The sequence below is a fragment of the Eubalaena glacialis genome, unplaced genomic scaffold, assembly GCF_028564815.1.
Source record: "Eubalaena glacialis isolate mEubGla1 unplaced genomic scaffold, mEubGla1.1.hap2.+ XY scaffold_56, whole genome shotgun sequence".
In the NCBI taxonomy this organism is placed as follows: domain Eukaryota; kingdom Metazoa; phylum Chordata; class Mammalia; order Artiodactyla; family Balaenidae; genus Eubalaena; species Eubalaena glacialis.
The window spans coordinates 333,172-405,260 of record NW_026871455.1 but is presented as its reverse complement, the minus strand read 5'-3'; the positions used below and the strand labels follow the sequence as shown (position 1 = coordinate 405,260).

The window sequence follows — 72,089 nt, the reverse complement described above, 5'->3', positions numbered from 1 at the left end:
GTAACCTAGGGAATATATAACAGAACACTTTAACCACCCCTGTAGATAACGCCTCCGACTATGGGTCACTATAGTAACAGGGAGGTTTAAGTTGTTTTCCAGGAACTTCGAGTCGGTTCTTGTTCAGTTCAATCCAAATTTGACTGGTTGGGACCCACCACCCCTAAAACTGGGTCTGCCCAGGGGTCTGATGACGGACCATTTGATGTCAGAGGGCCTAAACCTCCAATCTCAGAAAATGCTGAGTGCCTCCATTTATGAACATGCATCTCATAGAATCCTGTGATCCAGATACACCTGGGAAGAACACTGGTGACCTCACCTTTCCCCCACCGCCAATCACCTTTCCTCAGGCCTAAGGCCGCCCTGTTTCTTTATCCTGTAAATATCCTGAGGCCCTCACCCTCGGGGAGGTGGATATGAGATTTGTTCTCCTATCTCCTCACTTGACTGCTTCATGAATAAACCCTTCTCTGCGGCAAACTTGGCGTCTCAGTGTTTGGCTTGCTGTGCATTAGGCAAGTGAACCTGGTTCGGCAACAATATCTGTTTTGAAATTTCAGATTTACTGAGGTAGAATTGACATAAAATTGTAAGATATTCAAACTGTACTTCATGTTGATCTAAAATATGTATAAATGTGAAAAGATGCCCCCCGCCTAGTGAATTAACACATCCGTCTCCTCACATATTTATCTTTGTGTGTGTGTCAGAGAACATTTAGGTTTCACCCTCTTAACAAATTTCAGTTACAAAAACAGCGTTATCAACTATAGTCACTGTGGTTTACATTAGATCCTCAGACCTTATCCATCTTATATTTGAATGCTTGTTCTCTTTTGCTAACCCCTCCCCCTTTACCCCAACTTGGAAACCACCATTCCTTTCTCTATTTCTATGAGTTTGGCTTCTCATGGCTGTAATATCTGAGGGATGTAAGCAAATACAAAGTTGCTTCCTCAAGGTCATCCCTCCAATTGTGCGTTATCTTCCATGTTATGTAAAAACACTCTCAACCAACAATGGATCAGGTCATGTCCCCAGAGGACTTACAGGGTGGAAAGCATTGTTTTGGGAATTGATGATGGGATTAATCAGTTTCACAACTTAGAGCAACCTAATTTGACATCACACAAAAATGGATTTGTTTATTGTTAGAAGGGTGATGTTAAACCAAACCCATACAACTGGTATATAAAACTAGTCACCAAGGGAAATTAGGTATTTCCAGGGACAGATGGGATATACTTTTGTAGGATAACATGGGTTTCTTTCGAGCCTGTGCTCAAAAAGACTAGCCTCCAGCCATGACCCTTCTGGTATAAACAGCCAAAGCAGCCGATCACCATGGTGATAAACATTCCAATTACAGCAACTATGGCTGCAAGGAAGCTCTGGTGACAATATTTATTTTTATAGTATAGGACTACACAAAACAGTGATGCCAGAACTGTGGTTTTATTTCGCCATGTTTGCTTTTAGTTATGTGGCTGAGATTTAATGAGAAAATTTGTATAGAATCAATCTTGAATAAATCAGGCAGCCTTGTTTAATCTTCTCATCTCTTGATCATTAGGACAAGACCAAAGTGAAAATCCTGCACACCGTGAAGTATAGGGAACACTTAATAATCAATCCATCACAGAAGAAAACACTTTAAACCAGGAAGCACAATTGTGCAAGATCAACAACAGAAAGTAGTTTTAGCCAAGGATGGCTTTGTTTGAGACTACCAAGGATTCACCATCAGTACGTGGATGAGCTTTTTTTTCTGATCTCTCCGGTGAGAATGTGATACCTCTTCCAAATGTCTGGCTGTTGTGCAAGAGGTGGGATCAACCTAGGCATGTCACTCATGCTGCTGAATGGGTGGAGGTCACCAATTTCAGAGAGCTTATGGGATGGAAGCAGGGACACTGCACTGCAATGAGAAGACAGAGAGAGAGTATGTGTATCAATGATGTGACTTATAGGTCAACCAGGAAGAGATTTTTGATCTCCCAGAAACGGAATCTTGAACCATCCAGTTAGGAATCTCCTGATCAGGACTAGTTGGGTCATCTGCCCACAATGCCCCTCCCATCCCCTAAAGGAAAGGAACCTTGCAATTAGCAACCAGCCTGCTGCCTAGTGTAACTTTCTTGTCTCTGCTCCCTTCCACCTGTAAAACCTCTTGCCTTCTTTAGCTCTTGGAGCTCCTTTCTGTCTGCTAGACGGGATGGTGTCAGATTCAAGAATCACTGAATAAAGCCAATAGGATGTTTAACATTTATTCAGTTGAATTTTGTTTTTTAACACTTTGAAAAATTGTCAACTGATTTGCCAAGATATAGAGCATCAACTTACATAAGTAACAATATGTGTAAAAAAAGATCTGTAAAGGCTCTACATGTTAAGTGTAAATTAATCCACTGAGGCACTTTTTCATCCATGAAGGGTCAGCACAGGTCCTGGGAAGAAACGGAGTGTGAACTTTGGCCTTGTGGGGAATGATGACAAAGACACAGGAAGCAGAGAGAAAAGCAATCCTGTGTTGACCACAAATTCCCAGAACACAGTCCTGCTTGAAAAAAAGAGGCTTTTATTTGGGGTTTGTTAGGACTGCAGCCCAGAAGACACACATCCAAGAAGCACTTGAACTGTTTTCCTGCAGACTACAAAATGGGGAAAGTTTATAAAGCCAAAAACCTGCAAGGTTACATATATTGTTTGTCAAGAAGTAGGATTGAAGTTGGCAAGAAGCAAGGGGCTTGTTAAGCAAGGATTGGTTTGGGTTCAAAATAAATATATAGTTTTGAAGGAGGGTGATTTTGAAATTCCAGGGTTGCAACTGGCAGCTGCTAGCAGACATTGTTTGGAAAATGGCTAGTGGTGTACTTGAGTTTGATACAGCTCCAAAAATTCAAGTTCTCAGTGATGCAGGGATGTATGTAAAACCACATGGACAATGGCCGTTGGTGGGGAACTCTGACCCCCAAGGAGACGGGAGGAACACCAGAGTAAACTGGTAGGACATACGGGGACTGAATGGGGAGGAGAAGTGGAAGCCCGACAAGATCAGCGCCCCTGAGGCTGTGGAGATCAGGAGAGGCAGGTGGGAGTGACTCCCCGGGAAGAGCAGGAGAGGAGTAGAGGGCGTTTGTTATAGTTTTTTCTCTCTTTTTCTTTTTTTTTCTCTTGCTGCCCCATGTGGCTTGCAGGATCTTGATTCTCGAGCCTGGGTTTGGGCAGAAACGCCTGCAATGTGAGGTCCAAGTCCAAACCACTGGACTAACAGAGAACCTCAGACCCCAGTGAATGTTCTTCAGAGTGAGATCTCACAGAGTTCCTCATCTAAGCAGCAAGACCCAGCTCTAGCCAATAGAATACAGACTACAGGGTTGGAAGACTCAGACCAAACCACCAGTATAACAGGAACACAATCCCAATAATAAAAACGAAAAATAAAGACACAGCAAAGAACTATGTCAGAGTTGAAGGAGGAAGGTAAAAACCTACAAGACCAAATAAATGAAGAGGAAATAGGCACGCTACTGGAAAAATAATTCAGAGTAATGATAGTAAATATGATCCAGAATCTTGGAAATAGAATGAAAGCACGGATTGAGAAAATACAAAAAAAAATGTTTAACAAAGATCTAGAAGAAATAAAGAACAAACAAACGGAGATGAGCAACACAGTAACTGAAATGAAAAATACACTAGAAGGAATCAATAACTGAATAACAGAGGCAGAAGACAGAATAAGTGAGGTGGAAGGCAAAATGTTGGAAATAACTGCTGAGGAGCAGAATAAAGAAAAAAGAATGAAAAGAATTGAAGACAATCTCAGAGACATCTGGGACATCACTAATGCACCAACATTTGAATAATAGGGGTCCCAGAAGAAGAAGAGAAAAAGAAAGTATCTGAGAAAATATTTGAAGAGATTATAGTGGAAAACTTCCATAACATGGCAAAGGAAATAGTCACCGAAGTGCAGGAAGCACAGACAGTTCCATATAGGATAAACCCAAGGAAAAACACACAAAGACACATATTAATCAAACTAACAAAAATTAAATTCATAGAAAATCTATTAAAAGCAGCAAGGGAAAAAAAAAGTAACATACAAAGGAATCCCCATAAAGTTATCAGCTGATTTTTCGGTGGAAACTTGGCAGGCCAGAACGGAGTGGCAGGTTATACTTAAAGTGATGAAAGAGAAAAACCTACAACCAAGATTACTCTACCCAACAAGGATCTCATTCAGATTTGATGGAGAGGTCAGAAACGTTTCAAACAAATAAAAGCTAATGGAATTCAGCCCCACCAAACCAGCTTTACAACAGATGCTAAAGAAACTTCTCTAAGTGGGGAACACAAGAGAAGAAAAAGACCCACAAAAACAAACCCAAAACGATTAAGAAAATGGTAATAGGCACACACATATCAATAATAGCCTTGAATGTAAATGGATTAAATGCCCCAACCAAAAGACACAGACTGGCTGAATGGCTACAAAAACAAGACCCATATATATGCTGTCTACAAGAGATCCACTTCAGACCTAGGGACACATACAGACTGAAAGTGAAGGGATGGAAAAAGGTATTCCATGCAAATGGAAATCAAAAGAAACCTGGAGTAGCAATACTTGTATCAGATAAAGTAGAGTTTAAAATAAAGACTATTACAAGAGATAAGGAGGGACACCATATAATGATCAAAGGATCAATCCAAAAAGAAGCTATAACAACTATAAATGTTTATGCACCCAACATAGGAGCACCTCAATACATAAAGCAAATGGTAACAACCATGAAAGGAGAAATTGACAGTAACACAATAGTAGTAGGGGACTGTAACACCCCACTTACACCAATAGACAGATCATCCAAACAGAAGATAAATAAGGAAACACAAGCTTTAAATGACACAATAGACCAGGTAGACCTAATTGATATTTATAGAACATGCCACCCAAAAGTGGCAGAATACACTTTCGTCTCAAGTGCACACAGAACATTCTCTAGGATACATCACATCTTGGGTCATAAATCAGCCTCAGAAAATTTACAAAAATTGAAATCATATCAAGCACCTTTTCAGACCACAACACTATGAGATTGGAATTCAATTACAAGAAAAAAACTGGAAGAAACACACATACATGGAGGCTAAACAGTGCACTACTAAATAACCAAGAGATCACTGAAGAAATCAAACAAGAAATTAAAAAATACAGAGAAACAAATGACAGTGAAAACAAGCTGACCCAAAACCTATGGGACAGAGCAAAATCCGTTCTAAGAGGGAAATTTATAGCCATTTAATCTCACCTCAATAAACAAGAAAAATCTCAAATAAACAAGCTAAACGTACACTTAAAATAACTAGAGAAAAAAGAACAAAGGAAACCCAAAGTCAGTAGAAGGAAAGAAATCATAAATATCAGAGCAGAAATAAATGAAATAGAAATGAAGAAAACAATAGCAAAGATCAATAAAACTAATAGCTGGTTCTTTGAGAAGATAAACAAAATTGATAAACCCTTAGCCAGACTCATCAAGATAAAAAGGGAGAGGACACAAATCACTAAAATTAGAAATGAAAAAGGAGAAATCACAACTGACACTGCAGAAATACAAAGGATTATAAGAGACTACCACAAACAACTACATGCCAATAACGTGGACAACCATGAAGAAATCGACAAATTCTTGGAAATGTACAATTTTCCAAGACTGAACCTGGAAGAATTAGAAAATATAGTAGCTTAGTAGCTTAGCTTAGTAGGGCAGGAAGCAAATAAAACTCATAATGTTCCCCATGTTATTTTAAAAATCACATTTATTAATCACTATTTTTTAAGTTGAGACACAATTCATGTACCATAAAATTCACCCTTTGAAAAGTGTAGAATTTAGTGATTTATAATCTATTCACAAAGTTGTGCAACCATCGGCACTAATAACAGAACATTTCATCACCTCACAAAGAAACCCCATCCCAATTAGTCCCTTCTATTCCACCTATGCTCAGGCCGTGGCTACCACAAATCTGCTTTCTGTCTCTATGGATATGCCTATTCTGAATATTTCATGTGACTGGAATCATACAATATGTGCCCTTTATGGCTGGCTTCTTATACTGAATATCAAGCTTTTGAGGCTCATGTTTTAGAATGTATCAGTAATCTACTCCTTCGTTTGGCCTAAGAATTTTTCCACTCCTGCAGGAACTCGGAGCCCTGAGATGGGCCAGAGGAGAGAGGGGTTCAGAGGCCGCTGTCCCAGCAGCTCCTCCTTCCCCCACAGTGGTCTCTTCAGGGGCAGGGGTCCGTCCAGGAGCTGATGGGGGCTGGGCACCAGGAGTGAGGTGCTGTCCTCCCACGTCCTGCAGGGTGAATCCAAGTCCCCCTAAAACAGAGTTCCCTCACTGAGTTTACGATGATCTCTCTATCCAAAACATTATTCCTTTTCTTTGTCACCTCTAACCTCAATCCTGTGCTAACTGAACACTCATCAAGCAGGGTCAGGTGACTACACTTCTGTTGTTAACACCAGCAATGTACCAGTTGCTGTTGTAGATGTCATCATTCACTCCAAATTCAGGTTGTTTCTCTAGGGCAGGATGAGTTCAAAGATCCCTGAGCCGGGGACCACCTGGCCTGAGAATCATAAACCAGAGATAGCCTGACTTCTGAAGCTATGATGAACAAATGTCACATATAGTATGGGACTAACATTTACACAATTCTGTTCATAAAATAGGTAACTAACCAGGATTTACTGCATAGCACAGGAAACTATATTCAATATCTTGTAATAACCTATAATGGAAAATAATCAAAAAAATATATATATATATAAAACTGAATCACTTTGCTATACACCAGAAAGTAACACAATATTGTATCAATAAGTCAACTATACTTCGATTTGTTAAAAAAGGAAAAAAAAGAGTCACAGAAATGTCAAATGATGATGATTAATGGCAGCCTCTTTTTTCTTCCCTTTAAAAAAGCCCCTAAGTGAAAGGCCAAATTGGAGTGTATCTGTGGCTTGTCTCCCACTCCCTTTCTTGGAGATCTGTAAATAAACCCTTACTTTGATTAAAACACCTGCTGTCAGAGTTGGGCTTTCTGCACCTCAGTCACATGAGCCCTTGCTCCATAAGAAGAGGACCTCAGGTTGGCAGTTCCAGGGCTCGGAGTGTCATCAATGGAGATGGTCTCTGAAGGGTGCAGGTCTGGGCACCTTCCAACTCATAGTCATGTCTCCAGGGTCTCCATGATGCTTGAGCTGCTGTCCCCACCCCCCACCCCAGGGGCAGCGCAGTGGGCTTCGGAGAGGCTGGGAAGAGCAGAGAGCTGTCGAGTCCCTCCTTGCTGGGCCCAGAGCACGTCCCTGTCCCCTGCCCTTGTAGCAGCCTCCGTGAACTAAATGAAAGTGGGCTTTAGTATCTGTAACTCATATTTTAGCTGTTCATTATATTCTGAACTGTTACAAAGAAACTCTTTAACTGTTTTGTCAATATAAATAATCACTAAATCAATCTATACTAGGAATAGAAAAGAATTTTATTTGTGCCAAGCTGAGGTCTATAGCTCAGGAGAGACAGATTCTAGAAGGACCTGAAATGTGTTCAGCCAGACTACAAGATTGGGGAGGCTTATAATGGCAAAAACCTCAAAATGACGTAAGTTGATTGCCAAGAATTATATATATATGTTTTTATGTGATGGTAAATGGATTTGTTTCTTTCATTTCCCTTTCTGACCTTTCATTGTTAGTGTATAGAAATGCAACAGATCTCCGTGTTTCATTTTTGTATCCTGCAACTTTACAGAATTCATTGATGAGCTCTAGTAGTTTTCTTGTAGCGTCTTTAGGATTTTGTAGGAATAAACCTACCTAAGGAGACAAAAGTCTTGTACTCCAAAAACTATAAGACACTGATGAAAGAAATCGAAGGTGACACAAACAGATGGAAAGATATACCATATTCTTGGATTGGAAGAATCAACATTGTTAAAATGACTATACTACCGAAGACAATCTACAGCTTCAATACAATCCGTATCAAGTTATCAGTGGCATTTTTCACAGAACTAGAACAAAAAATCTTAAAATTTGTGTGGAAATAGAAAAAAACTTGAATAGCCAAAGCAATCTTGAGAAAGAAAAACAGAGCTGGAGGAATCAGGCTCCCTGACTTCACTCTATGCTAAAAAGCTACAGTCATCAAAACAGTATGGTACTGGCACAAAAACAGAAATATAGATCAGTGGAACAGGATAGAAAGCCCAGAAATAAACCCACCCACCTATGGTCAATTAATCTATGACAAAGGAGGCAAGACTATACGATGAAGGAAAGACAGTCTCTTCAATAAATTGGTGCTGGGAAAACTGGATAGTTACATGTGAAAAAATATGAAATTAGAACATTCTCTAACACCATAAACAAAAATAAACAAAAAATGGATTAAAGACCTAAATGTAAGACTGGATACTATAAAACTCTTAGAGGAAAATATAGACAGAACACTCTTTGACATAAATTAAAGCAATATCTTTTACTATCCATCTCCTAGTGTAATGGAAATAAAAACAAAAATAAACAAAAGGGAACTAATTAAACAGAAAAGCTTTTGCGCAGCAAAGGAAACCATAAACAAAATGAAAAGACAACCCAGAGAATGGGAGAAAATATTTGCAAATGATGCAACTGACTAGGGATTAGCCTCCAAAATTTATAAACAGCTCATGTGGCTCAATATCAAAAAAACAAACCACCTAATGAAAAGATAGGCAGAACACCTAAATAGACATTTCTCCAAAGAAGACATACAGATGGCAAAGAGGCACATGAAAAGATGTTCAACATAACTAATTATTAGAGGTGTGGGTGGCACATCCATGTACACCCTGAGTGGTGCCCCATATTTTAGAGATGAGTAAGTGGGGAACATGTTAGAGATATTTGGCTTGTCATCTTCACCTTGCTGCACCACCTGACATGCTACACTACCTGATTCTGGTGGTAAACAGTCATGATGATTAAATTTCTTTAACTTCATTTTGAATTATTACTGTAAAATAGATTGTTTCCTAATATTTACTATATATTCTGGCAGCAAAGTCACACTATTATCAGTAAAATTAGTTTAGGTTCATTGTGAGTTGTTATCCTGAAGGCTATTGAAAAATGAGGATTCTGTTTTCTCACATTGTATAATCTAAGTAGATACACGCTGTTGATGCAGGCACACAGAGGGGCAGATCTGGGAGAATATATTAAACAAGCGTGACATTAAACACACTTTAGGTAAAGGCATCTTGGGGCCTTGGGTCAAATACCACTAAGAGATGGAGGGCTTCGATTCTTATCTGCACAGAAGGATCCAAAAATAGCCTGAAGCTACTACACAATGAAAGCCTATTCTTTAGTTTGTCATAATTCCACACTGGGCAAGTCTTGGTGAGTCATTTGTTGTTGTTGTTTTTGTAGCTGTTGTTTTGGTTCTCCTTGCAATCTACTGGTGTCACTTGAGAAACAATTTTAAGCTGGGGCAATTTTTCCCCAATCCCCCATCCCCAGAGGACAAGTGGCTACATCCGGAGACATTTTGGGTTGTCACGCCTGAGGAGATGCTAGTGGGTAGAGGCCAGGGGTGCTGCTCAACATCCCAGAACTCACAGGACGGCTCCCACAGCAAAAAGTTATCCACCTCAGAATGTCTTTCATCCCCAGGTTGAGAAATCTTGCCCTAGAGCAAGAGCAAAGGGCTGAAACATCACACAATGTGCATTCTGCACTTTTTGAGCAGAGTATTGGACTAAAACTTTTACACAAAAAGTGAATAAGCTTGTTGAGGTCAGTGGCACTGTGACAACTCTTGTTTAAAGTCACCCCCACGTGATACCGTACCTCTCATGAGCTTTCAGTGTAGTTGAGGTTTAACAGCCTGACACAAGACTGGAACAACTTTGGTCCTTCCCACTTGGTCTATGCAAACCTCTAGGAGGAGAAGCTAACAGGGTCATATTATCAGGGGGAAAAGAACACGCAGATGAAACAAGCTGTGAGAGCTTTAGCACCCACCACAGGCAGTGAGGTCTCTGGAGCTCAGCTGCAGTCACAAGCTGTGTGAATCAGCTTAGGAGTAGACGCTTGTGCAGTTTAGCCTCCTTGTCCCCAATAAATATTCATGCAATGCCTGCTACATGCTAGACACGGAAATGTCACAGCCCAGTCTCAAGCAGCACCGCTCTAAGCCTGGACACTCAGGACGTGGTATAGGTGCTGTGATAGACACCAGAAGAAGCCTCAGTTGAGGAGAGCACAGAGCACAGACTAGTGACTGCAGAGGCTCTAATTTGTAAACCTTGCAGCTACAACGGTCCTGCTCACGTGTGAAGCCAAAGAAGTACCTGATGAATGGCTGATATCCTTACACTGAGTTTACCAAGAAAAGCTGCCCATCTGTGGGGCTGAGAGACCAGCCCCGTGGAGGACGTGGTAGAGCTGCAGCCACAGCTGCCTGCATAAGGTCTCAACAGCCTGGTCCCGCCACCCACACTGGGCCAGCTTCCTCACCTCACCTCTCACTGTCATCTTTTTGGCTGAACGAAAATACATCTATATTTGACTTTTCTCTGGCATTTCTCATTTGTCTGGTTGGTTAAACAATAACATTGTAAAGGAGTCGGACAATTTTGACCATATTAGGTATTTTGCAGGTGTTTCTACGTTTAGTCCCTGTTTACTCTGCCATCTGGAAAACAATGACAGCTAATACATTTCCCAGTGACCAATCTTTGCAAATCTGAGTAGAAGTTAGAAACCTCTAAAGCTGTAGTAAATTGAGTTATGAGAATAGGCTCAATGAAGTTCTGAATATATTTAGTCATGCCAATCTTATCAGGGGAGTTTTTTTCTTATTGTAATTTTGGGCTATATCTTAAACCAACGCACAGCCTGTGCTTAGGTGGCAAGCCTTAGCAACCTCCAATCAGTGCTAGCATGAACACCCGGGGAAAGTCAGAGGCGCCTTTAGTTGCCCTGCACATCCGAGCACCTGGCAGGGGGAGACTAACAGCAGGGAAAGTCTCCAGGGACAGCAGGTACCCAGTTATCCCAGCTCTGAAAGGAGGAAGATGGGGCAAGGACAGCACGCTGGCTGCAAGGTGTGTGCTTATGACTGACTGTGGACCCCAGCCTGGCTGATAGCAAGCCTGAGAGCCTCAAGGAAGGGAAAGAAAAGAGAGACAGGAAGGAGGAAAACAGTGGGAGAGGGATAAATTCACCTCCAGGTGGCAAAACACAAGTGTCACAGCAGAGACTGGGGAAGAGAGGGGGTCCGGTGGGAGGAGCCGGAGAAGAAATGCCTGGAGGACGCTTCCTCCCCCATCCCCCCACTCCAGACGGCGCGCATGAGGCGGGAGCCAGTGTTTGCATCCACTCCCCTCACTAAGAGTGTGCGCTTCAAGCTGGTCTTGAGAACACACCTCATTCTTCACTGTGATTGCAGGTTAGGTCTTCTCTGCCCGCCTCCCCCTGACCTTTCACTTTCCTCTGAAGTCTTCGTTTTTTCAGGCAAACAGTGTGGCTCAGTGGGCAGAGTTGAGCACCCAGAAGGCAAATCCTGACTCACAGGTGTAATATATATTCATATTAGTAGCTTACTTATATTTATTAATTTAATTTATTATAATAAAATAATACTACATAAATATATGTACATATAATGTAAATAAAATGTTAAATATGATATACTAATATTTTAATATACTAATATTTATTAATATATCAATAATATATGTTCATATTGATCATATATAGGCTGATTTAATTAGTGACATCCTTGGCAAGAAGAAAATCGAAGATTATAGGAATCAGAAGAACTGAGAACTTTGAAGATCTATGAGAGAACTCCATGCCCACGATGTAAATGGAGAGAAGTACGTGAAGGGCTCCTGGCCAGGGCTGCTCACAGAGCTTTTCTAGGCCCCCTGTTTACTGGGTTAAGAGTGAATCAGGGCGCCCCAGATGTCTGGATAAAAGCATGAGCCTAGGGGCCAGGGCACAGCCCCCCTGGACAATGCCTGCCCTTCTTTCACCACATTGCAGTGGCCCATCCCGCCCTAGCATCACCTCCTCACTTACACTCCTGTGAACAAACATTACCACTTCTCCTACAGAATGAAGTGTGCGTGTTGCAGAAGAATTGGCACCTGCCAAATAGTGACAAACATCTTAAAACTACGGAGAGAGGGAGAATGAGAGATAGATGGACAAATAGTTAAGCATGCCACAGTTTTAGATTATAATGTAAAAATTATGAAAATAGAAAGTAATGTTAAAACTGTTTAGCTCTCAGCTTTTATTTTTACCAAAGCTTTAATTAAACAATTTATCAGTCATCTAAGTACAGTAGATTCTAAATCATAAAATAGGATTTTAATTTTGAAGTACTGTAGTTTTCTACATTTCCAAAATGTACCTTCAAATCATCCAATGTCTTCATAACCAAAGCAGACATTTGTAGCATATTCAAAGACCCTGTCAGCATGTTCCCAGGAGGTTAGGGAGAAGTTTCCTGGAACATCGTCTGCCCTTCCCCTGTTACCAGAAGAGTGTTTATAAATGGATGTTAGTTTTGAGAGAGCTTGGTGAACTGGTTCAGCTCCTACACACGCAGAAACTGTTTGTTGAGCAACATTCTCCAGTAGGTTCAGCTTCCACTTGAATGTGCCCTAAATCCCGAGCCACCAAGCAGGCCAAGAGCCTCGCTGTCCCATTACCCCCTCTGCTTCCACCCACCAGGGTTATGGGCCCACAGAATGCAGAATGGACTGGACTCTCTAGGCCACTCGTCCCCTCTTACCCTTCCCCACTCACAGGCCCAGAGAAACCAAGCTCCTTGCCCTGATTTAAGGAGGAAGGAGATCCAGCAACAGTGACAGCAGAGGCACATGGGAGGGGCCCCTGCACTCCCACAGGACCATGGACTCATCATGTAGGATTGGTTAGAACATGGTGGCTGGAAGAGACTCAGGACCTGACACCTATGGGACCTCGCCTGCTGAACAGACTCAGAAACCGTCTGTGGGCTGTGCGAGTTGAGGAACAGGGGGCGACTTGGATGGACTGGAGGTAGAGGGGAGGGTTTTCCCTGTTGCAAAGCACAGGCTGTGGTCTTTCTGGGCTGGAAATATTGACAGCTCAGCACCTAATGGAGGGTGTTGGTTGGAGGTGTCCTGGTAGTAGAGTTTCTTAGGGAGGTGAGAGGAGATTCTGGGAGGATGCAAAACACCTCCGAGAGCCTTGGACCACACACCCAGCCTTCTGACCCCAGCGGTAGAAGGTAGCAATTTCTTATATTTAAAGCTGTCCCAGGTCAGGATAACCGATTTTTCAGGGCCTGAACAGTGAAGAATACAGGTGGGTGTTGCTAACGATGAGCAGTGTCCCTGGGCACAGGACAGACGAGGGCTCCTGAACAGCCAGGACACAAGCTATTGAGTCAACAAGATAGTCATGAAGGGGGTGAGGCAGACATCATGCTGGAACTCACAGCAATCTTTGCCCTTGAATAAGCCCCCACAGGGGAGTGAAGTGTTGGAAGAGGGAAGGGAAGATGGAGGACTGCGGGGCAGGCACACAGGTGAGCGTGCATGGAACACGTAGCACATCTTAGTTCCTTAGAGGGTTTTTATTGAGAAACTAAGGACAGATCCATGAGGCAGCCCTGAAATATGGACGGTCTAGAAAGTCATTTATTTTTTTCTTGTCAAGCTTTACCTCTTCCGGGTGGAAAGAGAAAAAGAGAAAGAATGGAAGGAAGGAAGAAAAGAATGACAAGAGATGTCCCCAAGTGATCACTGGTTCTCCTCCATAGGGTCCTGGTGGGGACCTCAGCAGAATAAGCCCTCAGGAGACCAGCACTGTACCTCATGGGGCCCCTGGGTGACTGCAGGTCCCAGGGCACTGCTTCCTTGTCCCAAGTACACAACTTGCCTGGGGGCAGCTGCCCTCTTCACTAGAGTCTCTCCGTGTCCCAAGTTCTTTTTGCTACAATGTGGGGCACTAATAGTGGTGTCATGGTCAGGTTGGATGACGTTGGGAGTTCCAAGGAAGGGCAGCATGGCTGGGCTTGTGTCCTCTGGGCCTACTGGCAGCTCCAGGTGAGTGGGATAAGTTGGGGTCAGGCAGGGAAACGGTACTTAGTGTTAGTCAACTGTAGACTTTAAATGGTTAATATTGAAAATATATGTTTTACCAAAAAAACCCAAAAAACAAAAAACCCTGGTGGCATGTGAATGTACGTTAAAATCTTATGGCTTAAAAAGAAAATTCTTAGGCCAAAAGAAGGAGTACATTACTGATACATTCTAAAACATGAGCCTCAAAAGCATATTATTCAGTATAAGAAGCCAAACATAAAGGACACATATTGTATGATTCCAATCACATGAAATACTGAGAATAGGCATAACCATAGAGACAGAAAGCAGATTTGTTGTGGCCACGGCCTGAGCATAGGTGTAATAGAAGAGACTAATGGGGTTGGGGTTTCTTTTTGAGGGTGATGAAATGTTCTGGTATTAGTGCTGATGGTTGCACAATTTTGTGAATAGATTATAAATCACTAAATTCTACACTTTTCAAAGGGTGAATTTTATGGTACGTGAATTGTGTCTCAACTTAAAAAATGGTGATTAATAAATGTGAATTTTTAAGTAACATGGGAAACATTATCATGAGTTTTATTTGCTTCTTGCCATACTAAGCTCTGTAGATATGAAAGAAGACACCCCCCCAAATGAGAACAAGCACTATTTACTCACAACTTATCTATAGAGCACGGGAGTCAGCCACCACCACTCACATCAGGCTGAGACTCAGGGCACACATAAGAGTGGGGACACTTTCTGGTGGCAAAAAAAGGAAGGCATGTCCTGCCCAGAGCTTGTGATGTGGGAGGCTGGAGACAAGCTGTTAGGAAGAGGGGCGTCCTAAGTGATTACTTAGGGGAACATATTTGGCTTTCCCTGCATTTAGTTCTACATGGAAAAGACTGAAAATGACGAAGCTGTGAGTCACTGACCAAGTCCTGACCCTTGGGGCCTATTGTTGCAGAGGTTGGAGTCTGGTTTTCCAGATTGCTTGCTGCAGGGTGTGGGGTAGGGTCTTGTGGCTAGAGGGAGAAGTTCCCAGACTTCCAGGTGGATTTAGAAAATTCTGCATCCCAAAACCCTCCTTCAACATCTTCAGTCAATCAGATCCTCTGTGGATAGATAAACTTGAATCAATGTTTTTAAAATTAACTGCAAACAGAATTGGAAATGACTAATGTACAATATAATGACATATTAAAAGGCAAATATCAATAGAAGAATCTAACAGAAATTTATAAATTCCTTCCAAACAATGAATATGCTCAATTAAAATCATATGCTCATGAACTGCAGTATTTGGTAGTACATATCTGTGTGAAAAGAATTTTCAAATATGAAATATGTAAACCATGCAAAATCTCCTTATAAGTCACGATTAACAACTTAAATTTTGATGATAGGAATCTGTAATAAGCTAAATGGCATCCCCCTTGCAAAAGAATTCCAGTTTTCTCATTAGCAGACTTGTATCACAAAAAATTGTACTAAATATATTTTAAAGTTCATAAATCAACATTTTGTGAAAAAAACTGCAAACGATAGTAATTATTACAGTAATGTCGATTTACTGTAAACATTAGGATTTCTCATTTTACTAATGTTCACATTGAAGTCAATCTCACAACCAAAAAAAATTTTAATTCATTAAATTTTCTTTTGCCCCAATAACGAAATCCGGCCATCTGGTCGACCTTGCCGCTGCAGACGCCAAGTGACCTGCAACTGGTGTGACCCTCAACAAGAAGGATCCAGATCGCACACCGGCGAGGCGCACCGCCACGCCACTGACACCCGCCCCCGATCCAGGCCACCGTCGGTCCCATTTCTCGCCCTGGGGGATCATCCCGTCCGCCCGCGCGTCTGTAGTCCGTTCCCTGTCTGCAGAGCTTCTTCAGAGAAGCTACCGACAACCGCGCCCACTCAGGACCGCGGCCAGGCTCGGATCTCCTCGCCACCATCACCGGATGCCCCGGGAGGTCCCTGTTTCCCAAAGAGAAATGACTACGATCTACGACCACCGAAGCCTAGGAGGGACTGCGGGCGCTCCATGAGCGCCCTCCCCTCTTGCCCTCGACAGTCCCCGGTGAGGGGACCTGCACAAACTCAAGCGCCACGCTGACGAGGCGACCAAGTAGTGGGAGTGGGAGCACCCCGCGTAGACGCCGGTTCAATCTGCCGGGTGGATACCATCTGTTGACACGCATCCCGTGCCCCTGCCTCCGGGCAAGATTCGCCCCCGTGACCGCCTCGCGTGTAACCCGGAGAAACTGAAGTGGCCCCCTGTGAACAGCCCCACAGCTTCGCCTGCACCGGGTTAGACCAGGGCCCCCAAGACGGCGAGGACGCACCGACGGATCGTGACACACGGAGGACGACGTCGGACACGGACATCCTCTCCTGGTCAGGCTTAGCAGGACGAGAGGTCTCCGCGGGCAAGGGGCACCAGGGAGTGCTGGTCGACCATCGCAGACCTCACCACAATGCTTCGAGGGAGTTCAGCGCCAGCCCCACAACACACTGCTCTCCACATTCAATCTCCGGTGAGAGCAGGACGCGCCCACCACTCCGCACCACCGGGATGGTCGCCGCCAGCGTCGCCGGCCTCCCGGAACTCTGCCCCGCACCTAGCGGGCAAGTCATATCCCTCGCGAAGGTCGCCAAAGCTCAGGAGGGAAGGGACAACACAAAAGCGGCCGCCAGGTGGCTCCCGACAACGGGCTCGAACGTCAGCGGGATGGATTCTGATCGCTGGACGGCGAAGGATCAACTCAGACCCCCAAAACCCTCGAGTTCGTCTCGGGGCGTCCGCCTCGGAGCTACCTGCCGGTTCGGCTCGGCACGGCACGACGCGACCCCAGCAGCGTACAGGGCTGGGAAGATTTGGGCAGGAGGCTGCCGCGAAGGAGACGCGCTCCTCACGCTAATGTGGAGAATTCTGCAGTCGGAACCCTGACTCTGCAGACCTGGGTTCCCTTGGTGCCCAGCCTCTTACCTCCTTATCAGGAGACCTTAGCAATTCACTTGGTTACTCCAGTTATCTCTGCCCACCCTACACCTGTGCAGCTCTTCTGTCCATGAGCCTAGAGCTGCTTTCCCAAGAAAAAGACATCCCATGCCATTGCAGGTAGGAGCCAAGGAGACAGCTGAACATTTGCATCTGGACCTATTAGAGAAATTTTATGTATCCAACGCAGGAAGATACAAGACTAAAAGGGTCTTATAACTTTAGCACCACATGGCCATGGCTTTCATGAAACACTGATGTACACTCGGCAAGTCCAGGGGTGCCAGGAAGAAGAAAGACACACACACACGCACACAGACAAGCACACACACACACATCCCCGGGTCTAATAGGAACACGTACCAGGGCTGGCAATGGTGGGATCAGAAAGTCCATTGTTGTCACTTCTGGGCTTCCCTGGGCTAGAACCCCAGCTCATTCAGGCAGATCCTGGTTGTTTTATTGATGTCACTGTGGCGGACTGAGGGCTTGGAGCTCCCCAGACTGTTGTTTGCTGTCCGGTGCTCTACATTTTGTTCTGTGTACTATGCCCCTTCTCCTCCATACACAGTCATAATTAAGAAAATAAGAATCTGCAGACATTGCATTCAACTTTCTAATTTGAATGAAGGTTAAGAACACAAAGGAAAAGAGTTATGTGAACAACTTAGTTAAAGAACTTACGTTTATCTTTTTGAAGCTATCAAAATGTTGATGAGTAGTCTGTAAAAAGTTAATCTTTTTTAATTAGGAAAAATAAATGATTCTTTATTGCTATCTCTCACCAAACCCCCACTCACACCAGCACCTCTGACACAGGACTCCCCTGATGAAACGCCTGCTCCCACTGGCCTAGAGATTTCTGCTCTGAGTCATTCTCTATCCCCTGGGTTCACCGCATTCCTAAGTCCACTGCAGCCAGTAACATGATGAAGGAGGCCACTGAGCCCAAGGGATGACCTTTAAAAAAAGAGAAGGAAAAAACCTCTCCCATCTTCTGTGAGGTCACAGCCTTAATGGAGGCTGGAACAAGTGAAAGTAAATGTTGGGAAAGAGAGTATTTCTACATTGGTCCCTGACCTGCCATATCCGTAACAGGGTGGTGAACATAACTGGCGTTAATATTTCCTGGGTGCACTTAGAAAATCCGGACCCAAATTAGAAACCTGACCATTTGGCAAAAGATGGATCAATTCAGGAATCAAAGTAAGTTTTTTTCTCACCTATTGTTTCATTATCAGGAACTCTGCCACCACCTGCCCTCCTCTGCATCCTTATGCAGGGACAATCCGAAAATCAAGCAGATAAATCTGAGGAAAGAGAAAGCAGCCATGAGAACCCAGCCTTTCAAAGTATTGTTAGATACACCAGGCATGAATCCCCAACCACTGAGCTGGGAGTGACCCCTCCCACCTAACCCACAGGCATGCACAGACAGAAGGAACGCTTTTTCCTCCCATGGTCAAAAAAAACGCTGCATTGGCTACTCGGCATGTAAGGGGGATATAATATCCCCATTTTGCAGAAAACAATGCAAATTATGGGGTGTTATACTTTGATTCGACTTACTCCTCAGAGTTATTATTTTATTAATATTCAGTTCCTAGGATTAACACTAATTCCCAGGTAACGCTTACCATGGTCTCCTGGAGAGTCTTGCCTCCACAGCAAGGACACCTCTCGCAAAATTCTCACTTAATAATTCTTGGTGAAAGGCACCAACATTTGTTCTCCAACACCCATTCCAGGCCTTTAGCACCCCACCTTCCCTGCTGCGCACCCCGCCCCACCAGATGCCCTTGCCCTCAGTCACCTTGGTTCCTCCCCATGTGGGAATCAGCAACATCAGAGCCTCAACCATAGCTCTGCCCTCCATGGCCTTGGACATGTGGCCAGGAGATTTTCTCTCAATTTAATGAAGGCTGGAACAATCTGAGGACCCATGTCATTTGACATTACATGTCAAACTCTAACCTGGGCTTCAGTGAAAAGGTAATTGATTAAACATAGCTCATGGATATAGTGTTTGAAACATAAAGAAGACCTAAAACTTAATCAGAAAGCTATGACCAGTGAGGGTTTACCAGATAGAAAATCTGTGTGAATTCAGCAAAGTAACACTACCTGTGAATGTAACTAACATGGGGAGATTTTCAATGAAGACCATCACTGAGGGAGCCGCCTAGAATTCACATGTCGAGAAATGACTGAATGAATATTATGTGAGTAATTTTTAACAGCCTCCCTTTCCTTGTCAATAGCAGGGATTTCATGCTGGAGAAGAGCCCACTGAATGCAAAGAATATGAGGACATTTCACATACAACAACCTTAACTCCACGTGTGTTATACTTTCAGCCCAAATGCGAGAGACTTCAGCCGTTATTCATCACTGAATTAACATAAGCTAATTATAGTAGAGAAAAACCATTCAGATCTCAGAATGTCGAAGGTTTTTAGTCACCCTCTAACCTTAGACAACATGAGAGAGTGCACCCTGGAGTGACTCTTGAAAATGTCCTGAACGTGGGAAATAATTCAGCTGAAGCCTCGCGTTTATACACCAACAGCTCACACTGGAGAAGACGAACCTTATAAAGGTAATGCAGCCAGAGAGCTGACTTTTATTCACACCAATAAACTCACACGGGAGAGAAGCCCTATGTTTGGAATGACTGTGGAAGAGCTTTCAGTGACCATCCAACCCTTAGATGTCATGAGCACATTCACACAGGAGAGAAACCACAATGAATATCATTTATGTGAGAAAGCATTTAGTCAAAGTCATGACCTTGGTCATCGGGGAGAATTCACACTGGTGAGAAACCCTACAAATGCGATGAATGTGGAAGAGCCTTTAAACACAGCTCTCACGCTTATATGCACTAGAGAACTGACAGGAGAGACACCCTATGTCTGGAATCCATGTGGCGCAGCCTTTACCCAGAGCTCCCACTTTTATAAACACCAGAGAATTCATACAGAGTAGAAACCCTGTGTCTGTAATCAATGATATGGAGCCTTCAGCCAGAAATTATCCCTTTTAAACCACCAGGAATGTCATGTGGAGAGAAACCCTGACCCTGGAATCGTGGTGGAAGAGCCTTCAGTTGGAGCTCCAGCCTCAGAATACACAGAGAACTCAGAGTGGGCTGCATCCCTGACACTGAATGTCAATATTATGACATAGTATGAGTGTGTTTCATGTTTGGTATTTGCAATCATTGTTGCTTTTGTTGTGGTCATCCATGTACAATGCTTGGTGTCAGTCTATTTATCTCTTGTAAAAATAAAATACAGTGTGTGTGGAAAAAAAAAAAAAGAAGCACGCAATTAAGCACAGACAGCCCACAGAACTAGCAGAGATAATAATAAATTGTATTTCAAACCACAACGTTTTGTAATAGTTTCTTACATAGCAGTAATAAACCCGACTGATTCTAGGACAATCTCTTAAAGCAAAATATAACCTTAAAATAAACTATAAGCTTCATTAAAAAAAAAAAAAGGAAAATAAAATTCGACTGAGTAAAATTTTAAAATCACTGGCTTTATTTGAAGATTTATGAATCAGGCAGCATCCAATTTAGGAGACAGAAAGAGCTCTGAGGAGTTGCACAAAATGAAAGACGCTTATAGGCAGAAGGGAGCTGAAACAAGGAAGCTGTACTGGGCAAAGAATCCTGTGGGTTTTTGCAAGCTTTCTTTGCATTAGGGGATGGCAGGTGTCTCCCAGGCAGATGACTTAGCTAGTGTTGATCAGAGGATTCCTGATCCACTGGATTAAGATTCCATTTCTGGAGGAGCCAAAAGTGCATTTAAGTCGTCTTTTGATGACATGGTTCTTACTAAGCCACTCCTTTGGGGCTGTTGTCTTGATTTTAACTGTCCCCTGAGGGCAGCAACAAGGTTCATCATTGTTGGGTGCTTGTGTTAAGCACAGTGAGTGGCATATTCATTACTCAAAATGCTGATCCAGCATCTGCTTTGTGCCAGGCCTGTGCTGGGGGAAGGGATTCCCAGTCCCGAGGAGACAGAGACTCACCCAACAAGGAAATCACAAAAAGGCTCGTTCCGGGCTGTGATAGCAGCTGCTCATTCAGTGTTTATGGAGTCTCTACCTCGGGCTCCACACTGACCTGGGCTGTAGGCAACGCAGACAATAAAACATACAAAAACAAGAACAATTTTGAAAGAAACACCCCTGCTGCTCCCATGGAGCTGACGCTGCGGAAGGTGACAGACAGTAAGCCGAACAGCGTGTAGAAGGGTCGGCGCTGTGCAGGGAAGGGCAGGCCTCAGGGGAAGCAGGAGAGCGGGGCGGGGGAGGGGCTGGGGTGGCAGAGAGAGGGGACAGCGGTGGCAGAGGAGCTCGCAGGTCTGGACCCCGTGAAGACAGTTCCTCCGGGTGGGGCAGCCACACTGGGTGCTGACAGAGCCGGCCCTGGGTGCTGCGTAGGAATGAGGTGGGTGATGGTTGGGACACGAGGGTGGAAGTGGCTGTCACTGCAGATGCACAGGCAGGGGACCTGTCTCTGAGGAGGTGACGTTTAAGCTGCGCCCTCGTGTGGACCAAGTTCCTAGGTTCTGTAAACCTGACGCTTTAACATCTCCTCACTTGCACAGGCCAGGCTCGCCTTGTTCTAGACAATCCTTTGCCAGGCCTGGGTCCCCTTGCCTCAGCCTCTGGGTCCCTCCTCTCCTGCCTCCCTGAATTCAGACTAATCCAAGGCCTGCTTTTCAAATGCAAAGCAATCCATCCAGAGTCCTCACCATCCACCTCCTCTGTGGCTCTCACGCTCAGGGCCACTGTCTCCCTTCCCTCATCACCCAGACACCAGGGACAGCCCCTGACATCCTACAGGCTAGTCAGTCCTGAATCTGCTCACCCTCCTCACTGTTCCTTCCTGGCGAATCACAGAAAAAGCACTTGTCCCAAATTCCCCTCCTCCCTCAGCCTGCTGACCAATGTGTGGCCTGTGGCCTCCTCTTGGGAGCTCCAAGTAACCAACCATCTTTTCAGTGACAGTCGTCTAGTGATCCGTTAGCCTTACTTTACCTCATATTCCCTATTAATAAACTATATTTTAAACCAGTCCCGAAAGAAAAGACACTCTGTAGATAATTAAGCATGAACAAATAAAGAACAAATGAACTATGAAACATTTTACAATGTTCTCAATCACTTTAATATTTTATTATATATTAGGTTGTCTTTTCAACATAAAATTTTGTGGTCTGTAAGGCTGGAGAGTATATGAGAAGTTACATGGACAAGACCAGACGCCTGGGAAGTCCCATACACCTGCACTTGAATGGGGAGCTCAGGCCAAGGCTTGAGTTGAGTCCTGCTTTGTTGATGGATGACGCAATTGGAATTTTTTGGTTTTCCAAATTAAGCTCTTAAATGTATTGGTTTAGCACAGGACTTAGTTCTAAACTCATCTTTCCAGCAACATTCAAGTTACAACAGACGTAAGATGGTCTGTGCCCTGAGTTATTTATTTAGAATCTGCACGTATCAGCAGGGAAACAGCACAGCACGTTTCAAAACAAGCTATGTGTTTAGGAGAGCGCCGGGGTGCACGATCTGTGGGAAAGAACAAGACCGTATCCCCGGAAAATATTAGCTCCAGATTCCTTGTGTTGGGAGCATCCATCTTCACCCAGTAGATTTCCGGAGAAGCGCCTGGAGAGGATATTGGATTGTTGCTGAGCTTGGCTGACCCCCACCACCCATGAAAGGGAGAGCTGAAAGTATCAGACAGCTGTGGTCCTTGGAGCAGCCTGACCCATGGGAAGTGCAGAGAGGAGCCCCTTCCAGGATTCCTGTGTTGGTTAGAGTTCAGTTGCTGCAACACACCGCCCCATCCCCCCGCCCCCCACGTAATTATGCCAAACAAAAGTTTACATCTCTCTCACATTCTGATCTGGAGGCAGGCAGTCCGGAGCTGCTCTCGCAAGCCTACTTCAGGAAGCTTCTCTGTCATCCCTGATGCTCTGTCATCCTAAGGGAGTTGGCCTCTTCCGGGGTGGACATGGGGCAGGATGGAGCTACAGTTTCAGTGTTTACTTTCGTGAGGTAGGACAGAGGGAAAAGGAGAAAGTAAGGCCTGCCTCTCCCATGTAGGGAATATCCTACAAGTTGCACAAATTTCTTTCCTTCCATCTTGGAGGGAGAGCTTAGTCACACAAGTAACCCAGCTGCACAGGAGGCCGGGAACGTCTGTAGTCTCGGGCAGCCCTGCGCTCGTTAAATATCGAGTGTTCAGTTGCTCTAAGAGAGAAGTGGGCCAGGCTGATGGGAGCCAAATGGATGTCTCTGCCCCCTACACACAGTTTTCACTGTTTTCTCTCATCACCCACCCACACCCTAACAGAGTTCATGTTTTATGAGAGTTTTTCCAGACAAATCACATTAATTCATATTTCAGGACCCAGATGAAAATCATCAGCCTGTGGGTGCTTTTCATTACACTCGCTGGCAAATTGTTGGTGGAACTCCGTTACTAACAGTGTCTCTGGCTAGGGGAGGCGACAGGGCAGGGTAGTGGGAGAACAATAGTAAAGTGCAAAGTGGGAGCAACAGGGTGACAGGCAGAGGCTTCAATCCCCAGGAAGAAAATAAACACAGGCACGCTCCTGTATTCAACCCCCAAAATAATTTTGTAGGGAAGAAACAGCTACAATTAACTAAAATCATATCTAAACACTTAAAATTATCCTCCTTAGAATTTCCCATTAGTCAGAATCTCCATAAGCACTTCATCCAGATGTGAAAGTAACTTTATTTATTTATTTATTTATTTTTGTATATCTAACTAGCAAGGTGTCAGTAAAAAATGCAAAGGTAAAGGTGGTGAGGATGCAGTGAAACCAGCACTCTTAGATGCTGGATTGGAAAAATGTAGATGGTACCATTTATTTCTGGAGCATCATTTGGTAATATGCATTAAAAATTGTAAAATATTTATGGTATTTGAGCTAGTAATTCTACTTCTGAGAATACATATAAAGAGAGAGTGGCATAGACATATATACACTACCAAATGTAAAATAGATAGCTATTGGGAAGCAACCGCATAGCACAGGGAGATCAGATCGGTGCTTTGTGACCACCTAGAGGGGTGGGATAGGGAGGATGGGAGGGAGGGAGATGTAAGAGGGAAGAGATATGGGAACATATGTATATGTATAACTGATTCATTTTGTTATAAAGCAGAAACTAACACACCATTGTAAAGCAATTATACTCCAATAAAGATGTTTAAAAAAAAAAAAAAGAAAAGAAAATAATCAGAAATGCTGGCAAAGATTTAGGTACACGTGTTTACAAAATAAATGGAAAGATATTCCATGTTCATAGATTGGCAGAATTAATGTTGGCAATATTTCCCTTCTCCCCAAGGCAATCTACATACAGATTTAATGTAATTAAAATAATTAATGTAATGTATCAAATTTCCAATGGTATTACTCGTGAAAATAGAAAAAACAATCTTAAGATTTCTGTGGAACCACAGAAGACTCTGAATAGCTAAAGCAATCCCAAGAAAGAAGAACAAAGTTGGAAGAATCACACTTCTTGCTTTCAAATTACAGTACAAAGCTATAGTCAACAAAACAGTATAATATTTGCATCAACATAGACACAAAGACCAATGGAACAGAATGGAGAAATCTAAAATAAACCCCTGCATGTACAGTCAACTAATGTCTGACAACAGTGCCAAGAATACTCAATGGAGAAAGGATAGTCTCTTCAATAAATTGTGCTTGAAAAACTGGCAGCCACATGCAAATGTATAATACTGGATCTGTATTTTATACCCCTCATAAAAATCAACTGAAAGTGGATTGAAGAAAAATGTAAGATCTGGAACCATAAAACTCCTACAAGAAAGTATAAGGGACTGGCTCCTTCACAGCGGTCTTGGCAATTTTTTTTTTTTTTTTTTTTGATTTGACACCAGAAACAAAGACAGCAAAAGCCAAAAGAAACAGGTGGGAGTACATAAAATTAAAAGGTTTCTACACTGCAAAGGAAACCATCAACAAAGTGAAAAGGCACACTATGTAATGGGAGAAAGTATTTGCAAATATCTAATAAGGGGTTAATATGCTGATTGTATAAAAACCTACACAAGTCAATAGCAAAACAATAATAACAAAAAGAAAAACAATTTAGTTAAAAAATGAGCAGAAGAACTGGATAGATATTTTTCCAAAGAAGACATGCAAATGGGCAACAATACATGAAAAGATGTTCAACATCAGTAATCATCAGGGAAATAAAAATCAAAGGCACAGTGAGATATCACCTCACACCCGTTAGGCTGGCTGCCCTCAAAAGCACAAAAGAATGAGTTTTAGTTAAGATGTGGAGAAAAGGAAATCCTTGTGCACTTGTAGGTGGGAATGTAAATTGGTGCAGCCACTATGGAAAACAGTATGAAGGTTTCATGATTATACCACAATAAAACTGAAAAAAAATCTATTTTAAAATGAAAAGCAGGAACAAAAAAACCAAAACCACAGGGCTTGTAGGGAAATGGGTTTAGGGCCCAAAACTCAAAAACTGTCATTGGTACATTAAAAAATAAGACCCTGCTAGGGACTGAATGTTTCTGTCCCCTGAAAATTAATATTTTGAAGACCAATTCCCAATGTGATGTTATTTGGAAGTTATGTGATGTTACTTCAGGAAGTAATTAAGTCAGGAGGGTGGAGCTCTCATCAATGGGATTAGTGCCCATATAAAAAGACAACCGAGAGCTTGCTTTCTCTGCTCTTCACCCAGAGAATACCTCTCCAGGAAACAGCACTCACCAGACAAGTGCTGCCACCTTGATCTTGGACTCCCCAGCCTCCAGAACTGTGAGAAATAAATGTTTGTTGTCAAAACCACCCAGTCTATGGTATATTCGTTACAGCAGCCCAAACAAACCCTATTAAAAATAGTAGTGTAATTATATGTGCTAAATGGTTAAATATTTACCCACAACAAATATGGCACTTTATCTTGAAAAGGGCCTGCAGTTTGCTGGTTAATCTGGGTGGCAGAAGGGTTGCAGCTTGTGGATGATTGTGAAGCAGTGAGAGAAGGATGATTTGAAATCCCATAAAAAGCTGTAACGTCTGATGTGAGTGGGGTAGCTGTTTGAGGTGTGTGCAAGTGTGTGTTTTGTGTTTTTCCACCTGGCTAGGTTCCTCTGGGTGCAGCTGTGCATCCATTCACCAACTGTTTCTCTGGACAAAATTACATGTGAACACAAGTGAGATTCAGAATATGTTCAAATTGTTCCCTGTATGTCAGGTACGTTAGAGCAATACCTTATTGCAACTCTGACAATGTATTATCTTTCTCCAACATGGCTATGAAAGAGCATATATGGCCTTAAATCTGGAGATCCCTAAGGATCACGAACTGCAGTTGGAGGAATTGAAGCAAAGGGTCTTTAACAATTATTTCTAAATAAATAATATAACACATTATGGAAAAAAGGAGGAGTAAGGTGTAAAGCCTACCTTGGCTTCCATGTTCCGTTGAGTCATTTTCTCTTAATGAATTCAGTTCGCAGATTATGTAATCAAAAAAACTGTAGGCTTTTGTATGGTTAAATATAGAATATTATAATATAATGCTAAGGTAGTATGAGCTCCAATAGGTGTGGAGAACAACATTTTGAAATATGAAAATCCATAAAGGAGGGTTAGTAGTTCCATAGGCACTATAGTCCCTGCTCTCTAACTTTAGATTTAAAAAAGTAATGACCCTGACTATCTGAGATGGTTAAAGCCAGTTTTTGAACATTTCTTGTTCTGAAGCCCCACACTGTCTTAACAACATCTTCAACTTACTTTGATTAAACAACTCTAAAATAAATGCACTCCAAGAAATATCAATAAATTTTTACCTAATTAAAAATAATATCCCAGACACTTTCATCTATATTTTGGATGCTTCATCGTTTTTAAATGGGTTTTTACCCTGATTATGTGAGTAATGTGTTGTCAAACTTTATAAAGTACCAAGAAAATAAGAATCATGCACATCTCTATCGCAAAGAAAGAGCTAGTAACATTTTTATATATTTACACTCCTAATAAACTCACATGTAAATATTGTTGATTTCTCTCTCTCTCCATGCATATATAATGTAATGTAATATATAATTTTGGGAGCAATGCATTGAAAGAATGCGGGTTTGGGCATCTGATTTGCAGATGACACAACCCACCTTCCAGGTCTGCTCTAAGGAATTAAATTAGATTCCCAAAGTTAAGGGTTCAACGTATGTAACATGTAATGTAAATAGTAGCTGCTATGATGCATTTATTGACCTGTATTTAATATCTTCATAGACATTATGCTAATGCCTGAATAATGTTATGTCAGGAACATGTGCAATATAGTTTAACCATTTCCTTGCTATTTAGATTGTAGATTTAGGGCTCTTCACAATTTTTCCATCTTAAAAGTAAAGTATTTGAATACCTTGTCTATGGAAAAACACGTCCCCATATCATTTTCCCCCCTGTTAGTAGTAGAATTCCAAAGATGGAATTACAAGAGGTTTATTAACACATCTTTAAAAACTGCTTTCTAGAAATGTACCAATTTATGTATGTGGCTGTTCACCATTTTGATTTAATTGTGCCATGTTTTGAGAGTTTTCCTAAAGGTAGAAAGGATTGTATTATTTTTCACTTGTGAGATCAATGTTTTATGTTTGTATTTTTGTTTAATCAAAGGAATTTTCTGTGCACATCGTTCGTGTGTGTGTTTCACATCTGTTTTATTCTTTGTGTTTAAATCAATTTGTGTTAATGTTTTAATATTAAAAATATTAACTTATATAAATATTAACCTCTTGAAGTTTCCCATTTTTATGTAATTTTTCTTCTATCCTTTCTATGTGTCAGATTTTCCCATCTAGAAATCTCATATATATATATTTAAATAAAACCCTGTTTAAATTTATATCAAATTTATTTTTATGTATGGTTTTGAGTGAAGATGTAAATACTTTTTAAAGAAAACTAACTACCCAGTTTTTCATCACCACTTATTGTATGGTCCATAATGGCTTCTATTGATTGTAATACCTTTATCATATAGGCTCTCATCGTAGAATCTACATTTAGGGTAATGCTAGTCTGAGCTACAAATTGGCACTTGTCATCTACCTCGACAAGGATTAAATCATGTGCTGGTGCAGCTGCTTCAGCCACTGACCTTCAACACCCCCTGAAAGGAGTTCAGGGTGGAGAGCAAAAATGAGGTCGTCTGTGCTCTGGGGAAACTGGCAGGAAAGTTCTTCAGAGAGTTAGATACTTTCAGGAGAAGATTTTAGGAGCCCAATTCTTGTATCCCCTCATATCTAGAAAAACACTAAGATCTTTCATGGTGAGGTCTGCTCCTCGAGACTAGCAGTAACCTTCACGAGACTAACAGAAACATTCTGCAAAAAATATATATGCTCGATTGCATGTACTCCCCCTTCATCGAAATCACATATATACGGACCTTCCCCCTGCTTCTTTGGAGCAGTTTCTCAGAGCTCTCTGAAATGCTGTCTCCTGGGTTATAGTCCTCATTTTGTCCAAATAAAACTTAACTTGCAACTCTCACGTTGTGCTTTTTTTTTCAGTCGACACTAGTTTATCTTTTTCTGTATTGGAACCACATTCTTAATTTAGCTTTATATATATAATTAGTAAGGCACGTTTCACTCATTCTTTTCAAAAAATTTTCTAGCTTGACTTTCAGCTAAATCTTAATCACTTTCTTAACAACACACTAGGATTTTGACTGGAAGTTTATGAGAATTAAAATCGAGAAAGGTAGATATCTCTATAATATTTGGTGTTGTACAGAATCATGGCATTTTCTCTTTTTTTTTTTTTTTTTGGTCTTTTTAAATGGTATTTTGTAAATTTGATTTTTTTCTACTTATTCATTCTCTATATTCTTTTAAAATATATTTATTTTAAATTTTAGTTGCTTTTTTAAGGATGAGATTTATACATATGCTTTTTATATCTTAAAAGTAGAAAGTCAGTTGCTTTGTGCATTTTTTTTATGATTCTTGTCCTTTGAACTGTTATGTTTTTAAGGATTTTCAGCGTCTTTTCATTAACTATTGAGAAATCTCATAATCTCTGAAAAAGTCCGTTAGCATTCAACAATTCATATATTATTAATTAGTATTTTAATAAAATAGGATTTTTAAAATTGGGGTATAGTTGCTTTACAATGTTGTGTTAGTTTCTGCTGTACTGCAAAGTGAATCAGCTATATGTATGCATATATCCCCTCTTTTTTGGATTTCCTTTCCATTTAGGTCCCAAAGAGCATTGAGTAGAGTTCCCTGTACTATACAGCAGGTTCTCATTAGTTATCTATTTAATACACAGTACTGTATGTATGTCAATCCCAATCTCCCAATACATCCCACCTCCCTTTTCCCCCCTTGGTGTCCATACATCTGTTCTCTATGTCTGTGTCTCTACTTCTGCTTTGGAAATAGGTTCATCTGTACCATTTTTCTAGATTCCACATATATGCGTTAATATATGATATTTGTTTTTCTCTTTCTGACTTACTTCACTCTGTATGACAGTCTCTAGGTACATCCACGTCTCTACAAATGACCCAATTTCATTCCTTTCACTGGCTGAGTAATATTCCATTTATATATGTACTACATCTTTTTTACCCATTCATCTGTTGATGGAGACTTAGGTTGCATCCATGCCCTGGCTATTGTAAATAGTGCTGTGATGAATATTGGGGTGCATGTGTCGTATTGAATTATGGTTTTCTCAGGGTATATGCCCAGTAGTGGGATTGCTGCATCATATGCTAGTTCTATTTGTAGATTTTTAAGGAACGGCCATATTGTTCTCCATAGTGGCTGTATCAATGTCCAATCCCACCAACAGGTACAATTGGTGTGTGGTTTTGTTTCGTATCATTTATGTCTGATATCAGGGTTAAATTATTTTCACAAAATACAGATTTCCTCTATTCTTCTATTCTTGATTCTCTGAAACTCTTTGTTAATTTTGTAGTCAGCTGTTTTTTTTTTTTTACTTGCATAGCCCACACGTGATTTTCAGAAGTAATTGTTGAAAATTTTTATTTTATATCCTTCCTTGATTATTTTTCTTTTGCTTTAGTTGTTTTAAATATTGGTCTTGATAATTCATATTTTTCCAGAAAGTAGTCTATTTCTTGTACTATTCTAATGTATATATACAAATATATATCTATCTGACCTGGGGTCTCACACAAGGTCCCTAAATATCTTGGAGTTTCCTGGGTTATAGAAGTGGGGTTTTTTCCTATGTTTTTTAAAGTGTTAATTTAAATTTTTTTTTTCTGGTAGGAAACGATTACTTGCATATCACTTAGACGCTTTCAAGTCTTATTTTTAAGGTTTGTTAGTACAGTTCTAGAGTATCCTTTAGTACAGTCTTAGGGTATCCTTTATTCTAGGGCTTGTGATTAGTTCCACTTCTAATATGCACAATTTCTTGTGTCTTAATTGAATGCTCCATGTATTCAAGGAGGTTTCTTCACTCTGGCTGGTGAGGATTCTCAGCCATACATGAACTTTGGAAATTATTCAATGTACAGTTCTCCAGTAATTGTTCTTTCCACTGAAACTGTTCCTGCCCAGACTTGTGAAATTCCACCTGTGTGTGCTCAGATTGGTACTCGACAGAGACCCAGAGGCATCATCAGGCAGTTGTGGAGTTTTCTCTCCTGGTAGCTCCCTCCTTTTGGATGCCCTGCCCCACAAATTATCGCCCCCTGGACCTCCCAACTCACTGTGTTCTCTCCCTTGCTCTTCCCATTGGAGTCCCTGCCTCTCAGTTCAGCTGTAATTTCTGGCCCATTACAAGTACTTGCCTCCAATTCTGTCATCTCCTGTTCCTATGTAAAGGCTCAGTAGCATCTTCCCCTGAATGATGACCATGGATGAAACCTAAATCCTCTTCTCCTTCCCCAGCTACTTTAAACTCCCCTCTGGATGTCTCCTCTCATCCAGACTCAGTGAGTCACAATCATCCATGATCCATTTTTTCATACTCAACAAGATGTCTGACCATGTTGAGTCTATCTCCAGTGGAGTGGGTTGAACAATGATGGAGAAAGAGAGACGGGCAGACAGCAGTTAGAGACCATGTCAGGCTGTCGTGGGCATGAGAATGAATGACACTGCTAAGAAGAGGAACAAATTATAGAGAAGTCACAAGGGTAGAAGAGGTTGGTAAATGTTTTTAAACACAGATTGAGGAGAAATCTGGTAGAGGAGAAGTTGAATTTATAATAAAATAAAGAGAAATGACCATTTCTAGGTTCCTCAGAAAAACTCAGTACCTGCTATCTTACTGGTAACATCTTATCAAATGCTATTTCAGTTACAAATACTTGAGGCTACAAATCCTTTAGAAACTATCCTATACGTATTTTAGCAGTAGAATAACATAGGCCAAAGTTATGCATTGCAGCATTGTTTGTAATGTCAAAAGATGGTTGAATATTAGTGTTTATCCCAATGTTGACTGGCAACATGCATTATACTACATCATCGACTCAGTTGACTGCTTTGTAGGAAACACGTCCTGATAGAAACTTTTTTCCCCAGATATTGTCAACTGAATATAAGGAAGATATAATGAAACATTATACACTATTTATGTATGAAAATATGGAGTGAAGGAAAAATAGCTATTCACATTTGCTTGTATTCACATAAAAAGACACTCTGGAATGATACCTGGGAAATCAACCACAGTGGCTGACTTTGAAGACAGGGGGTCCTAGGCAAGGGCAGGGGGCAGAATACAATATAAAGTATTTAATATTTTTAGGGTCTTGAACCTTGTACACGTATTATCAACTTCTCAGAAATGTGGACATTAAATTTTTTTTAAACCTCTAAAGATTAAAAGTTATAGCACGATTTCTACCAACTGAATGAAAGTCAAATTTGTTTTACCAGAAAGATTATCCAGCTTCTCTAAAATGTCTACTCATGAGAATTTTCTGGTTGCTTTTGCTTATTTTCTTTCACTTTGGAAGCAGTTTTCTGATTCATAATCCTTTGTGTTCTTCTTTTCAAAGAACATCTACCACTGCTAATTTTATGGGTTAAGCATGATCTAATTTTCTTCCCTTTTGTCCCATTTTTCCCTATGAAAAGGCTCTGTAGATTCATTATCAGTTGAGACAATACTTAGATAATTCATATGGCTGGAGGACAATTATTTGCCTTAATACTTGAATTCTTTCTCTGCATCTGACATATTAATAATGCCAGTAAGATATTGTATAAAACCGTTGAAATTATTATAATAAGAAATATTGGTCAGGAGACCGTATCTTAAGACTGATTGTAACACCAGCAGCCATGTTGACAGTGAAGAGATGTGACACGTGAGGGAGGGGATATTTCATGTGGGAGAGAGGAGAGCTCTCTTCAGAGGTATAAAGGGTGTTTAAAAACATGTAGAACTAGGCCCAGTGGATGGACCCTTTGGGAGTCACTCCCCAGGCATACATAGGACAATGTCCTGAGCACCTCGAGTGCTGCACAATGCGGTGGTCTGGAGTGGTGGCTGTGGACCCCTCTGTAGATCAGCAGAGAAGATAGTTGCAACCTTGTGTCTGTACAACTCTGTACAAGACCATCTGGCCTTCAGAAAAAGAAACTTGACTAAATGGCATATGGTCTCAGCTCTAATAATAAGATCTTTTCTTGAATCAATTTCTTTTTCCTCTCAACTTGTCAAACCCAGAGTAGTTATTCTGCATGAGACCATTCTCTTTTAATTCCATTCTTCAGTCTCAAATTTTGTAGCTTTTCTTTAGTAAGCACCTGTCCATCTTTATTCTTTAGACAAGATAAGCAAGAGGGTCATTTTCTTATCAGACTTTAAAGGAAAACAAATACCTTTACAATTAGACTTTCTAAGGTTCTAAATTTATTTCATGTTCCCACAATAGTATCTTCAATCCTGAGTTTGTGGCATTTTTACCTAATTCAGAGATGACTCTGGGGACTGAATTTGTGGAGGGACCTCAGAGACCGCTGGGATTTTGAACTCTTGGCAGTTAGATCTCCGTTTATAGAAGTGTTAACAACCAATGAAACAATCAGCATACAGTCCTGGGTTACAGGGGTGACAACCGGGAGAAGACGATCTATGGATGACAGAAGATATCGGCCTTCTGACAAGCAGTTGCATTTCATTGCGAGGCAAACAGAAAGTGCCTGCAGATACAGAGATGCCATCAGCAGGGAGCAGGATGGCTTCACCCACATCTGTTGTCAACAAAACCATCAGAAGTCAGTCATTCCCTGTTCTGATTTGTGCTTCCTGTTTCTCCACTCCCTTGTGCTTCGAGCCTGCTCTTCTGAGTTGATGTTCTCCTCTGTGCTTTTTCTAAATCTCCTTCTGGGCCAGCAGGATGTAGGAAGCAGAGGTGCAGTGTGGAGGATCTGCTTCGTATAACACGTCTGACCGCCGTGCAGCTGGGACAGTACGTGTGCTGAGCGTCCACCTGCCTTCCCATGGGTGTGGCTGAGATGGGACCAGAGGTCTGAATGGGGAGGGTGGTAGGGGTGCCTTTGTTTTCTTTCACCCCCAGGTCAGGAGCTCTTAATCTGAGGGGCTTAGGGAACCCAGGGAGCCTGTGGTCTCCCTAAAGTCATGTATAAAATGTGCTTGTGCACAGGTTTTTTTTCAAATGAAATTAAATGCCCTGGATTTAACCCTTCAGAATATTTTATCACTGTTCCTAGTCTGTAGAGGACCTTGTGCCTTGGAGCAGAACATAGCTGCAGTGATTTCAACACATTTCCATTGTGAACAGTACCTAGTAAAGTAAGCTTTCAGAATCAAGAGCGACTGGTGGCTGAAATGGTTTAAAAACATTCTATGAAGTCTCTAGAATCAGGAGTGTTTGACCTGCACTCTACTGGAACATTTTAAGGTCTACTACTTTATTTTCCACTTGAGAGCAGCTAGGTCAAGTTTTTTTTTCTCCCAGACAAGAAAACCTAACTATATAAAGTCTCTGTGTCTGGCCATGGTCAAAGGACAAACTAGTTTAGGGCTGGTCACAGGCAGACTTTTATCATTACCGGAAATTAAAGTGGCAAAGAGTATTTATAACACAAAACACTAAACGCATTTCATTATTGGATAATCTCGATCTACAGAGAGGGAAAGTCTCTTCCTGTGGTTATTTGTAAATACTTCATACAGATCTATTTAAATGGCTTTGTGCTCTTCTAAAATTACTATCCCGTGACAATGGCCAGGACTTAATGCACTTATGCACCAAACTATTTAGGTTCCTGCCCAAGTGTGGTAAACTGGTTAAAAAACAACAACAAACCAAACCAGTGAACTGATTTTTAAACTGGCTGAAGGTGCCACCTACTGTCCAGTCTGTAGAAATGAGACGGGAATGTAACCTGAGCCTTGTCTACTGAGAGCCACAGGAACTAGGATATGAAGGTGAATTAGACTCACGTCTAATTATACTTTCTAATTATACTCTATTAATAATGAGTTATGTAAATAGTTATATTTATACTCTCTCCCCAACATCCCCAATCTCAGGTTACAGAAAATAAAACATTAGAAAATTATTTTAAATTGTGGCAGATGTAGGAAGCAGTATCAGGCTATCATGTGCTTTCTGTAGATCCAGATTATCCAGTAGCAAAATGCCTTTAGAGTTCTGCATCAAACATGCTCTTTGCCATTTCAACTCTAGTGATGACCGAAGCCCAGAGCCCCCTGAGTAGCGGCTCTTGCTGCGGATCGACTGTATTTACTTTACACTGTGTTGAACAGATGACAGAAAAAGAAAAAGCTCTAAGAAGGAGGAAGATTTCAGGTACGCAAAATTGGTATTTTAAAATATTGATCTGGGAGTTTTGTTTTTAATGGACCAATCCATGATAGAACAGGCCCAAACGGGTTTTCAGAATAAAATGTACATTTTCTTCCCCGGAGAGATACTGGCAGCCAAGTTAATTAAACATGTGTTTTCTAGGAACCTGGCATAAATTCTCACTTGCTTTAGACAAATAACTGATTTCCAGGCTGGCTTAAACCCAGCGAGTGCTCAAGGAATGTTCTAGTGACTACTGTTCAGCGAGGGTTTCATTATTTGTGCTTCGAGTGTGTTCTGTCTTTAATCCTTAAATTAAGACCCATTCTCTTCCACGTAATTTACTATTTGACTTGACTCTAGGCTGTATGACAAGACATTTCTATGTAATCACATGTAAAGTTGAGCGTGTGTGCGCGTGTTTTTAAATACAAACAGTGTACACTCTTGTTCAAGGTCATCCTGAGTTCCAAGTACACACACACACAAAACTGGATAATTCAGAGTAAAAATACAATTTCCCGTTCACCCGTATCAAGGTATCCATGGTTCATTTGTATATATTCTTCCAACTTAAAAAAAACATTTTCAAATATATTTTTATTTACTCACAGATAATACAGTTTCATTTTTACTTGTCTTAAACACTCTGTATTGCCTCGAAGCTTGCTTTTGTCATTTAACAGCATGACTTTGAGGTGTCACCATTTCCTATTTTGGGGTTTTCCACTGCTATTTGAGAACACTGCAGAAAGCTTACCACAGAACCACATAATACTTCTATAAGCATATCCAGGTTCATATTTCATTTCGATCTCTCACCTTCATGCTAATAACAATATGCATAATTAAACGTTTCTATGTTTTCAAAGATAATTTTCTTTAAAGTGAATATAAAGCCCGTTCACCAAGCAGTTTCTGTGGTGTCTTGCCTTATTCTAATCTCGTCTTGAATTCCTTAAAACTTTGAGGCGAAAACTTCGTTGTAAACTTTAGGTTAAACTGTAGGCTGTCTCTAGCGCAGCTAATTCCATTACTGACATCGGTGGTAATAACCGGTTTTCAGATTAATCCTACTAAAAATATCTAGCACATTAATGACAAAAACAAAGTTATTACAAGACAGTTCATAGCATGAGGCTTTGGAAGTCCGCAGGAGCTGGGAGCTGCCTGTCCATGTGTAGTGGCTGAGGCATCTCCTCGTCTCTCTTCTCCACCATGAAGGGCTGAGAGGGGCTCTGACTCAGCAGGGATGCTGGGAGAGAAGCCCCCCAGCCAGTTCAATGCCCCTACACCTGACTCTTCCCCGCTCGGTCGTGTCCAGACGCTCACATGAGGGCACCTCAGTTGACACACTGAGAATTCAGTCCCATCTGTCTTCTCGCAGCCCCACCAGCACACTGGCTGGGTCATGAAGCTCTTTCGGGAGAGTTAAAGACTGATGGCCAGGAGAGGACACAGGGGCAGCTCGTCTGCACTGTTTCCAAGCAAGGCGGCAACACTTGTTTTTTTGTTTGGTTCTCTTTTCTGCATGTGTTGAATTTATTCAACATAATCACAGGGGTGTTGTCGTCAGGCTGTCACACACACACACAAACACAGATATTGCACCGCATCCATGTGGAGCCCAAGTGCATTCCTTCTGAGGCTTATTTACATGCTTTTACGTGCCACAGCCCATCTTTTCAATAATACATGTTTCAATGCCAGTTGCTGTGTTGACTTTCTCAGCATCATCTGCAGACATCTTCACGACTGCAGCACCCAGAGCAAGCTGTTTTCCTTCTGCCTCAATTGCAACAATCCTATCTGCTGCAGCGGAGCAAAGCTTAGCTCCTGGAGAAGCTAAGCCTAGACACGTGATATCAACTCCTCTGAGTACAAATTTGATGGCTCCTTTATCCACCTGCTGGTGTGGAAAAAGGGTCTTTTTTATCTCTTTTTGTGTGGAATAACCTTGGGATTGGATAAAACGACTCTTCTCTTTTTCTAAATAGAGTAACTCTCCAGTCATTGTAAAGATTTCCAACTATTCATGGCATCCCACTCTTTTAACTGGTTCCTTCTTAGGCATGACTGGATGAAGGCGTGGTTTAATGTCTGGGAAAGGTTCTACTTGTTCTTAGTACCCTTAATAGCAGGTTTTCCACTGGATGTAGCTGAACACATTGTCTTTTTAATCATATTTCTTGAACATGATTCAAGGTGAAAGGGTGATGATAGGGAAGGGCTCGGAATGGGAAAAAATAGACTTAGCAAGGATCCGGCAAACCCCCTACACCTGGAAGGCCAAAGGGAGGGTGGCAGCTGGGGTCGTTACCCGCAAGTGACACATCTGGCCGCACTTTTCCGGCTCTAGGGAAATCTCATTCCGTCTGCTCCTTCAACTACTTCCTCCAACTATTCATGTGAGCACTGCGGCAATTTGGGGGCTGTTTGGAGTTACCAATTTCTCCCCAGGGCTGGTAGCTGAAAGGGCGGAAGTTGTGCTGGAAGAAGAGACGAAGCACTCATTCTCGTTGCAACAACAGAATGGAGGGGTGGCACCTGGTCTCCAGATGGACGGTTGGCCATTTCTGCAGGCTCACAGGGGTCAGAAGAGTGTGCACGTCAACGCTCAGGGGCATCCTCCTGAATTCCACTACCAAGGTAGGGTCCCTCTCACGGCCCTGACCTCCCACGGGCTAGCAGACCTCTGGTGGGTGGCTGACTAACCTCATCTGGGACTTGGAGCCTGGCTACTTTAACTAATAAATTGTTGATGAAAATAATCAATAAACAATCTATAATAGGAATAGAAAAGCATCTTATTTGAGCCAAACTGTGGACTATAGCCTGGGAGACAACCCCTCAGATATCTCTGAGGAACTGTCCCCGGGAAGCATGGTTTTCAGTACAGTTTTATATATTGTCAGAAAAAAAGAACATTAAACAATTCAGGGATACATTCCTTTAAGGTTTCAGGGAAAAAACAAAACCAAAAACAAAACAAAAAAACAAAGAATAGATCATCCCATACACAGCAAGTCAGCATGACCTTGGCACCTGGGAAGTGAGGCTTATTACTGAAGGAGCTTCAGCATTGGCGTCCCAGGAAGGGAGGCGTTTCATCTTTATTTTTAACATGGACATTCTTTACTTCTAGTCAATGCACTCTTTTCTTTAATAATTAAAGCAGAAGCACAATGTATGTTTGATAGGTCACACGCAGGCTGTGTTAGTATGCGTAACATTCAAGTTAACTCATGTATAAGCCAGACGACTTCCCCATACCTCAATATGAGAAAATATCTTTTATCAAAATCCTGGTTCTGGGTAGGGGGTTCAGCTTTCTCTGCTTTCTTTCTACCCGGAAGCTCCTCTGCTGGTTTCGATGGTGACTAGCAATTACTACCCTGTCACCTGTGAGAGTTTGCACACCTGGACCATCACCTATTTCAGACACTATGGGTGCCCCACCTAGCCCGTGGAGGGGTCCTTGTTACTGCCAACTGCGGAGCTGTCTAGCTCCCAAATCCCTCACATCACTGCTTTCCCCCCGTCACAAGTCAGTTTCTCTGGAAGGGAATGTTAAGATGGATTTTGGCAAGCAGGGTGCAAATTAGGTGTCACCCTCTCTGACAGGGCAGAGAGGGAGCAGGATTGGCCAGATGGCATAGTTGAGCAGGTGTCAAGCCCTGAGGAAGCCTTGGCTCAGCCCATGGGGTATCTGAAGCATACGTGGCCATCACAGGTGTTGAAAGTGCCCCTCTGCACTTGACCATTGGGTGTGGCAGCCCTGAGAGGGACCCATGCATGGGTGAGGCTGCTGAGGGGATCTTGGCTGGAAGTTGCCTCTTGATGGCACTCCAGCAGCTGGGCAGTGTGTGTTTTCTGGGCCAGAGTGTGGGTGGCACATCCGTGTGCACTCTGAGTGGTGCCCCATATTTTAGAGATGAGTAAGTGGGGAACATGTTAGAGATATTTGGCTTGTCATCTTCCCCTTGCTGCACCACCTAACATGCTACACTACCTGATTCTGGTGGTAAACAGTCATGATGATTAAATTTCTTTAACTTCATTTTGAATTATTACTGTAAAATAGATTGTTTCCTAATATTTACTACATAATCTGGTAACAAAGTCACACTATTATCAGTAAAATTAGTTTAGGTTCATTGTGAGTTGTTACCCTGAAGGCTATTGAAATAATGAGGTTTCTGTTTTCTCACATTGTGTAATCTAAGTAGATACACGCTGTTGATGCAGGCACACAGAGGGGCAGATCTGGGGTAGTATATTAAACAAGCTTGACATTAAACACACTTTAGGTAAAGGCATCTTGGGGCCTTGGGCCAAATACCACTAAGAGATGGAGGGCTTCGATTCTTATCTGCACAGAAGGATCCAAAAATAGCCTGAAGCTACTACACAATGAAAGCCTATTCTTTAGTTTGTCATAATTCCATCACTGGGCAAGTCTTGGTGAGTCATTTGTTGTTGTTGTTTTTGTAGCTGTTGTTTTGGTTCTCCTTGCAATCTACTGGTGTCACTTGAGAAACAATTTTCAGCTGGGGCAATTTTTCCCCAATCCCCCATCCCCAGAGGACAAGTGGCTACATCCGGAGACATTTTGGGTTGCAACGCAGGAGGAGATGCTAGTGGGTAGAAGCCAGGGGTGCTGCTCAACATCCCAGAACTCACAGGACAGCTCCCACAGCAAAAAATTATCCAGCTCAGAATGTCTTTCATCCCCAGGTTGAGAAATCTTGCCCTAGAGCAAGAGCAAAGGGCTTAAACATCACACAATGAGCATTCTGCACTTTTTGAGCAGAGTATTGGACTAAAACTTTTACACAAAAAGTGAATAAGCTTGTTGAGGTCAGTGGCACTGTGACAACTCTTGTTTAAAGTCACCCCCACGTGATACCGTACCTCTCATGAGCTTTCAGTGTAGTTGAGCTTTAACAGCCTGACACAAGACTGGAACAACTTTGGTCCTTCCTACTTGGTCTATGCAAACCTCTAGGAGGAGAAGCTAAAAGGGTCATATTATCAGGGGGAAAAGAACAGGCAGATGAAACAAGCTGTGAGAGCTTTAGCGCCCACCACAGGCAGTGAGGTCTCTGGAGCTCAGCTGCAGTCACAAGCTGTGTGAATCAGCTTAGGAGTAGACACTTGTGCAGTTTAGCCTCCTTGTCCCCAATAAATGTTCATGCACTGCCTGCTACATGCTAGACAAGGAAATGCCGCAGCCTTGTCTCAAGCAGCAGCGCTGTAAGCCTGGACACTCAGGACATGGTATAGGTGCTGTGATAGACACCAGAAGAAGCCTCAGTTGAGGAGAGCACAGAGCACAGACTAGTGACTGCAGAGGCTCTAATTTGTAAACTTTGCAGCTACAAGAATACTGCTCACGTGTGAAGCCAAAGTGCCTGATGAATGGCTGATATCCTTACACTGAGTTTACCAAGAAAAGCTGCCTGTCTGGGGGGCTGAGCGACCAGCCCCGTGGAGGACGTGGTAGAGCTGCCGCCACAGATGCCTGCATAATGTCTCAAGTGCCTGGTCCCACAACCCACACTGGGCCAGCTTCCTCACCTCACCTCTCACTGTCATCTTTTTGGCTGAACGGAAACACATCTATATTTGACTTTTCTCTGGCATTTCTCATTTGTCTGGATGGTTAAACAATAACATTTTAGAAGTAGTCAGACAATTTTGACCATATTAGGTATTTTGCAGGTGTTTCTACCTTTAGTCCCTGTTTACTCTGCCATCTGGAATACAATGACAGCTAATAAATTTCCCAGTGACCAATCTTTGCAAACCTGAGTAGAAGGTAGAAACCTCTAAAGCTGTAGTAAATTGAGTGTATGAGAATAGGCTCAATGAAGTTCTGAATATATTTAGTCATGCCAATCTTATCAGGGGAGTTTTTTTCTTATTGTATTTTTGGGCTATATCTTAAACCAACGCACGACCTGTGCTTAGGTGGCAAGCCTTAGCAACCTCCAATCAGTGCTAGCATGCACACTCGGGGAAAATCAGAGACGCATTTAGTTGTCCTTTCCATCCGACCACCTGGCGGGGGGAGACTAACAGCAGGGAAATTCTCCAATGACAGCAGGTACCCAGTTATCCCAGCTCTGAAAGGAGGAAGATGGGGCAAGGTCGGCTCGCTGGTTGCAGGGAAGCTGTTTATGACTGGCTGTGGGCCTCAGCCTGGCTGATAGCAGGCCTGAGAACTTCAAGGAAGAGAAAGAAAAGAGAGACAGGAGGTAGGAAACAGTGGAGGAGGGGTAAATTCACCTCCGGGTGGCAAAACACAAGTGTCACAGCAGAGACTGGGGAGGAGAGGGAGTCCGGTGGGAGGAGCCAGAGAAGAAATACCTGGAGGACCCTTCCTCCACCCCCAACTCCAGACGGGGCGCAGGGCGCGGGTGACCGTGTTTGCATCCACTCCCCTCACTAAGACTGTGTGCTTCAAGATGGTCTCGAGAACACACCTCATTCTTCACTGAGATTGCAGGTTGGGTTTTCTCTGCCCGCCTCCCCCTCACATTTCACTTTGCCCTGAAGTCTTCATTTTTTTAGGCAAACAGTGTGGTTCTGTGGGCATAGTTGAGCACCCAGGAGGCAAATCCTGACTCGCAGGTGTAATATATATTCATATTAATAGCTTATTTATATTTATTAATTTCATTTATTATAATAAAAGAGTATTACATAAATATATGTACATATAATGTAAATAAAATGTTAAATATGATATACTAATATTATTTTAATATAATATTTATTAATATATCAATAACATATGTTCATATTAATCATACATAGGCTGATTTAGTTAGTGACATCCTTGGCAAGAAGAAAAGCGAAGACTATAGAAATCAGAAGAACTGAGAACTCTGAAGATCTTTGAGAGAACTCCATGCCCTCGATGTAAATGGAGAGAATTACATGAAGAGCTCCTGGCCAGGGCTGCTCACAGAGCTTTTCTAGGCCCCCTGTTTACTGGGTCAAGAGTGAATCAGGGCGCCCCAGATGTCTGGATAAAAGCAGGAGCCTAGGGGCCAGGGCCCAGCCCCCCTGGACAATACCTGTCCTTCTTTCACCACATTGCAGTGGCCCAGCCCGCCCGCGCATCACCTCCTCACTTACACTCCTGTGAACAAATGTTACCACTTCTCCTACACAATGAAGTGTGCGTGTTGCAGAAGAATTGGCACCTACCAAATCATGACAAACATCTTAAAACTACAGAGAGAGAGAGAAGGATAGATAGATGGACAAATAGGTAAGCATGCCACAGTTTTAGACTATAATGTAAAATTAATGAAAATAGAAAGTAATGTTAAAAATGTTTAGCTCTCAGCTTTTATTTTTACCAATGCCTTCATTAAACAATTTATCAGTCATCTAAGTACAGTAGATTCTAAATCATAAAATAAGATTTTAATTTTGAAGTACTGTAGTTTTCTACATTACCAAAATGTACCTTCAAATCATCCAATGTCTTCTTAATCAAAGCAGACATTTGTTGCATATTCAAAGACCCTGTCAGAATGTTCCCAGGAGGTTAGGGAGGAGTTTCTTAGAACATACTCTGCCCTTTCCCTGTTACCAGAAGTAAGAGTGTTTATAAATGGATATTAGTTTTGAGAGAGCTTGGTGAACTGGTTCAGCTCCTACACATGCAGAAACTGTTTGTTAACCAACGTTCTCCAGTAAGTTCAGCCTCCACTTGAATGTGCCGTAAATCCTGAGCCACTAAGCAGGCCAAGAGCTTCGCTGTCCCATTATCCCCTCTGCTTCCACCCACCAGGGTCATGGGCCCACAGGATGCAGAATGGACTGGACTCTCTAGGCCACTCGTCCCCTCCTACCCTTCCCCACTCACAGGCCCAGAGAAACCAAGCTCCTTGCCCTGATTTAAGGAGGAAGGAGATCCAGCAACAGTGCCAGAAGAGTCACATGGGAGGGGGCCCTGCACTCCCAGAGGACCGTGGACTCGTCATGTAGGTTTGGGTGGAACATGGTGGCTGGAAGAGACTCAGGGCCTGACACCTATGGGACCTCACCTGCTGAACAGACTCAGAAACCGTCTGTGGGATGTGCAAGCTGAGGAACAGGGGCCGACTTGGATGGACTGGAGGTAGAGGGGAGGGTTTTCCCTGTTGCAAAGCACAGGCTGTGGTCTTTCTGGGCTGGAAATATTGACAGCTCAGCAACTAATGGAGGGTGTTGGTTGGAGGTGTCCCGGTAGTAGAGTTTCTTAGAGAGGTGAGCAGAGATCCTGGGAGGATGCAAAACACCTCCGAGAGCCTTGGACCACACACTCAGCCTTCTGACCCCAGCGGTAGAAGGTAGCAATTTCTTATATTTAAAGCTGTCCCAGGTCAGGACAGCCGATTTCCCAAGGCCTGAACTGTGAGGAATACAGGTGGGTGTTGCTAACGATGAGCAGTGTCCCTGAGCAGAGGACAGACGAGGGCTCCTGAACAGCCAGGACACAAGCTATTGAGTCAACAAGATAGTCATGAAGGGGGTGAGGCAGACATCATGCTGGAACTCACAGCAATCTTTGCCCTTGAGTAAGCCCCCACAGGGGAGTGAAGTGTTGGAAGAGGGAAGGGAAGATGGAGGACTGTGCATGGCAGGCACACAGGTGAGTGTGCATGGAACACGTATCACATCTTAGTTCCTTAGAGGGTTTTTATGGAGAAAATAAGGACAGGTCCATGGGGCAGCACTGAAATGTGGATGGTCTAGAAAGTCATTTATTTTTTTCTTGTCAAGCTTTACCTCTTCCGGGTGGAAAGAGAAAAAGAGAAAGAAAGGAAGGAAGGGAGAAAAGAATGACAAGAGATGTCCCCAAGTGATCACTGGTTCTCCTCCATAGGGGCCTGGCAGGGACCTCAGCAGAATACGCCCTCAGGAGACCAGCACTGTACCTCATGGGACCGCTGGGTGACTGCAGGTCCCAGGGCACTGCTTCCTTGTCCCAAGCACAACAACTTGCCTGGGGGCAGCTGCCCTCTTCACTAGAGTCTCTCCGTGTCCGGAGTTCTCTTTGCTACAATGAGGGACACTAATAGTGGTGTCATGGTCAGTTTGGATGACGTTGGGAGTTCCAAGGAAGGGCGGCATGGCTGGGCTTGTTTCCTCTGGGCCAACTGGCAGCTCCAGTTGAGTGGGGTAAGTTGGTGTCAGGCAGGGAAGTGGTACTTAATGTTAGTCAACTGTAGACTTTATATGGTTAAAATTGAAAATATGTTTTTTACAAAAAAAACCCAAAAAACAAAAAACCCTGGTGGCATGTAAATGTACGTAAAATCTTACGGCTTAAAAAGAAAAATTCTTAGGCCAAACGAAGGAGTACATTACTGATACATTCTAAAACATGAGCCTCAAAAGCATGATATTTAGTATAAGAAGCCAGACATAAAGGGCACATATTGTATGATTCCAGTCACATGAAATATTGAGAATAGGCATATCCGTAGAGACAGGAAGCAGATTTGTGGTAGCCACGGCCTGAGCATAGGTGGAATAGAAGAGACTAATGGGGATGGGGTTTCTTTTTGAGGTGATGAAATGTTCTGATATTAGTGCTGATAGTTGCACAATTTTGTGAATAGATTATAAATCACTAAATTCTACACTTTTCAAAGGGTGAATTTTATGGTATTTGAATTATGTCTCAAGTTAAAAAATGGTGATTAATAAATGTGATTTTTTAAATAACATGGGAAACATTATCATGAGTTTTATTTGCTTCCTGCCATACTAAGCCCTGTAGATATGAAAAAAGACACCCCCCCAAATGAGAACAGACACTATTTACTCACAACTTATCTATAGAGCACGGGAGTCAGCCAACAGCCCTCACATCAGGCTGAGACTCAGGGCACACATAAGAGTGAGGACACTTTCTGGCGGCAAAAAAAGGAAGGCATGTCCTGCTCAGAGCTTGTGATGTGGGAGGCTGGAAACAAGCTGTTAGGAAGAGGGGCACCCTAAGTGATTACTTAGGGGAACATATTTGGCTTTCCCCGCATTTGGTTCTACATGGAAAGGACTGAAAATGACGAAGCTGTGAGTCACTGACCAAGTCCTGACCCTTGGGGCCTATTGTTGCAGAGGTTGGAGTCTGGCTTTCCAGATTGGTTGCTGCAGGGTGTGGGGCAGGGCCTTGTGGCTGGAGGGAGAGGTTCCCAGACTTCCAGGTGGATTTAGAAAATTCTGCATCCCAAAACCCTCCTTCAACATCTTCAGTCAATCAGATACTCTGTGGATAGATAAACTTGAATCAATGTTTTTAAAATTAACTGCAAACAGAATTGGAAATGACTAATGTACAATATAATGACATATTAAAAGGCAAATATCAATAGAAGAATCTAACAGAATTTTATAAATTCCTTCCAGCAATGAATATGCTCAATTAAAATCATACGCTCATGAACTGCAGTATTTGGTAGTACATATCTGTGTGAAAAGAATTTTCAAATATGAAATATGTAAACTATGCAAAATCTCCTTATAAGTCAGTATTAACAATTGAAATATTGATGATAGGAATCTGTAATAAGCTAAATGGCATCCCCCTTGCAAAAGAATTCCAGTTTTCTCATTAGCAGATTTGTATCACAAAAATTGTACTAAATATATTTTAAATTTCTTAAATCAACATTTTGTGAAAAAAAACTGCAAACGATAGTAATTATTACAGTAATGTCGATTTACTATAAACATTAGGATTTCTCATTTCACTAATGTTCACATTGTAGTGAATCTCACAACAAAGAAAATGTTAATTCATTAAATTTTTTTATTGCCCCAATACCGAAATCCGGCCATCTGGTCGACCTTGCGCTGCAGACGCCAAGTGAAGTGCAACTGGTGTCAACCTCAACAGGAAGGATCCAGATCGCAGACCGGCGAAGGCGCACCGCCACGCCCCTGACACCCGGCCTCGACCCAGGCCACCATCGGTCCCATTTCTCGCCCTGGGGGATCCTCCCATCCGCCCGCGCGTCTGTAGGCCGTTCCCTGTCTGCAGAGCTTCTTCAGAGAAGCTACCGACAACCGCGCCCACCCAGGACCGTGGCCAAGCTCGTGTCTGCTCACGACCATCACCGGATGCCCCGGGCGGTCCCTGTTTCCCAAAGAGAAACGACTACGACCTACGACCACCGAAGCCTAGGAGGGACTGCCGCCCCTCCACGAGCACCCTTCCCGCTTGACCACGACAGTCCGCGGTTAGGAGACCTGCACAAACGCAAGCGCCACGCTGACGAGGCGACCAAGGAGTGGGGGCGTGAGCTCCCCACGTAGACGCCGGTTCAATCTGCCGGGTGGATCCAGTCTGTTGACACGCATCCCGTGCTCCTGCTTCGGGGCAAGATCCGCCCCCGTGATCGCCTTGCGTGGAACCCGGAGAAACTAAAGTGGCCCACGGTGAGCAGCCCAACTGCCTCGACTGCACTGGGATGGACCCGGGCCCTCAAGACGGCGAGGACGCACCGACGGATCGTGACACACGGAGGACGACGTCGGGCACGGACATGCTCTCCTGGTCAGGCTTAGCAGGACAGGAGGTCTCCGCGGGCCAAGGGGCACCAGGGAGTGCTGGTCGACCGTCGCAGACCTCACAACGCTTCGAGGGAGCTCAGCGCCAGCCTCACCACACACTTCTCTCCACATTCAATCTCCGGTGAGAGCAGGACGCGCCCACCACTCCGCACCACCGGGATGGTCGCCGCCAGCGTCGCCGGCCTCCCGGAACGCTGCCCGCACCTAGCGAGCGAGTCATATCCCTCGCGAAGGTCGCCAAAACTCAGGAGGGAAGGGACAATACAAAAGCGGCCGCCAGGTGGCTCCCGACAACGGGCTCGAACGTCAGCGGGATGGATTCTGATCGCTGGCGGGCGAGGGATCAGCTCCGACTGCTCAAACGCTCGAGTTCGTCTCGGGGCGTCCGCCTCGGAGCTACCTGCCGGTTCGGCTCGGCACGGCACGACGCGACCCCAGCAGCGCACAGGGCTGGGAAGATTTGGGCAGGAGGCTGCCGCGAAGGAGACGCGCTCCTCACGCTAATGTGGAGAATTCTGCAGTCGGAACCCTGACTCTGCAGACCTGGGTTCCCTTGGTGCCCAGCCTCTTACCTCCTTATCAGGAGACCTTAGCAATTCACTTGGTTGCTCCAATTATCTCTGCCCACCCTACACCTGTGCAGCTCTTCTCTCCATGAGCCTAGAGCTGCTTTCCCAAGGAAGAGACATCCCATGCCATTGCAGGTAGGAGCCAAGGAGACAACTGAACATTTGCATCTGGACCTATTAGAGAAATTTTATGTATCCAACGCAGGAAGATACAAGACTGAGACGGTCTTATAACTTTAGCACCACATGGCCATGGCTTTCATGAAACACTGATGTACGCTCGGCAAGTCCAGGGGTGCCAGGAAGAAGAAAGACACACACACACGCACACAGACAAGCACACACACACACATCCCCGGGTCTAACAGGAACACGTACCAGGGCTGGCAATGGTGGGATCAGAAAGTCCATTGTTGTCACTTCTGGGCTTCCCTGGGCTAGAACCCCAGCTCATTCAGGCAGATCCTGGTTGTTTTATTGATGTCACTGTGGCGGAGTGAGGGCTTGGAGCTCCCCAGACTGTTGTTTGCTGTCCGGTGCTCTACATTTTGTTCTGTGTACTATGCCCCTTCTCCTCCATACACAGTCATAATTAAGAAAATAAGAATCTGCAGACATTGCATTCAACTTTCTAATTTGAATGAAGGTTAAGAACACAAAGGAAAAGAGTTATGTGAACAACTTAGTTAAAGAACTTACGTTTATCTTTTTGAAGCTATCAAAATGTTGATGAGTAGTCTGTAAAAAGTTAATCTTTTTTAATTAGGAAAAATAAATGATTCTTTATTGCTATCTCTCACCAAACCCCCACTCACACCAGCACCTCTGACACAGGACTCCCCTGATGAAACGCCTGCTCCCACTGGCCTAGAGATTTCTGCTCTGAGTCATTCTCTATCCCCTGGGTTCACCGCATTCCTAAGTCCACTGCAGCCAGTAACATGATGAAGGAGGCCACTGAGCCCAAGGGATGACCTTTAAAAAAAGAGAAGGAAAAAGCCTCTCCCATCTTCTGTGAGGTCACAGCCTTAATGGAGGCTGGAACAAGTGAAAGTAAATGTTGGGAAAGAGAGTATTTCTACATTGGTCCCTGACCTGCCATATCCGTAACAGGGTGGTGAACATAACTGGCGTTAATATTTCCTGGGTGCACTTAGAAAATCCGGACCCAAATTAGAAACCTGACCATTTGGCAAAAGATGGATCAATTCAGGAATCAAAGTAAGTTTTTTTCTCACCTATTGTTTCATTATCAGGAACTCTGCCACCACCTGCCCTCCTCTGCATCCTTATGCAGGGACAATCCGAAAATCAAGCAGATAAATCTGAGGAAAGAGAAAGCAGCCATGAGAACCCAGCCTTTCAAAGTATTGTTAGATACACCAGGCATGAATCCCCAACCACTGAGCTGGGAGTGACCCCTCCCACCTAACCCACAGGCATGCACAGACAGAAGGAACGCTTTTTCCTCCCATGGTCAAAAAAAACGCTGCATTGGCTACTCGGCATGTAAGGGGGATATAATATCCCCATTTTGCAGAAAACAATGCAAATTATGGGGTGTTATACTTTGATTCGACTTACTCCTCAGAGTTATTATTTTATTAATATTCAGTTCCTAGGATTAACACTAATTCCCAGGTAACGCTTACCATGGTCTCCTGGAGAGTCTTGCCTCCACAGCAAGGACACCTCTCGCAAAATTCTCACTTAATAATTCTTGGTGAAAGGCACCAACATTTGTTCTCCAACACCCATTCCAGGCCTTTAGCACCCCACCTTCCCTGCTGCGCACCCCGCCCCACCAGATGCCCTTGCCCTCAGTCACCTTGGTTCCTCCCCATGTGGGAATCAGCAACATCAGAGCCTCAACCATAGCTCTGCCCTCCATGGCCTTGGACATGTGGCCAGGAGATTTTCTCTCAATTTAATGAAGGCTGGAACAATCTGAGGACCCATGTCATTTGACATTACATGTCAAACTCTAACCTGGGCTTCAGTGAAAAGGTAATTGATTAAACATAGCTCATGGATATAGTGTTTGAAACATAAAGAAGACCTAAAACTTAATCAGAAAGCTATGACCAGTGAGGGTTTACCAGATAGAAAATCTGTGTGAATTCAGCAAAGTAACACTACCTGTGAATGTAACTAACATGGGGAGATTTTCAATGAAGACCATCACTGAGGGAGCCGCCTAGAATTCACATGTCGAGAAATGACTGAATGAATATTATGTGAGTAATTTTTAACAGCCTCCCTTTCCTTGTCAATAGCAGGGATTTCATGCTGGAGAAGAGCCCACTGAATGCAAAGAATATGAGGACATTTCACATACAACAACCTTAACTCCACGTGTGTTATACTTTCAGCCCAAATGCGAGAGACTTCAGCCGTTATTCATCACTGAATTAACATAAGCTAATTATAGTAGAGAAAAACCATTCAGATCTCAGAATGTCGAAGGTTTTTAGTCACCCTCTAACCTTAGACAACATGAGAGAGTGCACCCTGGAGTGACTCTTGAAAATGTCCTGAACGTGGGAAATAATTCAGCTGAAGCCTCGCGTTTATACACCAACAGCTCACACTGGAGAAGACGAACCTTATAAAGGTAATGCAGCCAGAGAGCTGACTTTTATTCACACCAATAAACTCACACGGGAGAGAAGCCCTATGTTTGGAATGACTGTGGAAGAGCTTTCAGTGACCATCCAACCCTTAGATGTCATGAGCACATTCACACAGGAGAGAAACCACAATGAATATCATTTATGTGAGAAAGCATTTAGTCAAAGTCATGACCTTGGTCATCGGGGAGAATTCACACTGGTGAGAAACCCTACAAATGCGATGAATGTGGAAGAGCCTTTAAACACAGCTCTCACGCTTATATGCACTAGAGAACTGACAGGAGAGACACCCTATGTCTGGAATCCATGTGGCGCAGCCTTTACCCAGAGCTCCCACTTTTATAAACACCAGAGAATTCATACAGAGTAGAAACCCTGTGTCTGTAATCAATGATATGGAGCCTTCAGCCAGAAATTATCCCTTTTAAACCACCAGGAATGTCATGTGGAGAGAAACCCTGACCCTGGAATCGTGGTGGAAGAGCCTTCAGTTGGAGCTCCAGCCTCAGAATACACAGAGAACTCAGAGTGGGCTGCATCCCTGACACAGTAGAGAAGACAGCCCAAGGTTTACTACGAGGAGAGCCCTCTTGGGGTACACCATCTAATCACTGCTGTAGAAGAAATCCGATGAAATGAATGCTAGAGTCACATTCGTCATGGAGTCATTGGACATGAGAGGGTTCACACTGAAAAAATAGTCTCAGTGTAATGAAGGAAGGACATTCTTCAGTGATTCCTTATTCCTGAGTGAACAAGAAAGTGCTCACACTGAGGAGATGCCAATTCTAAAGACAATGTGGAAAATCTTTCTCTTGCTATTCACATCAGAAAACTCATACTGGGGAAATAGTCTATAAAGAATGTGTTAGCATGCAACTGAGACAATAATTAAGTCCTTCAGCAATTGTCTTTTTATTAAATATACCATATAAAGATGTAGATGGTGAAGGGTTTTGAGAAGTGCTGAAAGCAATATTCAGTATCAAGTAAGAAGAAATGAAGCAAACCTGCTTCAGTAGATCAGTATTTGCAAATATGTAAGCACTACTGAGTGGGTATGTGTCATTCAAAATCATGAAATATTGGCATGAGTAAAAATGGGCCCGTTTTCTGTTAATAATCTGTCACTGTTGATCAGTTAGACACTTTCTGTCTTTATAAAATTATAATCATAATTACAAAGACTGGGATCAATCAGGAAACAACGTTGAATGTTAACTGAAAATGTAAAACATAATATGATGTGTGTTAACTCTTACATTAGCATCCAAATATGTGTATACACGTTCAGGATGAATGGCTTCAAGGATAAATATACACATACTTTGTGATTAACCTCTGCTGCTTCAATTAATTTTATTACTTAATTTTCATTTACTATTTCCCACATGACTTTAAAAAAGAATTATATATTAATTATATTCAAAGAAAGGTGAATAATTGTGGGTACATGGACAGGAAGAACTCAAGAATTCAAAGTCAGACGGTGGTTTAATCCCTACTTAGCATTTTGTAGCCAAGGGTTTCTTTGTTCTTTTTGTCCAAGAAGAACAGATAGATATCTTCAGGACTGAGAAGGTGAAAGATCTTTGCAGACATAAAAAGAGTTGTACTTTAAGAATGTATTAGAACAATAAGGGGTGCACATACTAAATCATGTAAACACAAAGGAGATCCCTCAGAGAGCCATTGTTAAGTCTACTTTTAAAGCTTTACTCTTTGATATAGGAAAATGGTACTAAAAAAAAGTTCCGGGAGAAAGATTAGAATAGACACAATGTCTATTTTGTCAATTAAACCTTCAAGAAGGCTAGCTATGGAGAGCGTACAGGCTGCATGATGAGTTCTGGCCCTTTTTTAGTTCAGTTTCTTTTTCTTTGTTGACCAAAACATTCGTTATAGCCCTGAGTTCCATTGAAGTCTAATGGGTTGAGAAATGGTATTCTAGGGCCTATAAAGCCCATCATGGGGACTTTCTTAGCATTCCAGAGGTTAAGACTTCACCTTCCAATGCAGGGAGTGCGGGTTCGATCCCTGGTCTGGGAACTAAGATCTCACATGGCTCTCAGCCAAAAAAGCAAAATATAAAACAGTAACAATATTGTAACAAATTCAATAAAAGACTTTAAAAATGGCCCACATCAAAAAAAAAAAAAATCTTTAAAAAACTTTTTTAAAAAAAGCCCAGGATGTTAGCTGCAACATTACTGTGTGTACGTGCATCTGAGTGCACACACACACACACATGCAATGGAGGGACACTGTAACAACTATTTGGTCATAGAGGGAAAATGCGACTCAGGAATTATTGGCATAAAGGATTCATGCAGGAGAGAAATAAGCTAAATCACCTTGTTCCTTCATTTATCAACTTTTCAATTATTAAATATTTAATGAGAACTTCCAACATTTCAGAACTTGGATTGTTATGATGATTAAACTGTAAATCACACAACACCTTTCTCTTCATAGAACTCTGTATTCTAATGCAGGTAATAAGAATAAATTGCAAAATAAAATTTCTAACATTAAAAAAGACATGTTCATACATTCTATAGTTACAAAATGTCACTACTAGTCTACAATAAAAATTTGGCACTTCATAATATAAAATTGACATTTAAAACAGTCTCCATTCTGGAACTTTGAAAGGTTATATATCTTCAGAAAGACTGGTTAGTAAAAATATTTTACAAAATTCTCAGTTTTGGAAAAGCTAGTCTGCATGAATTGGGGAGAGCAAAGCTAGATTTCCTGTCTTAAGATCCAGGTTTGCTGTTCTCTCTATTCCAAAATAAGTACTTTAAAAATTGTTAGAATTCAAAATTATATGTTTGAAAATCAGTAACGATTTTTATAAGGATCAAAATTCTGCTGTACATCCCTCTTAAAATTCCTTTCACCATCCATTTTATTCAAAATTCAACCGGTTACCATTTTAAGGATAACAGACAAGAGGATTGCCATCTTGCTCTTTATATTGGACTCTTAATTCCTTTCTATTTTTTTTGATAATCCAAAACAATCCAAAATAACACATTATTATCATAAAATCCAGAATTTCCCTGTGTGTTCTGTAGTGTATATATTCCCAATGCGATTAAATACACATTGGTAAATTTGAACTTAAATGTTTTACTAAATACAAAATAAAAATCTAAAAATGCATTTACCTATGTGTTTCATTATGCAACAGTGCCCTTTTAAGAAAGAAATGGCTTACCAGATGCAAGAATACCTGGAAGTTGCATAATATGTCTTTATATTTAATAACAAAAAATAAGGTAATAAGTGATTTTTTTGTTGTTATATATTTTTAAATTCTTATGTAAATTACATATTCATTGCTTCGTCAATGTGACTGTTTTCTAGTTTATTTTACTCTAGTGTGAATTATAGTGCATTAACTCTTGATAGTTTTCTATTAGAAAATGATTCTTGATGAAATGCTCCATGATCAATTAACTTTGGTAAACAACACAGCCAAAGTCAAGAGATGTCGCCAAACCAAAATTTAAAGTAAATACTTTTATGGCTTACAATGTCCTATTTTGAGGCTCAGAAATATCTAGCAGTTTTTGCAGTTGATGCTAATTCAGGTGGGTGCTAGGTTTTAGTTACAGTAATTTGTGATTATTTTTTAGATGAAAATTAAAAAATCTGCAGGTGGATTCCCTTCCTCAGTGCAGGAATAATTGTGAATTAGTGTTTGTTCTAACTGAGATTACTGAGAGTAATGTAACATATTTACTTCCACCTAAAGTTTGTTTCCAGGGACAAAATTCGCTAAAAGTTTAACTGTTTTAAAAGTATAAATCCCAGCATACGTATTTCAAAAAATTTTATTTTCCCGCTTTTCTAGAACAGAGGTTGGCAAACTTGTGTAAAGGACCAGAGAGTAAATATTTTAGATTCGCCATATGATGTCTGTTGTTGCTACTCAGCTCAGTCATTGTAGCCAAAAAGCAGCTACAGTAAAATGTAAATAAAGGAGTATAACTGTGTTTCAATAAAACATTATTTATAGACAAGGAAATTTGAATGCTATATAATTTTCGTGTGTTGCAAATAGTCTTTTTATGAATGATTTTCAATCATTTAAAAATATAAAATCATTCTTCGCTTGCAGTTCCTACCAGCACAAGCTGGGTGTGGAATTTGTCCGATGGGATGTAGGAGGCAATGGCCTGTTCTCTGGAGTTACACTGCAAACATCGCTCCTTAGAGACCAGCATTCCAAAACGAATTGATTGTATTAGCCCTGCGCCAGAAAATATGAAACCTAAAACCAAAACAAAAAACAAATTACCAAAATCTGACCAAGATGTGAGGGGACAAATTCCTCCCTCAGGGTGCCCCCCTCGGCTCATGTATGGACCCCTCATGTTGGCGTCCCCAGCCACCAGCACTGAGTGAGACTGTCCTGCCCCTGTGCTCCCTGTCCGGCCGCGTGCAGGCGGCCAAAGAGTTCTGAGCAATAGTTACTTGCTGGGCACAGTTCCTCATCCATCAATTCACCACTAACTTCTGTGGCTCCCAGAAGGACAGAAAGCCGCCTTTCCAGCCCCACCCGTGGCTTGGAGTCCAGCCGCTAAGAGTCCAGCTTCTCTGAGGGCTAATGGCCAGCGGAGTCTGGCAGCTGTTGTGGCTTCTGTGCACCCAAAGGGGGTTGGGGCCGTGACCTGTTCTTCAGCCTCACGGCCAACACCAGCGGATGACTCTGACCATTCAAGTCACCAAACATCTTACTTTGGCAGGGGACAGAACACCTTCTACAAAACATTTATAAAGAACATTTCTTTCGCCCAGGATGGGAAATCTGGGCCCTTTCACACCAGAGACAAGGATCAAAGAAGTAGCACGCGGGGTGCAGTGTGTAGTTGACCCCCGCGTTGTTGTTCCAGTGCCGGCCCTGCGGGCAGCGTGCAGACAGCGAAGCGGCCCAGCGCTGCGTCCTCCGGCTCTTAGGCTACAGACCGGGAAGCCGGAGCACGCAGCGCTGGACCTGGAGCCAGAAGTGGAAGCGGCCCGGTGTCCCCGGACTAGCCAGGAGAACCCTGACGGCGCCTCTGGCGTCCGTATCTGCCCAGCTCCGCCTGCAGCTCGGCCGGCAGGTCCGGGAAGGAGCGACCGAGGGGCGGGCGGAACACAGGGCAGGGCTCCGGGCTGGGGCGGCGATCGCGGCTGGGCCCATCCCCGCACGAGCTCCCGGCCCCCTCGCTGAGGTCGCAGTTGCTGGATGCGTGGCGGGAGCCCTGGAGGCGGCGAGGAGAGGAGCGGGGCGGCCTACAGGCCCAGGAGACGGTCCCGCTCGTCCGCGCTCAGGGGAAGCGGCAGTCATGGGAGCACCACGGGGGGTACAGCGGCTCCTCGGCCCGGCAGAGGGCTTCCCGCCGGCCGGGCTCAGCCCCGCGGGGCCGGAACCGCACCCGCTTCCCTACCTCGGCGCACACCACGGCTCGGCGTCTCTGCCGCCGCCGCGGGAACTTGGGGTCGGAGGACGGAGAGAAGGGGCGCGATCCCAGCATCTCCTCTGGCCCCTGGAGGCTGCCTCGTCCTCCGCAGACAGGGGCTTGTCCCTGAGCTTGGCGGCGGGGCCCAGGGCCTCAGACGCGCCGGTGCCCTGGCCCCTCCCCAAGCTGAGGACCCGGTGTTCATTTTGAAATGTATAGAAATTCCAAATTACTCTGTTGTGTAACAAGAGGTAACATAGTGTTGTAGATCAGTTATATTTCAACAGCCAACCAACAAGCAAACAAACTCATCCAATAACTGATTTGTGGTCGCCAGAGGCAGGGCGTGGGAAGGGGTGGGACTGGATGAAGGTGACCCAAACTGCAAGCGTCCAGCCATAAAAGAGATGAAGTACCAGGGATGCAACGTAGCACATGATAAAGATAATTAACATTGCTGTCTCCTATACATAAAAGTTGTTAAGAGAATAAAGTCTAAGGGTTCCCATCACAAGAAAAACACATTTTTCTATTTCTCTAATTTTGTGTCTTTATGAGATGATGAATGTTCACTAAACTTAGTGTGTTAATCATTTCATAACATATGTAAGTCAGATCATTATACACTGTACAGTTACACTGTGCTCTATGTCAGTTATATCTCAGTAAAACTGGAAGAAGATAAATGAATAAATAAAATGGTGCCCCACTGAATCTCGAATAAAATGGATGCTATATGGAATTTTAATGGGCATGTGCAGCATTTTTTGTATTCTAATAAAAACCATTATTGATTTTCAAAAGTGTATTTTGTAATTGAACAATTAATTTAAAAATACTTATTTCATAATATTTTGAACAATTATCTTGGCTGTTAGAAATGGAAATCTATCTTTATTCTTCCCAAATCTTGCAGAATAGCTTTTCAAAGGTTCACAATTTTGTAAAATATTTTTTAATAACCCAGTCGTTTTGACAATTTTTGGCCTTCCAAAGTTCTATAATGACACTGTTATAAATCTCAATTTTATTTTATAAAGTGGCAACTTTTCTTTGTAAATTAGTAGCAAACATTTTGTACTTACAGAATTTGTAAACCCTTATGTATGTTTGATTTTTAATATCAGAAATTTTATTTTGCAGTGTATTTGAACTGACTGCGTTATTATGTAGAGTTCTATGAAGAAAGGAGCATTGTATTATTTACAATTTAGTCCTCATAACAAGCCAAGTTCTGAAATCCTGGAAGCTTTCAGTAAATATTTGTTAGTAATTGAAAATTTGATACATTAATGAATAAGGTAACTTAGAGGCTCTTTCTCCTGATGACACATTTATGCCATTGATTCCAGACTCACATTTTCTCTTTAGGATCAGATGGATGTTATATGCTCTCTCCCTGCTTGCATGTTTGTGTGTGTGCGTGTGCATGTACACAGACAGAAGCACAGACACACAAAGGTTGCAGGCAACATCCCATGCTTTATAGACCCCTACAGTACCATGCTTTCACCCATTAGACGTCAGTGGACTTTAGGTTTATAATGAATGTTTTTAGGTTAGGCCAACAAAGTAAAAGCAATTTATCTGAGAGGGAGCCAGACCTTATCATGCAGCCCCTACCCTCTCCAAATCTGAAAATGGAACTCTCCATATCTGCAATGATTTATTTTATTTTACCTTACCTTATTTTATTTATTGGGGTATAGTTGCTTTACATTGTTGTGTTTCTGGAATGATCTTCCAACTTCTCGGTCCTGACATATCTATCTGTACTTGGTGGGGAAAAAAATCCTTTGGGTTAAAAAATTCTGATGTAGGCATAAACCCTTGCCTGACTGAATTCTTGCGATTTTCACGGCCTGGTCCACAAATTCTCCAGGACTAGGACTCTTGTGAAAAATTAAATTTATTTGTAATTCAATTTTAAGTTATGAGGGGCACATTAAGTGAAAATATAAAAGGAATAAAATAATTGAAGCACCAGATTTTACAGTGTTTCGAAACAGAGGGCTTCTCACCTTGTGAGTTCATCAATGTGAATAAAAGTTAAGGCTCTGCTGAAGTGTGTCCCACATTTATCACATTAAGGTTTCTCTCCAGTGTGAGTTTCTGGTGTATTTAAATGTGAGGCTTCAGATAAACTACCTTCCACATTTATAACATATATAGGGGTTCACTTCAGGGTGAGTTTTCTCATGTCACCTAAGGTTACAGCATTGCCTGAAAGCCTTCCCACATTGATGACACCTGCATGGTTTCACTCCAGTATAAATTAGTTTATGTTAATATCAATGATGAATAAGGCTGTAGGCTCTTCCAAATTGATTGCAAGCATACAGTTTCTGTCCTGTGAGAGACCACTCATGTGGCGTGAAATTTGAGTTCTATGTGAAATCTCCTCATATTTTTTACATTCAGTGGGCTCTTCTCCAGTGTGAAGTCTCTGCTATTGATAAGGAAAGGAAAGACTGTTAAAAGTTTGCTCACATAAAATTCATTTCTTTAGTTCTCTACACATGAATTCTAGGCTGCTCCCTCAGTGATGGTCTCCACTAACTACGCCCCCCCCACCATGGTACTTATATTCACATAGAGTCTCACTTTGCTGAATTCACATAGATTTTTCTATTTCGTAGCCTCTCACTGCCATCGTTTTCTGATTAAGTTTTAGGTCTTCTTTATTTTTCAAACACTATATACATGAGCTACATTTAAGGAACTGCCCTTTTGAAACTCAAGGTACACTTTGTCTTTGGGGCAATATGGGTCCAAATGGAAACTATTCAAAAACCTCTGCTGGACCAGCGTTTAAGTCCACTTTCAGTCAGGTGGTTGTGCTGAATTCCTCTTACCCTAAGATCATGTCTCGAATGTGGACAGTGGGGTTCATCCCCATAAACTTACTGTTGACCTTCAGATAAATGGGTTCTTCCTGAAGCTACCGTCTGTGAACATGTTTAAAATATTGATCTTTAACACAGAGAAAAGGTATGAAATGGAGGAATATACCAGTAATTGGAAACATATTGTAGGATATTGACAATTAGAATATATCTTTAAGGGTAAAACAAACGAAAAATAAAATGGGTGGGATGTTGGCGAGATCAAGATGAGGAAAAGCGCCGAAAGGGTGGGCCTGAAACAATGGGCGCTGCGTCGAAGTTTAGCACCAGTAACAACAGAGCCATCTTTTCCTCTAAGGCCAAGGAATATGCAGAAGGTTAAATTAATAAGATTGATACCTTCACAGAATTGTGGCACTATAGGAGGCATTTTTCTACATTGACTTCAACAAGATTCCAGAGACATTTCACTCAAAGAAACCTGCAATTGACATTACCCCAATTTTGGATGAAGTTCATAGTCACATGTCTTGAAAGTCACTGATTCCTAAAAACATGCTGGACATTCTGGTTCAGGCTGCCTCATCTCCCCAAATGTCCAGAGGTGATGGTCGAGGGTGACAGTACTGAGAAAAGGTAACTGTGTGTATCGAAAGCTCAAACCCTGTTTGACGTCAAGTCCAATGTTCCTCTGGGCTGACTTGGCATATGCATTTCAGATGCATCACAGAGATGGGCACACTCTGAATACAGAGTGACTTTCATGATAAAGAGCGTCACCTGAGGGGTGGTGTGAAATAACCTGCACAGTCCACAACAGAATGTTAATTCTGAGCTGACTGGCAATTAAAAAATGTGTACTTGGGAATTCATAAATATCCCTGCTCCCCACCACTTTCAGTTAAATCTACAGACTTAGCACATGAAGGCAATATACATGTTCCGCCACTTATCAGCAGTGACTACAGGCAAAGTATTCCCCCCCAAAAATCTCCCTGTTCTCATGTGGAAATTACTTTAATAACCTCTCAAGAGAGTTCAGTGATTAAATGAGCTGACATGACATGTTTGAACATAACAAAACCCAATAAATAAAAGCTACAGGTGAATTAGTCATTCAAAAGTCAGAGAGCCTTGATGCAATGTCCACCATTTTGTGTGAGTGAACAGACTGTATATACAACTTGGGGTCTGCAGTTGCTGCCTACCTAACCTCGACACATACCATGCATTCATCACCACATATGGGGACAGACGGGCTCAACTTCACCAGCCAGTGGTCCCGGGGCTGCCAAACGGTAAGATGATCCCCGACTGACCTTTCCTGTGGGTTGAGGTTCCTCTTTCCCTCCTCGTTTCCTGGGACCTCACCGCTTTGACTATCATTGTGTCTCCTGTAGCTTCCTCCTGTCTTCCCTGGTCACAGACTAATAGGAGACCCTCGATGGTTCAGGCCTCTCCAGTGCTTCAAATATGGCCACAGTTTTCTAAGTTTTCCTCTACCTACTATATCCTCCTCAATGCACCAATTAAGGAAAAAATGTTTTCTGTAAAGTGCTTCCAGTTTCTGAACAAAGGTTACCTAAACAGGGGGGAAATGGATGGTTTGGAAGAAGAATGAAAGAGAGTATTTTGTTTTGACTTGTTAGAGTTTTCAAAATTGTCAATTGTATTCTGAGAAAACAGATTAAAAATTGGAAAAAAAAAAAAAAAGCAAAATTGGCTGCACTCTGTCCCCTGGGCCAGTCCTGCTGGAGGGCTTCTTCTCTTTCTCCTGCCTCCTCAGTCCTGCACAGCCCTCTAGCCAGCACCTCTGGCCCTGGACGTATTGAACTCACCCATCCCCACACCTCCTCCCCTACCAGGCCTTGAACTTCTGCTCTTGCTTATCCCTCCACTTGTGTCCATCACATGACAGAGCTCACTGCATCGCAGACTCGCTTATGGAATGAGCCACACCCCCATCAAGACCATGCCTGAGGGGAGAGAAATACAACCTCTCATGTGCCCTCTTTACCATCACAGCCTTCATGGAGTCTGGAGCACGTTGGTGTAAATGTTGGAAAAGAGACGGTTGTTGTATTAGCACTTGCCCTACACCACGATCCTCACAGAGATGCCAGATGACAGGACTAGTGCTCAGAGTCTTGACTCCCACCTGCATACACTTAGAGCACTCAGTGCAAGTGGTGGAAACAGAGTTACCATTTCAGGAGAAAGAGCAAGTCCCCACTCACTTGGGGACACATTGCCAAGAACTCAGCTACTAGTATTCTCTCTCAGAGACACTATTTACTCTAAGCAGGCAAATCGAAGGAAAGAGAAGAAAGCCATGACATTTGAATCCTATCTAGAGTTTTCATATGTAACAGTCATTAATCCATAAACCTTTACCTGGGAGTGAACAACCACCCCACCTACAAATGTGAAGTGGTCTATGAGAAATGAGGAGTAATCTTGTTTCCCAGGGTCAAACTAGGAAGGCTTTGGCTACTGCTTCTCATAAGGGAAATAGTAGTATCCCAAATTTACTTATTAGGAAATAAAAATCAAAGAGTTTTTAAAGGTAATTAACCCATGATATTCCAAGTTATTATTCAGTTTCCTCCCTGACACCAAATGCTAGGAGAACCTCCAGTGCACTGACCCCTCTCTCCTAACTTCTGTGCCAACCTGTCTTCATGTTTATTCCAAATTAATCAAATTAAGTAATTTCCACATATAGTTATGAAGACCAACAATTTCCATATTCCTCTTTTCATATTCCTTCCAAATTCATCACATCTGCTGATCAAGATTCCAATCTTGGAGGGCTCCAACTACCTGCTTCTTCCATGACTGAATCTAACTAAGATATTAAATCTGGGGGTGTTCAGAAATCTCCCAACATCTTTAAAATATCTCTGGCCATTGTACTATATCTAGATAATTAAGTTTTATTCTATGCCTCACAAATATTTCAGACTTTCTCCATATCTTTTAATTTTTAATCATTCTCAGTACTTTCCTCACTTTCCACAAAGTGAATCACCTTCTACTAGACAGATTAATCAGATAATATGAGGAAATTCTTCATCTCACTGTCAAAAAATCTGCAAATATTCCTCATTGTTGACTCCCAAGCCCATAGGAAGAATTGAAGAATCACCTCTTCCTTGGCCAAGCCCAATTTCTCCAATTGTATTTTTTTCTCTCCTGCATCCCTGGAAACGTCATGTAATTGATTATAATTTAAGTATTATTTACCTTGGTATTAAAATACAAATGCTTTAGAACACTAAAAATATCTTCCTTGAATGTTTGATATCATCAAAAAACACCAGTCTTTATGTAAAGCCACACAAATCCCATATCCTGATGGACTGTTTGTAGGTTAAACCCATTTATATAAAGACTGATCCTCTTGCTGCAAATTCTCTTCCCAGAACTGGCCACAATTCACAAAACACTGAGACATCTGGCCCAAGGCATCAAGATTGCTTTTGGAGGCTTTTAGAATATTAGCAAATTAAAGAAATCACTTATACTGTCCTTATATATATCTAAGTGGTTAACCTGTTGAGAAGGAAAAGCTTGTGTTAGGGAAGTTATTGCTGGATTACATTTATCCTGATTGGCATCCAGATTAAAGGAGTTCTTTCTTCATGATTATAAAATATATGAGGTTATCAGATCTATTAACAGTAGCCCACAGACAATTCTATGCCTGATTCTATAGAAAGAGACTAAAACTTTGAACTCAGGAGTGTGGTAGCTGCATACTTAAGTAAAGACACAAACACAGTTTTCCCACACATTTTGTTTCTGGTGATTACTAAAGAAAAATTTCCCCAGGAGGAATCAAAGTCATTTATTATTCAAGGAATTTTTAATCTAAAGATGGTTATTTAATTTGATTAAAGAACTTTGGTCACAGGCCATCTGAGAGTAGATTAGGTAACTGTGTACATGGAATTTCTGTGGATTTACCATTCATATGTAATAGTCAAGAGAAACTTGCTTTATGACTCTACAGTTGACTTTTCTGCAATTAGTCCAGAGAGGAAAACAGAAAAAAAAAAAAAAAAAAAAAGATGAGTAGAGATGTCGTGATATATTAGATGTGTTGCCTGTAGGTTCTATTTAGGACAACAAGGAGAGGAGAGTTACTTAGCTAGTAATTTAAAGAGGGAATCTCTGAGGCACTGACATTTAACCTGAAGGTGAAGCAGGATAAGTGTAGTTGGAACTATGTATGTGGATATCAGGGAGGAGATGAACAGAGACGAGAGCCCTCATTGTAGAGATAAAATCGATGTTTGATTCAGTTTGTGTGGCTCTGGGACGTTATGTCAATGACTGAGCCCCAAATAATTAGCGGAGCCCCTATCTGAGACTGCAGACGAGAGGAGAAGTAGTTTTTATTGGGGAAGGAAGTTCCTGGTTTCTGTCTGATATACATTTCATTGTAGGTGCCTGCTTCCCATGCAAGTATGGATGACACCTCAGAAATGAAATCTAGCATTCGTTTTTACGCATTATTATCATAGTGGTAACAGTCGAAGACTGAATAATTATAACAGTTTTCGAAGATGGTGTATATAGTAAAAAGAGAGAAGAGGGCTACAATGGAGTTTTGAGATGTTGAAATAGTATTGTTTGAGGAGAACCGCGCACAGTACACTGGGAGGAACTGACTAGTTTAAAGGCAGTAGGGAGTGTGCGATGTCAGAGGACCTTGGAAATATAAGGTTCCTGATGGAGGTCAGAGTCCAATTCTACTTGGGTCCAAGTAAAATACTGAGAAACATTCATTGGATTTAATTACGGAGAGATAACTATAATGTTATAAAGGTTTATGTATACGCAGGTCAATAGTAACAAGGAGATCACCCCTAGTAAATCAAACTGTGGGAGGGGCGCCCAGAGATTGTCACTAATCCTGCACTGCTCTTTCAGTTTACTTTGGAAGGAGGAAATACATTGGGCAGGAACTAGAGATAAATTGGTTCAGAGATTTTGTTTCAAGAATGAAGAAACTGAAAAAGATGAAAGGGAATGGACTGGGAAGAGATGGGTGTTTGTTGGTAGAAGAGCTTCAGTTTACAATTAATAATAAAACATTCTCCAGAGAGCAGGAGAGAAGGGGATACATTTGAGAAAAATGGGCTTATCCAGGCATAGAAATGACTTTCAGTTTAAACGGAGCGGCATCGCCGATGGGTGAAGATGCAGGAATAGGTGTTGACTTCATGACAGAGAGTTGAAACAGTTCTTCAAAGTATCTACTTCATCTGCATGGTTGGAGGTGAGCACACTGTTGAAAGTGAGGGAAGGTGAGAATTTCAGGGATCCAAAAAACAAGGGGAACATTCGAAGTGTATGCAAAGAATGGGAGAATGATTTATGATCACGTCCTGGTAGGATGCCAGATATTTATAAAACTCATTGGGAGATACGTATGATAGATGCAGCCATAGGAAGGGAAGATTTTTTTTCATCTCTGATTGGGGTCTTGATCATCAGCTGTGCTGAGAGGTCAGAGGGACCTGAGAATTGTTCCATAAAACTCAGGAGACTTGGGACTGATCAGGAGGCTGGGTCAGTGCACTGGAGGATTCCTGTGTTGGGAGAACCTAAGCACGGCAGTCATTGTGTGAACAGACTGGAGGGGAAGTGCTGTGATAACAGGGAGGATTCCAAACACTGATTTGGTAGGTGACATATCCAGGTCAAACTTGAATCTGAGATCCACACCTCAACACCAGCATATTTAGGAATTTGAGATTCAGAAACAGCCTGAGCTACGTTTGAATTCTAGCTCTGTCATTTTCTAGCTGCATAATTTTCTCACATAAGCAAAATTTCAGAACCTAGCTTATGTTACTTGTTAAAAGGTAACTAATCTATAAGTAACTGGGTTGTACTAAAGATTAATGAGCAAACGTAGGTAAATCTCAATAACAGGGTCTCAAAAGGAATGTTTTCTCTTTTCAGGATCTCAGGATTGAAGGGTTGTGATCCACCCCTGTTCCTGACACATTATCAGTATTTGTTTACATAGTAGTTAATGATTAACATTGACTTAGGTAGCACTTGACAGTTTACACATAGTTTCCTATACAAAAATTATGAAATGAAGAATGTTTCTCCCCATGACATTTAGTAGGACAGAACTCCACCTACTATTTCTCTAATGTATCTGAAGGTGTCGACTAAATTTCACCCCAAATTAAACTTCACTCTATATTTGATGAGCGTGTCTGCCCTGTGTGGATTGTGGTACCCAACAGTGGTCTTATGATGTACTTACTCCTGCTGCTTTCCTTTGCAAGGGGTTTTTAGTCCTGATTTGTGTGACAAGACCTTCCAACAAGACATGAGTCCCTGGATTGTTTTCCCCAGCATTAATCAGATCAAAGTGCCCTGGCCACATGTCCAAGGCCATGGAGGGCAGCAATAAGGTTGAGGCTCTCATGTTGCCTGATTCCCACATGGTGAGGAATCAAGGTGACTGAGGGCAAGGACATCCGGGGGGTGAGGGCAGGGCACAGTAAGGAGGGTGGGGGCTCTGAAGCACTGGGGCGGCTGTTGGAGAAAACTCCTGGTGCATTTGATCAAGAATTATTTCAGGAAACATTTGAGAGTGGTGTTCTTTCTGTGGAGTCAACATTCCCCAACTGATCATTTTGCGGGTTTCCTGGAGTCTGGTGTAAATCCTAGGAATTGAACATTAATGAAATAACTCTGAAAAAGTAGCTCTAATAAAAGTACAACACCCAAGGTTTTTCATTTTTTATGTGTAAATGAAAATATTACTGTCTTGATTATGTGTACTAACGTACACTGCCTTATTGTTGACCCTGGAGAGAGGGGGGTTCACCATATCTACACATGCCTGTGGGTTAGGTGGTAAGGCTCCTTCCCAGGTGAGCGGTTGGGGATTCATGCCTGGCATACCTAACAATGCTTTAAATGCCTGGATTCTCTTGGTTGCTTTCCCTTTCCTCATCTTTATCTGCTCAGTTTTTCATTTGACCCTGCATGAGAATGCAGAGGAGGACAAGTGGTGGCTGAGTTCCTCACAATGAAACAACAGGTGAGAAGAGACTTATTTTTATTCTTGAATTGGTCTATCTTTTGCCAAATGGTCAGGTTTCTCCTTTTGGCCTGGATTTTCTAAGTGCACCCATGAAATACTAATGCCATTTATGTTCACCACCCTCTTAGGGAGACTGATGTGGAAATAATCTCCTTCCGTCATTCACACCCACTTGTTCCAGACTCCATTAAGGCTGTGACTTCACAGAACAGATGGGAGAGATTTTCACTAAAAACAATAAATACAGCCCTTAGGCACAGTACAGAAAAATTCCCTAACTACCATGTGAATGACTACAATGGCCTTAGGTGTGTGGTGAACACAGGTGATAGTGATGAGAGAAAAAAGTTTCCAGACTGGGGGGAGCAGATGTGACATCAGGTGAGTCCAGTGTGAAAGGTGCTGGGGTGGAGGTGGGTGCTGGGCAATAAAGAGTAATGAGGAATTATTTACTATTTCTAATTTTTAAAATACTAAACTTTTTACACTATATTTGAACATTTTTATATCTACAAAAGAAGATAAATAAAATTTCCTTCCTAAACTTCTTCACAATAACTCAGTTATCCTATGTGTACTTTTCTTTTTAAAGAGTTTCCAATTTATTTATTTATTTTTTTATTATTTATTTTTGGCTGTGTTGGGTCTTTGTTGCTGAGCATGGGCTTTTTCTACTTGCGGTGAGCGGGGGCTACTCTTCGCTGTGGTGCGCGGACTTCTCATTGCGGTGTCTTCTCTTACTGCTGAGCACGGGCTCCAGGCGCGCCGGTTCAGTAGTTGTGGCTCACAGGCTTGGCCGCTCCGCGGCATGTGGGATCCCCCCAGACCAGGGATCAAACCCGTGTTTTCTGCATTGGCATGCGGACTCTCAACAACTGTGCCACCAGGGAAGTCCCTCCCTATGTGTTCTTCACCTTTGTTCAAACTTGAAAATTGAATGTAACATATGCAGATTATTATTTTCTTAATTGCAACTGTGTATTGAGGAGAAAGTGTATGATAGACAGAATGAAATGTAGGGCACTGGACAGCAAATGACAGATTAGGGAGCTCCAAGCCCTCACTCCCCGCCAGTGACATCAATACAGCAACCAGGATTTGTCAGCGCAGGGGACCCAAGAAGTGGCAACAATGATCTCTTTTCTGCTCCCACCACTCTCAGACCTGGCAGGAGTACGGATTTCCTGCCGATATGTGTGTATGTGTGTGTGTGTGTGTGTGTTTCTTTTTTCTTCGTGCCACAGCTGGACTTGCTGATTGAGCCTGCGTGTTTTAAGAAAGCAATGGCCATGTTGTGCTAACAATACAGTGGACCCTCTGTCACTCTTGTGTCCTTGGGAGTTGAGTGCACACAAAGTTTGTAGGATGGATCCAGACGCGAACTTCCAGTTGTCCCCTTGGCTCATACCTGCTATACAAGGGGAATATTCTTCCCTTGGGATATCAGCTCAAAGCTTTTGGAGAGAAAGGCTACACAGGTGTAGGTTGGGGCCAGCAACCCTCGGCATGGACGACTGGGTAAACCAAGTGAATTCCTAGGGGCTCCTGATATGAGGAAACAGGCTGAGGACATAGGGAGCCCAGGCCTGCAGAGTGAAAGTTCTACTTGCCTGTAGGTGGCTCTGGGTGTGGGTGGAGGAGAGACATTGAGGGGCTGAGATGCCAGCTGCCTGTCCCAGGACTGCAGAAGGAGGGGGCAGAAAAGCAGGAAGTGTGGCTCATGTTTGATTCTGACACACTCATCTTTCTGGCTCTTGACAGCAGGCTATAAGGAGGAATTTATTCTTGTTTTTCAAAGTTGCTTTACCTATTCCAAACCTTTACTTTTCCATTTACTTTTCTTAAAAGATATATATAAACTTGCTCTTTTCATTAAACAGTTTGTCATCAACATTTTTCCCAAGTCAATACCTATGGATCTAGCTCATTTAAAAATACATCAATAAACCAAAGCACAAAGTGATAGTACTGTATTGTCTGAATGTACTTGAAATTTACTTACCTGCTCCCTCTTAATGGCTGTTTTCTAAATGTTCTGTTCTTAAGTAATACTGATATCAATATTCTTATTACACATGTATTTGCACAAATGTTCCCACCCACCCACTTCTTGTCATTTGACTTTGCTTGTGGAATATGTAAAGATCAATTAGGTGGTCAAGTTATCAATCGTTTCCTTTATGACTTCTGGGCCCTGGTTTTTATGTTTTAGTAACATCTCCACTCTGCGATTACAGAATAAAATGTCATCCGTGTTTTCTATTGGTACTTTCATGGTTTCAGCTTACAGTTCACGCAGTCCATCCCCCTGCAGAATTTTCCTTGTTTACAGAGGCTGGCGGCCCAGGAATAGCGTGAAGAGCGCGTCTCCCTCGTGGCAGCCTCCCGGCAACATCCTCCCAGCTCCTCGTCCCCCGTCTGCTGCTGGGATCGCGCCGTGTCGCGCCAAGCCGGGAGTTAGTTGAGAGGCGGACGTCCCGAGACGAGCTCGGCCGTTTGGGCGGCCCGCGCTGCACCCTTGCCGTTCGGCGATCGGGATCCGGCCCGGGGACGTTCGAGCCGGTTGTCGGGCGCCACCTGGCGGCCGCTTTTATATCGTCCCTTGTCTCCGGAGCTTCGACGATCTTCGCGAGGGCTGATACTCGGCCGCCGGGCGCGAGGCAGAGTTCCGGGAGGCTGACGACGCTTGTGGCGACTGTCCCGGTGGCTCCGAGGCGTGGGCGCCTCCTGTTGTCGCCGGAGATTGTGCCTGCAGGTCTATGAGGGTGTCACCATCGCCGCGCTCCCGAGTGCGGTTTGGGGGTTGCCTGGCTTGGTCGACCAGCATCCGCCCGTGCCCCTCCAGCCGCGGGGACCGACCGGACTCGACCCGACCTGCGTCGACCGCCGCGTTGTGAAGGGAGAGGGCCTTATGAGCACTCCGGAGCGCCTGAGGCTTGATGGTCCGTCCTTCTGAGTCACTTTAGGAGCGTTCATTTTCTACCACCTCTGTCCCCCAGCGTCCCACTCCGTAGTTGGCGAACGGCCCGGGCCCGTGCGTTGAGGCCGGTGGAGGGCGCAACGTGCTTGTTGGCTGGCGCGCTTGGGTCCCAGTCTCCGGGCCATGGGCGCTTCCTGCTCTCGCGGGATTTGGACGGGGAGACCGTTGTAGTGTGAGGCCGTCGCTGCGCTCCCTAGAAGTCGTTGAGTGGTGGTCTTGGCGGTTCGACAGGCACTCCCTGGTGCCCTCTGACCGCAGGGAACGCTCGTGCTGCTGCTCGTGGTCAGGAGAGGGTATCCGCTCCTGGCGTCGTCCTCTGTGTGTCCCGGTGGTCGTTCTTTCGTTTTCCAAGTCTCCCCTGGGGGTGGCTGTAAGTCTCCTACGGACGTGGACGGCGCCAAGTTTCCGCCGGCCTTCCCTCTGGATCCCGTTCGCCCTAATACCCAAATTTCTCTCCGCAGTGAATACGTCCCGGATGGCGAAACGAGGAGGCACTGGGAGGGCGACCCCGGCCTCCTCGTCCTCCTTCCCACGGGACCGCGACGCCCCGGTGCTGCGTCCCGGCCACTTTGGGGATCCGGTGCGTCCCGGTCCCATCGGCGTGGTGGAGCTCCTCCCTGGCGTCCACTTTCTCCGAGATCCACGAGAAGCGTTCATGGGGCTCCGCAGACGGGATTCGCCTGCAGGCCGAGGTGCGTCTACGTGGGAGCGCCCTGCGTCTCCTCTTCTGTTGTCCTCGGCAAAGTGCTTGTGTGTCAACCACACACAGATCCCCTCACCGCAGGTGAGAACACGAACAGTCGCGGGCGAGCGGGTAGGGCGCTCCAAGCGCGGACACGGGCCCGCCTGTGGCTTGGTGGTCGGAGAAGCCTGGGAAATGGGGAGCTGCCTGGGTCGTCTGGTGATGGTCGGAGGAGGCCCGAGGCCGGGCGCGGTTGTCAGAGGCTCCTCGAGAGAATCTCGTCCCGCAATGGCCTCTGAACGCGCGTGTGGACGGGGAGACAACACGGAGAGAGAAATGGGACCCGTGGTGGATCCAGAGGGGACGAGTGCAGAGGGATGGTGCGCACCTTCTCTGGCGTGCCATCCAGATCTATCCTGGTGGTTTTCCCTCCATTTGGTTGTTACCTGGCACCCGCTGCTGCAAGGGCGATTAGATGGCCATACGGCGGTGTCGTGGCAAGTAAAAATTTCAGTGACTTGAGCATTTGAGAGCCATTAGTGTACACTGGTGAAGTGAGAAAGTCTGAGATGTACAGAACTGAAAATTACTACTGTCGTTACTCAACGTTGTTATTACTATTTGTAATTAGCGATAAAACTGAGTAAAGTTGATTCACACAGTAGCCGATTATTTGAAGATAAAGAGGGGTTTCAGTATTTCTAAATCCTCCTAAATGGGCAGAGAGCAAGGTGGAGACAGCAGGTATGTGCCAGGTAAGGCTGTGATGGGTGTGAGAATAAAGGGCAGTGCTGAGAAGAAAGATTATGGAGGGTTTCTGAAGGTAGAAGAGGTTGGAAAGCATTTTTAAACACACGTGACGGATAGGTCTGATTGCAGTTTAAAGAAAGAAAAAGGCTTGTTGCTAGTCTCTGCAGAAGGATTCAGCAACAGAGTATCTTTAACGTCTTATCAAATGCTCTCTGAGTTAAAAACACTGCAGGTTATAAATCCTTTAGAAACATATCCTACACATTTGCTTGCAGCAGAATAATGCTTGCCAAGGTTATGCATTGCTGCATTGTGTGTAATATAAACAGATTATTGAATATCAACGCTCATCCTAACATGGATTGGCAAAGTGCATTATAGTACATCATCCATTCAGTGTACTGTCGTGTAGGAAACTATGTCTTGCTAGAGGATGATTTGCAAGATACTGTCAAATGAATAAAAGCAAGATATAACAAAACACCGTGCCTAGTATTCTATTTGTGTTTTTAATTAGGGTGCCAAGGAGAAATATATATTCATATTTACTTGTATGCACATAAAGACACTCTGGAAGTATGCGTGGGAAACCAGATACATGGCTACCTGTGGAGGGCAGGGGCTCCTGGGCAAAGAGGGGGAGGTGGTGGGGGGCACAATGTAATGCAAAGTATGTTATATTTTCAGGACCTTCAACCATGTATTATAACCTCTCTAGAAACTCAAGAAATTGAATTTTTTAAACCTCTGAAGATTAAAATGCATTTACTATTTCTACCAACTGTGAGTACATTTCAAGTTTGTTTTACCATGGAGATTTGCCGTCTCTAAAATGTCTACTCAAGCCTTCCATGGTGATTTTGACTATTTTCCTTTACTTTGGTAGGAGACAAAGAAAACCAGGGGAATCACTGCTGTGTAGTTCATCAGCCATCATCGGTGGTTCCCCCCGCTTTTTTCTCCTTTCAAATACTTTATACACTCTGTTTTTTTGGTGCTATTTTCATGATTTTTATTTGCAAGAAAGAGTATATAGGAGAAATAAAGCTGTATTAGGGTTTTGCTAGGGTTGCCAGAACAAAGATACTGTAGACTGGGAGGCTTAATTAATTTTCTCACAGCTCTGGAGGCTTTGAGTCCACAGGTTCAGTTTCTTCTGAGGCCTCTCTCCCTTGCTTGCAGATGGCTGCATTCTTGCTGTGTCCTCACATGGACTTACCTCTATGAGCTGAGTGTGCATGGCTGTGTCCTAATCTTCTCTTATAGGGACACAGCTCTGGATTAGGGCTCACCCATATGACCCATTTTCACTTAATCACCTCTCCTAAGGCCCTATTCCCAAATACAGTCACATTCTGAGGTACAAGGGTGTCGACTTCAACATATGAATTTATAGGGTTCCAGTTCAGACCTTAAGGGCAGCTGCTCCCCGTTGGTTGAAGCAGAAATCTCAGAGGAGAGAGGAGTCTTCCCACATGGCTTAGAACTTCTTGACCCAGTCAAGTCATGACCATAAGCCTGAGTCCCTGTTGTTTTACCACATGTCTCTGTGACTGAGAGTGTAGGTCAGGGAATGAATAAGAAATTATGTCCTCAGTACATTGTCACTAAATATTTCAGCCTTTTGGAGGCCAGGTGTTCACAAAAGTAAAGAAGTTATGTTTTGCTCAGCAAGTTCTTGGCCTAGGAATGTACACAACGCACTGAAGAAGCAGCCTAAGTGTCTCCCATATGCTGAGCACGCCACAGACACAGGAGCAGCAGACAGCCATTAGAGGCCACAGCCTCCCTGAGAAGCAGCTGCATCACCAGTTTTGCTGAATCAGATCTGTGTTCTAGGTGCTGAGATTGAGGAGGGCGTCAGTCCTGGGACACTGGACACGTTGCAGAAAAATTACCTTAAACCCAGAGTCATACTTAAATAGAAAAAATGTGAGATATTAAATTTTATTGCCTCCACTGAGCTATAAACTTGGTGAAGGTGGTAATGTTATACATTTTACCTCAGTCTCCAGAAAATTTCACATGCTGGAATCCTGGAGACTCTCAATAAATATTTGTTACTTTAATGAGTGGTGTGTGAGAGCTACCTGATTTTTATTGAAGACTGCTGTCCCTTGATAATTTATCTATGAAATCCAGAACACTTGGGGGATATGTTTTCCCTTAAGTATCTGATGGGTACTGTGGACCCTCCACCTAGTAATGCACATGCACAGACACAAACACATCGCTGCACCGACCTCAAGTGTTCTATTTCCCTCTTGTCAAGCTCGTAGACCAACCCATTAGCATTCTATTTGTATGGACTTTATAATGGTTTTGTGTGTATGAGTGTGTGTGCACATCAAGAAAGAAAAAGTAATCGATTTGAAGGGAGAGAACACATCATGTAGCTCCTGCACTCTCTCAA

General features: G+C 42.9%; 1 pseudogene; it reads right to left on the bottom strand.

Annotated features, from left to right (window-relative positions):
* Positions 1-36,745: 36,745 nt before the first annotated feature.
* On the bottom strand, positions 36,746-42,912 carry LOC133083687 (malignant T-cell-amplified sequence 1-like; annotated as a pseudogene).
* Between the last annotated feature and the right edge of the window lie 29,177 nt (positions 42,913-72,089).